General features: G+C 36.7%; 2 long non-coding RNA genes across 3 annotated transcripts; both read right to left on the reverse strand.

The window, feature by feature from the left end:
- Nucleotides 1-35,764: 35,764 nt before the first annotated feature.
- LOC118601669 lies at nt 35,765-40,909 on the reverse strand. Of its 2 annotated transcripts, none has more exons than XR_004950492.1 (3): nt 40,729-40,909; nt 40,349-40,478; nt 35,765-37,115 (listed from the first exon to the last, which is right to left on the reverse strand). It is a non-coding gene; the product is annotated as an uncharacterized LOC118601669 (long non-coding RNA). The 2 variants fall into 2 exon arrangements; XR_004950493.1 differs by having other exon boundaries at nt 35,765-37,173.
- A 344-nt stretch (nt 40,910-41,253) lies between these two features.
- On the reverse strand, nt 41,254-54,526 carry LOC118601755. Its single transcript, XR_004950566.1, has 2 exons — nt 54,467-54,526; nt 41,254-41,958 (listed from the first exon to the last, which is right to left on the reverse strand). It is a non-coding gene; the product is annotated as an uncharacterized LOC118601755 (long non-coding RNA).
- Nucleotides 54,527-72,089: the final 17,563 nt, after the last annotated feature.

Here is a 72,089-nt window from a genome sequence, read left to right on the forward strand (position 1 = left end):
AGAACTAACCTTTAAACTGACCCTATCATATTATCTGTGGGATTATCTACTTATAATTACTTCTGCTGGTAATGAAAAGTTGTTGGATATTAATACAAAAGCTGAGCTGTAGGGCACATAGAATTAGACATAGCTAGAGTCCATATTCTGAATTCAAACCGCAATTCTCTCCTGGGAGAAAGAACTAGAAGAATAGCTTCTTAAGGTTTCTGAATGTTGTTAGGTATTTTTGTAAATGGAGGCTAGAAAATGTAGATTTGAGAATTTTTGCCTCCTGACATGTCTACACTAGCAATTTTCTTGGTAGACTGATGGGAAGGGAGTTGGATTAGTAATTAAAATTAGGCTCAAGTCTCTTACAAAGTCTCCTTAGACTAAGATGGACACATTTAACAAATGAAAATACAGGATGCCCAGTGAAATTTTGATTTTGAACGACAATTTTTTTTAGTATATATATTCCATGCAATGTTATACTTAAAGTTATTCATTGTTTATCTGAAATTAAAATTTAACTGGGTATCCAGTGTTTTATCTGGAACTCTTCCTTAGAGATATCACATGTATAATTTTTCTGAGTCTCCGTAGTCTTAGTTAGATTAGTTTTTATCTAAATACTTTCTGGCTCTAATGGGATTTTTCAAGGCTAACTGCTATAAAAAGTGCCCTTCACTTCTCAGCGGCTTTAACACAACATGTGGTATTTTTCTTGCTCATACATATCTAGTGGGGTTCAATAGGCTGTCTTCCACATGGTGGTTCAGGGACGTATGTTCCTGTGTTTTCTGGCTTTGTCATTTTCAAAATATGATCTCAATAAAATTGAACAGTAAAACACAGCCCTCCCATTGGTGAAAACCAGTCATAGTTACTACCTAGACTGAAGGTGCTGGCGAATATTAAACTAATCATATTCCCAGAAATAAGAAATAAGTTCTATGGGTCTCTAGCCAGTGTCTGCCATATGCCTTTATTTTACTCATTCGTTCACTCACTCATGTGCCTAACACTGCTTTGGGCATTGAAGACAGAGAACTGAACAAATTAGAAAAAGTCTGCCACTAGAAAGTTTGTTCTAGCAGAAAGAGACAGAAAACAAACTAATATAAATGTACATTAGCTAGTATGCAGTGTGCAAAGGTAGAGAGGGGTATGTTAGATAGAATTTGTAGAGCCTCTCTGAGAAGGTGATATGTGAGCAGAAACCTAAAAGAAGTGAAAATGTCTGGAGAAAGAGGATTCCAAACAGAAGAGGCAGCAAGTATAAGCCCTAAGGCAAGAATGCATTTGTGTGAAGAACAGCAAGAAGGCTGGAGTGGCCAGAACAGAGAGAGCAAGCAAGGGTGGCCGGAGAACGGGTCAGAGACGCAGGCCTTTGCAAGGACCGTTGCTTTTTCTCTGAGATGTGAAGCCACTGGAGTGGTTGAGCAAAGCAGTAATATAGTCACACTAATTTTTAAGTCAGATGTTTAAAGAATTTGTTCTGCTTTAATGAGTGTACACTAAAAATGGGCAAGGCTACAGCAAGATATCAATTTCAAGGTTGTTGCAATATTCCAGGTGAGAGATGATGAGCCTGAGTAGACAGAGTAAAACTGGTAGGAACTAGATATGTTTTTAATATATTTTGAAGGTAGAGAAGGGATTTGCCGAAGGTGCCGTGTAATAAAAAGTGAAAAGGCTAAGATCACGCTGAAGTTTCAGGCATGAGCGACTAGTAAAATAGACTGACATTTACTGAGATGAAAAGTCCATGAGAGGAGAAGGTATAGGGCTACTGGAGATTAGAAGGTTTGGATTTTGAATACGTTAAATTTGTAATATCTATTAGTCATTCAGACAGAGAAATATGTCTGCATTTCAGTGGAGAGGTTGAGGCTAGAGGTATAATGGGAGTCATCAAGAAATTATACTGGATGTAACTATCAAGAGAATGAATGTAGGCAGGATAAAGACTGAGCCCTGGAATGGTTCAACATTGAGGGATCAAAGAGATGAGAAAGAATCAGAAAAAAAAAAAATACTAAGAATAAATCACCAGAGAAGAAGCAAGTAATTCAAAAATAGAGTCATTTGGATGCCGATGGAATCAAAGTTTCGAATACTATTGGTTGGTTAAGTTGAGAAATCATTAAGGGCCATTAGATTAAGCAATGTGGACATTACCGATAGCCTTTCGAGAGCTAATTTGTTGGAGAGATGTGGATGAGAGCCTAACGGAAGTCAATTCAACAGAGAACAGGTAGATATTCCTCAGTCATTTAGAGAGGCTGTTTAAGGGGGATCAGGTCTGCACACTCGGAAAATGCCCCAATAAAAGTCAAAGATCATACACTACCAGGCTCATCATGAGTGGGCCTGGGAGGAGTCAACTGTTTTGAAAAGCCTGCCTCCCCTTCGTATTACCCTTTTCGCCACTTCCTATCTCCCCCACTCCCAGAGCATCCCATATATCTCACAAGAATCCAGGGTCCTTAAATGACACTTAAAATTATACTCTGGAAAGTAACTGGTGATAACAATAGCTACTGTTATTGCATCTATTATATTACAAGTGCTGAGTTAAGTTCTTTAGAAATGTTATTTCATTTGCTCTTTGCAACGGTTCATGAGGTAATTATTATTAGACTTATAGAGGCTTAGAGAAATTTTTAAAAAGTTGCTCATGCTGATCCAGATTGCATGTCAAACTCAAAAGCCATAATTTTTTTCATTTCACAAACGCTGCCTCTATGACAGGTCCTTTTGCTGCTTTTTTCAGGAGTTTGTGTTTAACATATCTATGATAACAGAACGTATTTGCACTGCCTTGAAGAGATTCAGGCATTGATGAATAAGTAGAGGTGATCTGAGTGGCATGGGAGACTTCTAAGATTGCACTATGGGTACTCGCCCTGATACATAAAGGTAAAACTAACAGATAAATGTTTGAGGAGGACAGAGATGTCTTCCCCGTCAAAGTGAAGCGTATCTAACAGAGAAATCCATCCTGTTAACAGCAGTATTCACTGGCAACTGAAATGCTCCAGGAAAATCATTTGTGATGTAAACAGGGAAGAAGAGGACAGACAGCTTTTTACAAATCTGTTATTTATCTAAGAGAGGCATCCTATTGTTATCCCATAGGAGTTCACTTTCCCACTTGGTTTGCCAGGAGAGGGAAGAAGGAAGGCCTGACAAACAGAGTGCCTCAGTTTGCTTCACGGTGAGATTTCCATTAACCACACAGAAGTTCGCGTCGGCACACTGTGTGTTTGCACAGCCTGCACTGGCATCTTTTCAAGACCCACCATTGTCTGGAAAGATGTCCAAGGTCCTGAGTCTATAATAAAGTAAATTGTGTGCACAGTCTTAACTGTCAGGCTTTGTTTTTATAGTGCCACCTGTGACTATCACTAGTTGAATTAAATCTCAGCAAAAGCCAACACAATGCATGTGTTAAATGTGTCCTTGCGCTTGTTGGCACATTAGGCACTTTCTACAGGGCACTTTCTCTCCACAAAACTATTGGAAATTTGATGATAAAATGTAGATAGAAACTCATTCTCTGAGTTTTATTGAGAAACTCTTTCTTGACTAGTAACCATAAAGTATTTTCCATTAAGAGTTCGGATTAGGTACGTAGTAGGATGGTATCCATCACTAGCGATTATTTTTATAGCCTGGTTTTTCAAAACCATTTGCCCATGTATTTTTTTTAATAATAATATCATTATTATTATCTCATTTTGTTCATTAGAAAATTACTACTCAAAATGGTCCAAGGATATTCCTAAACTTATTTATCTAGTGAGTAGTAGACACAAGGCGTAAATGTCTGTAGTTCTACCTCTAGGGACTATAATTTTTTCTGCTACTCATCTTCACATACAAACTACTCAAAGTATGGTCCCTGGAGTAGTGGCTTCCCCATCACCTAGGTACCTGTTACAAAAGCAGAATCTCAGGCCCCTTTGAGACCTACTGAGTCTGAACATGCATTTTAACAAGATCTCCTCCAGTTGATGTTAAAGCTTGATCTGTACTCTACTGTGACTCACCTGTATAGTATCTCCTTTTTTCAACTGAGTAATAAATATATCAACACACACGGTATTAAATACCAACAAGGCAGCTGAGATTATACCATTTCTTACGGTAACACATGGGCTTGAAGGTCTATAGTTTATCTTCACGTCTTGAAAATCCCATTTTTGATACAAATACAACTGTATCCACAATTGCACATACACCCACCTTAGCAAGGAAATTAGGCTGTGTCTCTACCTATTTGAGTGGCACTGTCCCTTTTCATTAGCATGGTGGATTGTGAGGGTACAGCATCTGAAGCTTGAGCCAGATATTCCATTAGGAGCTTTCTAGTTGAAGCAAATTTTTAATTAAATGTTCAATGCCAAGTAAATGCTTGTGAAATTGCAGTTCTCCTACCATATGGTGTGCTGCTTAACAATGGATTATATTTGACATTCCTAAAACAAAGTATCCATTGGAAATCAATGCTATGTCCAATAGCTTTGCTGATAACCAGTTAAATGAGCTCAGATAAGTCATTTTGTTCTTATTTTTCTTGTCTGCAATGTTAGATCAGATCGGATCATCTCTATGCATCTCATCCAAGTTTCAGCACAAAATAGGAATTTTAGAAGTTACCAAAGATTTATATACTGGAAGAACATAGTGAATTCACAGCCAAAGAATCACTTTCCCTCTGCATTCTTTTGTGAATGGAATTCTCCGTGCCCTTCCTTAATTGCACTTAAGGTAACTGCTTCATTTCTTATCTCTAGTATGAAAGAGCTTCTAAAATCTCAGCAATGTAGTCCAGCTCAGGCCCAAAATGCAGGCCGCATGACTGAATGCCAAGGAGCTGCTGAAGGACTCCAAGGAATTCACAGTGTAATCACAGGGTCAGATGCTTGTGAGTTAGAGTAGCTGGCCTAGCAGGGGAGCTTGTTGGTGAAAAATTATACAAGAGCAGAAGCCTGGATCTCGAGAAGGAGACAAACATGTCACTAGCCTTTTTTTTTTTTTTTTTTAATTAGGAGTATTCTAAATTCACACACTTGTTACCTAGAATTGCAATAAAAAGTGTGTGTATCTCTGCATGCGTGCGTGCGTGCGTGCGTGTGTGTGTGTGTGTCTGTGTGTTTGTGTATGGTTAATAGGAATAGAGTTTTAGAAAGAGAAAACAAATTCTAAAAGTCCAAAAAACACTGAATTGAGTCAAGTCAGATAAAACTTAACATAGGTCCTAAAACATTTCAGATGACATGTTTCTAAATTGCAAAGCTAGTATAATTTTGCTTCCATTAAGGTGAGAGATTCTGACCTGCATTTCACTATGTCTGAGCACATGGTGGTTCAAACATAGAGCAAGAATGAAAAAGTGAATTCAGCAGCTCCCACGAGGACTAGTATGCAGGGTCCAGGTGGCCAAAGCCTGAACAGGGGACCTCAGGCCTTCCCGGGACCTCCATTTCTCAGGTTTGGGGCTGCCCTGAAAGTTTCTGCTGACAGCCTTCTTCGTGAATGAGGAGTCTTTAAGACTGGATGATTGTATAGCTATTTGCCCAGGTCAATCTTCTTGGAATTAAAAAAAAAAAAAAAAAGCTCAGAAATCTCATGATTTTATATGAGTCCTAAATATCAGCCTCCGTTCTGCTCTTTTATTGAAGACCCACAATAGAAAAGGCATTTTATATTACACACTAGTATGCATGTGCATGGATATATATAGAACTGAACAAAAGTTTCATAAGACACTAATTTTTTCTTATTATATAGGATTCACTCATAGTATTTTCTCTACCTGATTAGGTTCCATTTTGTTGTGAAGAAAATAGAAGCTTACCTATAGTTTCCTGTAGATCTGGGATGGGGGGCTTTTCCCACAGCTGTTCCCAGTCTGTCCACTTGGCAGCTGGTTCATCACATGCTCCTTCTTGCCACTGTCAGCCTCTCTAAAGTCCTTTTCTATGTCTGCTGCTGGTCTTGCTGGAAATACCCTGTATCACCAAACGCCTCGAGGCAGAACTGCTGCCACTATGCTGATCTCATCAGAGAGGTGATGATGATAAACCCGTCTCCTTGTTCCTGTTGAGCAAAACAGTAATTTTAACAAAGAAAATGTAATATTAGGAGTGGTTAAATACATATTAATGGACTAAAAAGCCAAAGGAGAAACTGAGGTAACTCAGATATATAAACTCTATCTAGGATTGTGAGGGGGGATAAAGAGAGGGACTGGGGTTCTTAGAAGCCTGCAGTTGGCAGAACTGGGACTCGGACCTCTGAAAAAGAAGCACTCTTGACCGCCACCAACGCCTTAGGAGCTCAGAAGCAGAATTAAAACGCAGGACTCCGAGGTGGCAGCACTAGCCAACTGATATAAATATCTTTGCTATGAGTTCAATATTTTTCCTATAATGCTGGTTTGGGGAAGAAAGAAAAAAAATTGCAGACTGAAACCGACTGCTGCTACTTAAATCAACCGTTGCTGATGGTGAAGCATTGCCCAGGTAACACAGAAGAAAGTCTGCAGACTGGAAGAACTTGGTCCTTTCTCCCTCCTCCAGCCTTGTAGTCTCCCTCACTCCCTCCAGAAACCCTATTGTCAGAGCCTACCAAGGAACTAGCTGGCAAAGCAGAAATAAGGTAGCCCAGCCCAGTGTCCCCGAGGAAGGGAGGGTAAGAAGCTGAGAGACGATGGCTTTATTAACCAGCACTCCTCTTTCTGCTCCATTTCTTAATTTCCCACAGCATCAGCACATAGGCCTTACAAGGTAATAGAGACTTAAAATATGGAGAACATTTTCTATTTACATTGACTTTAACAGTCCTCATAATTCAAGGAGAAATAATTTAGCAACAAGTAAAATAGAATCCCTCACAAGGTCCGCATTTACTATGCCTGGTTTTGGAATGGAGGCCCAACCTTTGACTTTGTCCTTATAGAATGTTTCCTTTCAAAACTTCAATAACATAAATCTCAGTCCTTTCTTTAGAGAAAACCAGTCCCTGCCAACAGAAAGTCTGGCCTTACAATTTGTCTCCTTCCCTCCCTAACTATAGCCGGTTTAATCTATAGGTCACCAGTACACTGTCTCCCCTCCAACTCCAGATGTGTGGTTCTGAATGAGTTAAGTCTAAAATAACACATGGGGAGGATGCTTGAAGCAGAGTAGGCACCTTTGATCGCAGTAGACAAAGCAAAGTAATCTTTGATACTCCATTCCAACAAGTAGATTTTGAGGTCTCTCAATCATGAGAGGTCAAGATCTGTCTCCTTATTTTTCTGGTGAGTAAGCAAGTGGCTATTGTAACACTCACAGAGCATACATATGCACAATAATTTTCAGAGACAATGGAATCTAAACCAATGGTTCTCAACCAGAGGTAATTTTGTTGATCAGGGTCATTAACAATGTCCAGGGACATTTTTCAGTGTCACAACCAGGGCAAGGTGCTAGTAGCATTTAGTGAGTAGGGACCAGCAATGTTGTGAGACGTCTGACATTGCACACCTGGGCCCCTGCAACAAAGAGTTATCCAGCCCAAAATGTCATTAGTGCTGTGGTTCAGAAACTCTGGTCTAGATATATAATATAATTGATTCCTCGAAGAATCTGTACCTAGAATAGAACTAATATTTTATGTTTTTTTAACAGAAGGTGGTGGGGCTCTTAGCACAGCCACACCAATCTTCTTCAAAGAAATGTTCGCCGTCATTCTAACCTTATTCTTGCCATCTTTAATCCCTTTTATAGAGTGATATGAGTGATCTGCTAAGAGTCTCAGGACTGGTTCTTAGGTGACTCATTTGCATTCCTGCTTTGGTGGTCTAACATCATGCTTAGAATGTGGGAGTATCTGACATTCCCACTGATGCTTTACATTCTTTAAAATAATGTGTGGCCCGTTTCTGGAAGTGTTACGAAATTAGAGGAGCATCCATCAGGGAAGAAAGTGAGGGGAGTTCTTCATGGCCTAGAATTTCCTCCAAACTCCAGAAATTTCTGATGGCATTCAAAAGAAATCTATGAAACCAAGTGTGCATGAGCCAGTGAATTGAGTAACCGGTGGTCAAAAGCACTGTTTTTACTGAGACCATAGTGCTGGTTGATCCTTACTTGGAGAACAGAGGCTCTCTCTTCCTGCCTCCACAGCATAGGATGCTTCCCCAGTATAGGAAGACTTCCGAACTCCTGGATCTAAAACGGCAGCACTGTGCACCAACAAACATGCTTAAGGTTTGGCAGGACTCAAAGAAAGGTTTTCTGCTAATCCTGCCTGCCTGCCAGAGGCCCCGACGTTCCTGAACATACTACCCTTACTCATTGCCAATATCTCATGGGCATTAAATCAAGAATGGTCTGAGAATGTTTCGAGAAAGAGCTTTGAAGCCAGCCCCATAGAAAATCAAAGTAAATTTAATGTCTCAGTGAGACTTGCATGAAGAAACACCATCTAAAGGTATCTGCCTCCAGAGCAGGGACTCATGTAATGAAAGCCTCCTGCTGGTTAGAAATTGGGAGAGTCTGGAGATAGGAGGAGCCTGTGGCTTAGTTTTAGCCCCAAACCACTTACCCTACTTAATGTCTCTGGAAAGTAGTTGAGGTTGGGGGTATGTTTTGCAAAGTTTGTGTGAAATTCAGCAAAGAAGGGGCGGGGTGGGGGTGGGAAGCAGCACTTTAATATGTTCCTTAAACAGGGGAATAAACTCTACTTTCTCTGTTTATAGGGTGGGCAACCTGTTAACACACTGTTGGCTGCATTACCTTTGGCTTAAAACATCTGAAGGCGATAAATTCAAGTTCCATCAAGTGACTCATAGGAAAGGCATGTTCCCCCTCTCTTCATTTTCATTGGTTCTTGAACATAATCACCTGGAGAGTTTCTTATACACAAAGACCGCTGTTTCTCATTTAGTGAGGCTGGGATGTGGCCCAGTAATTTGCATCTCAGACAAGTTCCCAGGTGATGCTGAGGCTGCTGGTCTCAGATCATTCGTTATAAGCTATTATCCTAAATGGTACGATCAGAGTTATTTTAAAACAAAGATTATTCATGTGATTCCCTCCTTAAAAGCCTTCTGTGGACCCTGGTTACTTTTTAAATAAACTTATACTCTTAGCCCAACTTTCAAGACCCTTCAAAACTCAACCCATTTCCTATCACTCCTTTCTAAGCTTTATTTACTCGATAGGCCACCTCCATTCCCCAGATAGTGTGACCTTTTAGTATTGGGACTCTTCTCATGAGGTGTCTTCTTTCACCAACCTCACCAGAGCTGAGTACTATAAATGCTTTAAGGCAGGGGTCTCCAAACCCTGGCTGTGAACTGGTACCAGTCTGAGGCCTGTTAGGAACTGGGCCACACAGCAGGAGGTGAGCGGTAAGCAAGTGAAGCTTCATCTGTATTTGCAGCCACTCCCCAGCTCTACCATCACTGCCTCAGCTCCACCTCATATCATCAGGTATTAGATTCTCATAGGAGCACCGGTCTCTGGTGCCAAAAGGATTGGGGACCACCACTTTAAGAAACAGGCCAAGCATCACCTCTCTTACCCTACCAAGCAGAAACCTTGCTTTTGTCACACCCATCCCTCTATCTTCTTAACAGTTTGCTCCTAACAGTAACAAAGTTCTTCTAATTTTTTTTTTTCAAGAAAGAAACCCACAACCTGCACTGTTACGTACTTTAAATAGTACAACATGTCAGGCAGTGTAGAGGTGACAAAACAATGTGGGAAAAAGAAAAAGGAGCATGCTCAGTGGTTGGCACGATTCTCAGTTAAATAATTCAGGTATGCAAGAAATACCACATTTCTGTCTTTTATAGTTTTTAAATTTAATTGAATTCTATCATGAAGGCTTTACTGAAACGGGCTGGCAGCAAAAGTAAATGCAGTCATTTTAGAGGCTCTTTCTCCTCTCAGGCTCATGCCAGAATCCACGACTGGAAACAAAAGTAGAACTTCTACTAGCCATTTCTCAAATGAGCCAATATTCTCATCATCCAGCCCACAGAGGTGGGTCTCTGCTTTCATGAAAAGCGAAAAATATGGGAACCATCACTGAAACTGAGAACATCAGGCTCGGGGTCCTGCCTCCCTGAAGTCTGCCTTCCTCCTTGTCTAACTAACTGCTACAGTGCAATTCATGAGTCACTGTTGCTCTTGGAGTGCCTAAAGCTCTTTCTGTTGACAAATGTTCAGAAATAAGTACTGATAGAAAGGATCTGAATCTATGGGAAGTACTTTTCTGTGTGTTTACCTTACGATTTACTTTATTCTGCACAGACTCTCCCCAAGTAATGTAATGGCAAAGACAGCCAGTCAGCAACTCCACATTTACTTTCTACCAGATTTGTGACTGGAGTGAAGAGACTTTTTCTCAAGCAGGGTTCTCATTGGCTGACTTGAGTCACATGTCCACCCCTGAACAATCATTGTGATCAAAGGGATTTGTTATTCTGATTGAATGGACCTGGACGGGCCCAGCTCTGGAGCCAGATGTAGGGTAAGCCCCACACACACAAACTACATAGTGGACAATGGGAAAGGTTTGGTTCCCCAAAGAGAAGAGATGAATCATGTTGAAAAAAAGATGAGCAGAAAGAAACCATATGTTCACTACCATGTGTCAGAACTCAAGGACTCTTCGATTTATGAAATATTGGCAAGCAAAAAGAAGACACATCATAAAGAAGACACAGCTTCCTCAAGGTGCAGTGAGTGAAACTAATGAGCTTAGGAAACTTGCCAGGCTTGCACAGTGGGGGGAAAAGCGGTCCCACCTTTGTTTTTATTTCTTGCTCTCTAATGGTTCTAAGCCCTCCACTTCTGGGGACCTGCCTGAGCCTGTTTTGCTGAGACAATCCCCAAAGTTTATAACAAGTTTGTTTTAACTTTGTACAATCCTGCTCTGTTCATCCGAGGAGATGCATTAAAGTCAGATAGACCCTTTTGGACAGTATTTGCATATACTACATCCTTAGATAGTCTTCTTCTCCAATAAAAGTAGCAACTAAATATAATTAATACAATGGTGGACACTTCAAATGCTGTTGGCACAAGATGCTTCTTTGAAGCAAGAAATACTTTCAATCAAGACTACATAGTGATCATCTACTTGACCTCTGCATAGCATCTGCTCTCATCAAGGAAGACATTGGCATTTTGATTAAGAGGCGGTATTGTGGAAAAATATTCATGAAACATTATCGTGTAAATAGTAGTTTGTAAAACAAGATGCATTATGATTTTATTTATGCCCCTATATTGAGAATACAGAGAAAAAGATGCTTGAAAACATATTTTAAGATATTAACAGTATTTGTATTTAAATGTTAAGATTATGGCTGATTTTTTCTTTATATTTTTTGGATTTTTTTTTAGGAAACTTTATAATGAGCACATATTACTGGTATAATGTATGCATGCATTTTTTTTTTCAATTTTAAAACATCATTGATGACAAGAGCACCATAAAATTAACAGCTTCTCAGTTTTAAAAATTCACTATTTATTAGTGTATATTATTTTTTATTTCAACCAAATGCCTGACTTGTTCATGGAAGGGAAATAATAAAAACATAGGTATTTTTTTTTTTTCAATAAAAGGGAGAAGTAATAATATGAGATCATACTGTGGTTACAAGTTAATGATCATATTCTACACAATATGGATATGTCAACATTTTAAAATTTTAACATTAAGATGGACATCTGCCATTAAAAATAAACACAAATCTCTTGCCAGAGTTGTAAATTCATAGACACTGAAATAAATAACCCCAAATGAGTATGTTTTAAACTCAAAGTCTCTCAACATTGTTCACAGACCAACCCAAATGTCAAGTAAAAATAATGAGGCAAAAAAAAAAAAAAAAAAAAAGGAAAAAGACATCATCAGCTAATATCCACTTCATTTCTTCATAACATGGTTGTCTGGTGTTGCACATGGGTATTGCAAGATTAATGCCAAATCACTTTTAGCAGCCAACGACATCAACAAAGAATCTCAATGATGATAATTTTCTTCTTCTTCTTCTTCTTCTTTTTTTTAATGTATTGTTTGTACAGAGATTTAAAATTTTCAAGTCCGATGGTGGGTACCATAGTTTGGTTTCCTAGAAGCAGACCTAAGACAAAGATTCAGTGTGACTAGTTATCTGGGAGTTACAGGGAACAACAGCAGGGGATTGGGATGTGAGAGAGAGAAGAGGTAGCTATGGAGCCACCTATCACGTGGGCAGCTAGAGCTTCATTCCATGCAGGAGACATTGGGGCACGGAGAAGAACACATACCTTGGAATTATCTCATTGGATGGATGAGAGACACTGAGTATTACATACCCACTCTAGAGAATTATTGATTGAGCACTGCTTCCAAGGATTGTTAATTTTCTGAAAATTTCTGGTTTGCTACTCATTGTTCTAGACAGAGCAGTCTTCTGTGGTTTTGAGAAAATATGTCCTCATGTAGAAAGATGCAGGCATTGGCTGATGGACTCAATATGAACAAACGGAAAGGTCCAAAGGCTGGAACACTGAAAGCATTCACCACAATGAGTCCATAAAGTCAACTCTTTCACCTTCAGCTCATAGAACATAGCAGGTTTTCTCCTCATCATTTATAAACTTTCCTTACAACATTCATCTCTTTATTTTTCATCTCCTTATTCCAAATGGTCCTATCATTACCAAATTCCTGTGTTATAGTCAATATTGCCTGGTAGCCACTTTGAGCCATAAAGATTCAAAATCTTTTTTCAGTGGCTCTGGACATGTTTGGATGTGTTGGTTCACAAACTGGCCCATACATGGAGGGCAAAGATAGACTAAAGAAAAAGGCAGGCCACTCTAGATTGGTAGGTGGCAGGTTTAACAAGCAAGGGGATTTACTTCTGAGGATTGTCTTGGGTGCTGCAAAATACATAGAGCTCCTCAGCACTCACCAGAATCTTAAAAGTTTAAATAGAGGCATTAATTGGGTTCGCTCACATCTTCAGTCCAGATGGCCTCGGCAATACCTTACTCTCTCAAGGCTGCATCCCTGAAACCAGCTTCCACTGTGGAAACGGTGGGCAGAACACATATTCGAAGGACAGGATAAGAAGAGAAAGAGAAGAGATGGAGACTAGTTCTGTTTTGATTTTTTAAAATTATTATGGCTTCTTTACTATGAAATAAGTTGATTACTATAAAGAGTGAAGATGTCATGACTTTGTCAACATAAAGAGTGTAGAGAGAAATTGAGATGTCAAATATGATGCTGATGCTGCTGAAGATATTGTATTGCTAATAGGCAATATTTGTTTCATTTTAGCATAAAAATTTAAGTATCGTGATGATACATTTGGTAACTTATATGTGAAATCCAATTACATATGAGTATTAAATATTATTACTTATTGATCTATTAATAATTCACTAAATTTCTGAAATTAAGCAGATTATCTAAAATACTTAGTCTTATGCGTATGGGAACAGGGTGAATTGGTATGCATGTTATTGTATAGTTTATATTAACTAATTGTTTTTTATAAAAGTACACTGTCTATATAGAAGTCTAGACAAATATTTGACATACCACCTTGTTAACAGTAGTTAACTTCAGGTGGTGAAATTATGGACAAGAATTATTTTTGTTGTTAGTTTCCTCATTTTGTTCTAATTTACATTAGGAGATAAGTGACTCTGTGTTTTATCTCTGCTGTGCTTGCTTTATTTAAACATGGTGTATAGGAAAATACTCTGGCATAAGATATCAGAAAGCTGTGATCTAGTCAGGGCTCAGCAACGTAGTAGCAAATCACATAAATTTTCTGCATGGTATTTTAACAATCTTCAAATGACCTTTTTAGCTCCCATGGAAAGGACCATGTCTCTCCATCTTCTTTTTTGCTCATCCCCTTGTAATCCTATTGCCTAGCACAGAGCCAGTCTTGTTTAACAAATGCTTGTTGTTTAATACATAATAAAATGATAATTAATATATCGATATATCATTTATACATAATTAATAATCATAATAAATAAAATGATAAAAATAAAATACATGTTTGGTGTTTAATAAATATTTGCTAGCTGACTCAGGGAATGAGTCATGAATGAGCATTTTGAAGTACTTATCAAGATATCAAGCTAAGGGATAACTATTATTCAACTAGACTGAACAGCTCCAATAACTAGACTGTCGGGAGAATCCCTAAGTTGCCACACCCTATTAGCAAGAAAAGGTGAACTGTCTATTCTCTGTTAGGGATGCAAGTCTTGATTCAGAAAACTCTAAGAGTTTTCCACATAAACACATTTATTTCTACAACATCATTCTTAAGAATCACCGTATACGGATGTCTCTCATTATCACATTGTATTTAACCATTTCTTTTAAACAGGTAGCTTGTCTCCTGCTTCTTGCCATTTTAAGCAATCTGAGTTACAAACCCTTGCATGTCCACCTGAGCTTTTGATTAACTCTCAGATCCCTTCTTTGCACATATTTCCAACCTTAGGCAGAGGCTGTTGCCTGAAACCACTGGCAATTGGGAAATTCAACAGACTCCATGGCAGATGGTCTTCTATGTGACCATACGTGGGGTCAAATTATATTTGACTACACTGAATGGCCAATTACATACAAAATTAGATTGGCTTTTTCCTATCATCTATTTGATTCATCATCAATCACATTGATTAAACAATCAATTCTCATATTTTAAAGCAGAATTTGCTTCCTTCTTTCCTTCCACTACATAAAAATTCTATAAGATAAAATATATAAGTAAAATAAATATGTTGACTATAATATATAACAGATTAAATATATAATATATTCAATATAAATTATAAATAGATTAAATTATAAACATAGTTTTCAATTTTGAAAACTCTTAAAACTTTTCTACCATTTTAGAGACAGTCATTTTGCATACATACTCTCTAGTGACTTTCCCAAGGTCACATGACTAGTAGAGGCAGAGCAGAAAGTAAAACTCGGGTTTCTAGTCTATGTTTGTCATTCTCAAAGGTAACACTTACTTGTACTGCTATAAAGAGAGATGATTATGACAATGTTGTATTTAGCTTCAGAACCAACTTCAGTTTTTATTCTGTTTAACAAAAGTATATATGAAGCCTTTCAACAAAACCTTGCTTAATTGCAAATAGCCTTTGATGTCTGCAGTGTGTGTGTGAATTTCCTTTGTAAAGGAAAAATAATTTAGCCACATGAAAGCCTTAACAGTCTACAACAGTGAGACTTGTCATTTAATGCTGGTCCACATCCATCTTTTCTCTGGGGTGGTTCTGAGGCAACTATTAATGAAGCAGACCTGGAGATAACCTTGCTGCCAGGAGGGATTAAATAATTTATGAGTCACTTCTTGTATTCTAAAACAGGTGCTAAAGAAATAATGTTGTGATTTTTACACTGAAACCAGCGGTTGAATGGAATCCCCTAGTGGGAAGTGGGAGTGATGGTGGCTGATACTCAGACACTCCCCTTCGAGAAAATTGCATAGAGCAGGAATGAGATGACCTATTTAATTTCTTTCTCTCATTAAAAAAAAAAAAAAAAAAGAACCATATGATTTCACTCATATGTGGGATCTAAAACAGAAAACAACAAATGAACAAATAAAACAAACTCATAGACACAGGCAACAGATGGTGGTTACCAGAGAGAAAGGGAGTTGGGGAAGATAAAGAGGGAAAAAGGGGTCAAGTATATGGTGACGGAAGGAAACTAGACTTTGGGTGGTGAGCACACAATGCACCATACAGACGATGTAATATAAAATTTCACATCTGAAAGTTACATGATGATATTAACCAACGGTACTCCTATAAATTTAATTAAAAAAAATAAATATTTAAACACTTTTAGTATTTCAGACAGCAATAAACTGGCTTGCACAGAATAAAATAAAATAAAATAAAATAAAATAAAATAAAATAAAATAAAAATATAGCAGACTACATCTTTTACTTTGGAAGTACCAATTAATAGAATTCAAGTGTCTGAAATATAAATGATGTTTAATAATTATTTTTGTGATTGAAGAATAAATGATAAATAAATGTATTAAGCACCTGTTCCAGAAGTTGTTTCAGGCACTGAGAATATGGCAATGAGCAGAACAAATAAAAATAAGCTTACATTTTGTAAAAAATAAAATTGGCAATAAATAAATAAAAAGTAAAATGTGTAGCAAAATGTATAGTGAATGAAATAGTGATAAGGACTTCAAAAAAAAGTATATCTGGGAAGAGAAAAATGTGTGTATAGAAGGTATGGATGATGCTGAAATTTTAAATAGAGTTGTCCTAAAGGCACTGTCTCTAATATTTGCAGGACTTGGAGTAAGAATACCAGTGGGGTCCACATATCATATATATAAATATTCTAAAATTATAAATCACAATAACAAACTGTTAATTAAAATACACTTCATCCTCTTAATTTGAAATATATCTTCATAATGGCAAACTTGAAAATTATGTATAAAGTTATGGATTTTATATGACAAAAAAATCAAACATTATTGAATTTAATTATTAATGTGTGATTCTAGGTGTTATGTTGATGGATCAGCCACATTTAAGTGAATACTATAATCAAATAGAGAGATATGTCATTCATAATATTTTATATGTTTATTCCATGAAATTTATTATATTTTTCTTTATTTCAGCAAAATCTCTATGCAAATAACCACATTTTAACATAATTTTTAATCTAATCTACAGGATCAAAAATAAAATATATTGCATTCCAAATAAACTGTAGTCCAAATAAGCAAATTTCACCAAAAACTAAGTTAAAATAAATATAAATTTTTTTAAATAAAACGATCATGCATGTGCTTTAAAATGATATTTTATTCTGAAATATTTAAAATTTATACTAATTTAAAAATTAAAACTCATGAGTATCAATTTTACACTGAAACTTAAATCTGAATTTAAAACTTTTATTGAAAATATAAACAAATCTTTTAGCTTTAAAAAAATATCTTTATAATTTTAGCAATAAATGTTAAATTTTCAATGACAATAAGCTTATCATATTTCATATGTTTTGCCTACACCTAAAATCATACAAATTTAAGAATAATGGGAATTCTTTAATATTATGAATTATTTCTCAATCACCAAGGGCAACCATTGTAAATATTATGCTAAGTCATGAGTATTACCAGAACCCTATATTGGAACATAAAGAGGAATAAGGAAATGGATGTTCAACATTATTAGGAAATGATATTTTATTAAGACAATATTCCATTTATGCTCTCTGAAAGGATGTTAACAAGCTGATTAAATTATTATTTTCCCTCAATATACTAATCATCTAGTGGCACACAACAGATTGCTCTAAAACTTAGCTATTCCAATCAACAAATATTCATTATTTCAGTTCCTGTGGGTTAGGAATCTGGGTGTGACTTAGCTGGGTGCCTGTGGCTCAATTTCTTTCACAAGGCTTCCAGGAAAAGATGTTAGTCAGACTGCAGCTCGAGGGGTGGAGGAGAAGGAGTGGGAGGATCGTATTTCATGCTCACTACCCGGGCTGTTGGCAGGCCTCGGGTCCAATCTGCCTGTTGGCCAGAGACATCAGTTCCTGGCTACATGTGCCTCTTCGAAGGGCAGATCACAATATGGCCGCTGCCTCCTTCAGAGTAAGAGAGAAAGAGCCCCAGTAGAGAAGCTAGAGTCTATTTTTCCTTTTTATAAACACATTTCTGAAGTGACATCCCGTCAATATTGGCCTATCTTATTTGATAGAAAGGAGTCGCCAAGTCCAGCCGACACTCAATAGAAAGAAATTGCATAGGTGATGAATACCAGGGGACAGAGACCATTTGGGGCCATTGTGGATGCTGTTAGTCACATACGGCTTCTTTCACTGCTCAAAATCTCCACACATGCTGAGAAGCCAATACAATTTGGGGCTGTTTTAGAGTATGAGATTACAATTATCACAAGCACAAGTTAGGATAAGAGGAAGTACTTATTTAGAATGAGAAAATAAATGATAACAAACTACGAATCTAATAAAATTGGATAACCATAATAACAAAATATAGAAAAATAAATATTTATTAATTAACTGCCTGACACTACTCTGTAATAGTTTTTCCCTATGATTTTGACAGCATAATCTTTGGCTGTTTCTTTTTCCGATAGCAATTTTATAACATTTCTTTTTATAAATAGAATGGAAAAGTAATGTCTTGTCTAGTGCAGTTGACCAAAATTTATTTATTTATTTATTTAATGGATCACAGAAGTTTTTTTCCCTCATCTTTACAACTTCTTATGGGCAATGTCATAAAATATTAGGATGTCAAACTTGAGAGAATATCGTGAAGTTTCCTTTTTGTCTGAGCTGTAGGATTCAGAAGACTTTTCTTTGTATAGACTAGATCCTGGCTCTGGACATTTTAAGCTTTGTTTCTTCTCCACTATGTACTTATATATTTCTTGTGCCTGGTGCTGTGACACTTTCATTTCATTAGACAGCCTCTGGAACCTGTGCACCTGTGTGCCACAGCTCTGCGTAAGTTGGCACAATTAAACTAGGAGTATTTCTAGAAGCTATACCTACAATGGGACAACTATCAATAAATATACAGGTATTTAAGCAAATTATATACACACTAAATTTCCTTTAGCTGGAACACTAAAATATCTGTGGTCACTTGATATGAGACAATATGATGAAAGAGGTGTCAGAGTGGAAAGAGAAAGCAATCTAGTTACAGTGAAAACGGAGTACTTTCAGAGTTACTTTACAAAAACATGACTTTGAAGACATGGCTTTTCCAACACCATGGGAAATTTCAAGTTTAAGTCTTAAAGTTTAAGCTTAATTAGTTTCTTCACAAATCCACCTCTGTTCTTGAAAGAAACAAGCCAAAGGCAGAAATAAAAATCGCACATGAAGTATGATACTACTATATAGAGCAAATCTTTTAATTTTCAGAATCCAGTAGATATTAAAGGTACTCTTGATGAAGTCATTGTGTGACTTCATCTTTTCTGAAAAAACAAGAATGTGGATCAGCCTATCCCTCGAGTCCCCTCCAGTTCCCATGGTTCTGTCATTCTCTTTTTAAAATACCTTTAGTGCACCAATGTCTCAGAAAGGCTGCTGGAGACGCAAAGTTATCCACTTGAACCTGAGCTGGAGAAAGATTCCCACAGTCAAAAGAGCATTGATGGTGAAGGGGAAGCTGGCTACAGAGCTAATATCTAAATAATGCCAGTGTTGGTGGCTCCAGAGTTGGTGCCAGTGATGAGAAAGCTGGGGCACTCACCTAGACTAGGGCCTCTGACACAGGGAAATTTCTGCATTGCAAATTAGATTGGACTTAGTTTTACCTCTGAATCATAGCGAGGTTCAGTTCTTCCTGTTTAATTTTATTTTTATTATTTATCTCTGTTTAACATGGTATTAAATGGATCATTTTCTCTAGATGGTTCCATGCTCTAAAAATGAAGCCTAAACTATGAAGGACAAAGAATTCAGCAACGACATCTGTCATTCCTTAATTAATTAGAGTGCCCCTAATAAGACCCGGAAGAACAAAAATTACATCTGAGCACAATTTTATGTGGCCGATGACCTGTAGTTAACAATTCTGGGCTTCCTGCTTCTCCATATGTTACAGAAATATAGACAACTCAGAGAATGTCACAAGGATAATCCATGTCAGATTATAGAAATCAAACCTAAAGACAGGGCTTGGAATTCAATTATACAAATATTCAGTGGAAGGGTTTTGCTGTTTGTGGATATTAAATATCTTCATGGAAATTGAAATAATTAGGTGTAGGTTAGGGAATTATTTCAGTATTTTGTAATGTGATTTTTTTTGTTTTACTAAATTCCAGATTAGCCTAAAATGTGGTGACTTTACGTCCAGAATTTTTTGGAACAGTCCTGGTTTCAAATTTACTGTCTTATCTGCCCCACTATCATAGAGAGGCTCATGTTCATCACATCACAGTCACCAAATCTTTGGTTTAGTTAGGGGATATGAACATATAAAAATTGGGCAAAAGAGAATGTGTGTTTTACTTCTTGGCATCATTTTCTTAATTGCTAAAACTGCAAAGGTGGCAGATAGAAAAGTTGACATAAATACTGCAAATCAATAATATCTCTCTGTGATATAAGGTGTTCTTGTTAATAGTGAAACTCAGGAAGAATCTTTAAATTGGCTTTTAAAAAATTCACCACTGGTTGAGCCAAATGTGTGAGTTATATTCAGTATAGGTTGATTTCTGCTGCTGCTTTTACTGGCAAACAATGGCCAACTGCCAAAGCATGTTCAATCCACACAGCTGTTTCAATGATTCATTTCCCTTGATTTCCCAGCTGAGCCCTTCAGAGGAAGAACAGCAGGTTTCAAGCCCCAGTTGCTAGCCTCATTGCTACAAGGAGTCCTCCCCGTCAATTGTGGGAGCATTTTAAAGACTAAAGCGAGGGATAGTTGCCCTCATAAACAAAGTTGTTTCCATGGCTAGAATGCAAGCAACCAAGAAAGGTCGAGAAAAAACTGGAATGTCGATGTTATGGTGCTATGCTCACCACGGCTCCAAATCATTGCCCACTTACCTCTCCAGTTTTCTCGCACACCACACACAGACTTTAGCCAAACATTCCAACCACTGCGCAGTTTCCAAAATACAGAAGGTTCTTTCGCCCATTGGTACCACTGCTATTCCTACTGGCTGGAATGTTCTTTCCTCTTCTTTGTCTGAGAACCTCCAGCTACTTCCACAATTAAACCCAAGCATTGTAATCCCCTGAAGCTTCTTGTGAACGTGCCAAGGTAGGTTAGATCCTGCATTCTTAATGGAGGGATATTGCCCACAATGGGGGGAAACTGACTCTTGGAAGGCAGAAGAATTCTAACTCTTTTTGTGTATAAAGCCCAGATATACATATAGTACATAAACATATATATGATCTATCTGTGCTATGAAAATTTTATTTTGTGGGGAGTGATCAGAAGAAAAAGTCTTCATAAGTGAGAGACCATGGGTTACATGTGCCTTTGTTTTCCTTGTGCATGCTATTTAGCTTATTTTAAGTCAGCAATTTAGGATGGTTTGCTGCTCAGTATTATTGCAGCAAACACTGACTAATACTGCTTTTTCAAAAGCCTTCCTTCCTCCCACCCCAGTCACAATTATAAGCTTCTTGAGAGTTGGGACACTATCTTGTGCTATACCACCCTCTTGGGACCTCACACAATGTGGGAACTCAGCAGGTTCTAAGGAGATGTTTGTTCAACAGCTTTGCCAAGATCATGCTTCTCAGTCCTGCTCACAACTTTTACACCCATTGTTCTCTATAAAGGAGGCGTCAATCCTTTTCCGCTCTTACAGCAGCTATGATTTGATGAGATTGTGTTTGATGATTTTTTTGCTCCATCTGCAACAGTGGAAAAAGTGGAATCTCCAAGTTGAATTTGCAGGGCGATATATCCTATTCAAAGCTCCAACAGGTGTTTGGCTCAGTCATTGTGAAGATGTCCGACGTGCTCTATTTCCAAAAGTCATGGCCTCCCCCTGGGTAACCACGGCTGTCAAGAGCAGCATTTTCATCATGACATCAGCTGAAATAGAAGCACTGGCTGCCCATTTGTAGCCATATTTGCAGCTTTTTTTGTAGCGGTACATGTCCCTGTGACTGCTTTAAATTACTTGAAAAGTCAGTATGGGAAGCCTCTCCATAAATTAATTTGTACGTACCATTCTTTTATTTTACACAGCTATTTTATCAATATCCTCCATTATGATGATAATGAAGATAATGATAGAGAATAGCTAATTGAGCATGTACCATATTCTATTCATTTGCTAAGTATTTTCTACTCATGGTCTCTTTTAACTCTCCAATAGTCTTATAAGACCAGTATTACTGGTTTTCCTGATTTACAGATGAAAAAAAATGAAGATTCAGGCAGTTACGCAATTAGATAAGGACTCACAACTAGAAGTGAAAAAGCTAGAATTCAAACCCAGGAAATCTGACTCGAGAGCCTAAGCTTTTAAAGCACTATGCCAATCAAAAAAAGAAAAAAGAAAGAAATAAAGAAAGAAAGAAAGAAAGAATCTGTTTCCAAAAATACATAAATTAAATACTGCATTCTAAAAACATCTAAATGATGATTATGATTGCTGTTAACAAGATTTGAAAAATGAACAGGACATTTCAATTTACAAAGCAAGATGAAATTTTGGCTTGGGATATGTGCTCAGCATTCCAGTTATAGTTCTATATATGGAAAATTGCCCTCAAATAGTAAAAAGTTGAAAAATAGATTCCAAGGAAAATATTGAGATGTGTTAGAAAATTCACAAAATCAAACATTATTAGAAGCTATTTTTGATAGAAAAGCATGGGAGTGTGTGTGCAGAGGAGGAGGGTTGGTGAAAAGAGATAGAAAGAAGAAGACTTAAAAGACTTAAAAGACAAAATTCTACTTATTTCTACTTATTTACTTCTAAGTGTCTCCACTATCCGCCCCCACTCCAATTGCTAGCATGAATGAATTCTTTTCATAGAAGTTGGCATTACAATAGGACAACAGTAACTAAAAAATAGAAAGAAAACACAATAAAAACCTAAATGTGGAAAGTGAGTGCGTGGCTCAGAAAGGGTAACAATAACAGATCTTTCCAAATTTCTGGGAGACATTACATTTTCCATGTGGAACATTTCACTTGGCCTTTTTGAAAAAGTCAGCCGCAGTTTGGAGTCTTTAAAAGCAATATGGAGATAAAACAGAGGGGAAGTGTGATAAGCTAAATAGGATTCAATTCTTTAGCTAAGAAACTTACCTCAAATGAAATTTCAGATTTTATTTGTATCCTAAAGCACCTTATTCCCTAAGAAGCTCTGTTGTGAGCAAAAATTCTTTCCCAAAACTCATCACTAAAGCTGGTTTACTCCTACTAAAAAGCTGTTTTGATATTGGCAAGAAACAAAACAAAACAAAACAAAATGAACATGATCTAGCTAGAGAGTGGGATCTCTGGAGTGAGACACGCTTCCACATGTTATCTGTTTCCATACCTACCAAATCAGGTATAATGTTTACTTTTAAAGGCTGTGATGAGTTGAATGAGGAAGCAGATATAAAGATTCATGTTTAATACGTTTTTTCTCTATCTTCTCGTCCTTCTTTCTTCCACTGTAAAATAATTTGGTTGGCAATATTTTCTCTAAGGTTTCTTTCAACTAGTTCTACAATAGTTAATTCACAGTGTCAGAAATATTTTTTTATACTCAGTTGGCTTCCCTGGTTGAGTTTCCTGTAAAATTTTTTAGGGGTGGTCATTGAATAGAGGCAACAGGAAAGATGGTGTGGCGGAACTATCATGGTGGGGTTTCATGTGCGTAGCTGGCCCCTGCTGCTTGTGGTCTGAATTCAGGAAAGCTGCACAGTCACTACAAAAACAGAAACTTTTAAAGTCATTCTATAAATTCTGGCTGACCAGATGTTTCTCAAGAATGCCAGCTAGAATGGATGATAGAAAGTTGTGAAGGACAAGGAAAAAATATTTACCAGGGGCTCTAAAGGAAAAAAAAAAATTTCTTTAACCATTTTTTTTTATCAATAGGCACTTTATCAAATGTATCGTGTGCATTATATTATGTAATACTTTCAATAACATGGGATAGAAACCCATGTTAACCCCATTTTGCAGATGAGAAAACTGGAATTCTCAAAAGCTAAGTAACTTCTCTAAGTTTAATCAGCTAGTAAGCATCTAGGCCATGATTTTGACCCAGTCTGGGGACTCCAAAGGCTGTTCATTTTCCATGTTGATTCTCAATGATATATATGAGCCAGGATGCATATTTCAAACTAGTTTAAGCAAAAAAGGGAACATATTAATTCTCATAAGCAAGTCATGGAAAGAGGTAGAAAGAACTAGTCCTAGAAACACTAGTTCCAATGCATATATATTCCTCCTTCCCTCATACCTCCATCTCATGACTATTTCTCAGTGAATGTTAGCTCCATTCTCTCCATTATCCTTTCTCATAATCTAAACCCATGGCCACAGACAGCTTTAGCATCATACCTCACGACTATATGACAAGGAAATTTGAAGGCTTCCTGGCCTTCTCCTAAGACAAACTATTTAGGAAAAGGCAATTATTGTTCTGGTTCAGTTGCATATCCATTTCTGAAACACTGAGATAGATACAATGACTGGTTCAGGCTAGGTCATGCGCCTGTGCTTGTGACTAGGGGTCTGTGGCACTGAACTGGACACCCCTTGTAGAATCATAGCATTGGAGGAGAAGCAGCTATTACCCCAAAAAAGGAATGGTTGTTGGTGATCAGATGAAGCAGCAAATGATCATTCTCTAGGTGGGGAAAAAGCAGACTTTGGAGGTGGGTCGAAATGTTTTAACTCCATTCCTCTACTTCCTGGATTCATGACATTGAACTTCAGTCACTAAGGTAAATGAAATACGAAGAAATAAATCCAACAGCAGTCGATGCTAAATAACTAACTGCTAAATGAAAGGATGATAAAGTGCTAAGCAAGGTTCTAATGTTAATATAACTTTGATCCGGAATTTAGAATTTTCCTTATCAGGACTTGTGATTTCAAAACTACCCTACCACCTCACCACACACATGTGGTAGACACTTTTCTCAGACAATGTTTAGATTCTAAGCTCCTGAAAAGGAAGGACAGTATTTTCTATATCTTTTGTGTTCCTTGAATACCTAGCAAACAGCTGGGCAAAACCCTGTGTTAACAGTATGTGTTTAAAAACTACTTGTTAATTTATATCATTGAAAAGATTTACAGACTTGTCACATTGGGGTTCCATATCAAATTTACCACTGCTTGTACTATGGTTCTAGATCCTGAAATAAGTATTTCTGAGACTAGGTGTTCAGTGTGTTAATTGCTTTTATCTAAAATGTGCTAATGAGTGACATTTTTTCAATTTTTTGACCTAAAGTTATAAAGTTATGTTAAATTATTTTTGTATTTCATAATATTGTTGCCTTGAAAATGAGAAATATTACAAATGTTAAGTGCTTGCAACCCACCTTGCATTGAGTTACCATTATTTAATTTTATTCTTCTCGTGACAATTTTTAATACATTTCCATGTATTAATTATGTTTCCACTGATGTTCTGAAATAACCTCAGCCAAGCTCATTAAATATTTTGATGGAAGAGCACTTAAATCTAAATGGCAATTTACATTTGCCTTTTTAAAATAGATTTGTAATGACTATTAAAGACTTTTCTCTAAATAGACCCTGATTTTGAAATTCTTATTAAATTTTATATTTTGTCCCACAAAAATCATCATATCATTATTTTGGCTGGAATTACTGGGTAACTGACCCAATTATTCGTGGCTTTGAAACATGCATTACTGTTTCTTAATGGATTGAAAACTCTCTTCCCTGGGAATTATGGGTAAGTACTAAAGAGACACAGATGATTTAAAGATACTTATCAATACTGTGTGTGTAGGAACTTCAGGTGCTAAAGGTGTTGGAACACTAATTTGGATGTCAGCTTTTTTTTTGTATGATAATGGGAAGCACGAAGTTCCTACTTTACATTGCTGAGTATGCTCCAATTGGCTTGAGTCCCTTTTCTTCACATGACTTTTCAGTAAAGCTATTAAAGAGATTCTCATTACTCTCGAATGTAGTCCAAACTGCTTAAAGTGGACCTCAAGACCTGCGAATTCTAGCCTCTGCCCAACTCCATGGCCTCATCTCGTGTCACTCTTCCCCCATTTCTAACATGTGAGTGTTTTCAAAAGGCCGCGTGTTTTAGATTTAAATTCCTAAAATCCTAATTAAGGTTTGTAATTGTTTCCTTAGTAATGGACAGTGTCGTCCCAAGACTAGTGGGGACAAAGAGTAAGGAGAAGAGCAGGAACACTTGTTTCCTTAAATGCTTCTTGTGTCCTTTTCCCAATTCTAGTTCCCCAGAGAACAAAGTCAAGGAAACAGGTACTGGAAAAGGCAAAGGCTGCCATTCAAAATACATTTCAAATAACACAGTGGCCAGCAGATAGATTCTCGGTGCTTCTTTGAAATGCAGAGTGTAAAATAAATGTTGTCTTTAACTAGAAAAACATCATTTGTAGTGGTAAATGTAACCATGGAGATTTACACATGGGACCACAGACTGCAAGTTTGGGTGAGGATGAAAAATTAAAGCATGAATTGGACAAACAGCAAATTACAGCAGTACTTCTGATTAGCTGAAGACAGAGAATAATGTTATCACTGGGGCTCATTTTTAAGAGTTTCTGACAAGTTAGCCTGAAACTTAGAAAACATAGTTTGTCAGTTTAAAACCTCAAAATGAGTTGCCAAGAGACATTCTAATGGAGGTCTAAAAAATAAGGGCAAGAATTAGATGAATTGTGTAAGTGTTGACATTCATTCTACTGCCTCTTAGTATTAGTAAAAGGCGCCCCTGTGAGTAGACAAGGAAGGATCCAGACAAGATGCTCAGTACAAGATCCAGACAGGGGCATAGCAAGGGCTGGAGGTCAGCTCTCATTCTCCCAGCTGGGCAGGCGCCTTTGTGCAGCACATACAGCTGTAAACTATGGCTCCACTTCCAATTTTAACAAGATATGAAATAAATGGATAAAGTTTAATGAGAAAGATCTCTATTGTACCTTACTTGGTATTTTCTTTACACATTCATTCTCTTTTAATTAGCTTGAGAGGTAATTTAACAATACAAGTAAAGACATAAGCTTTGCTGTGAGTGAACCACATTTAAATCCTGAATTTATCACTCAATGAATTTAATGATCATTCGCTCTTCTCTCTGGGCCTGGATCACTTTAACTACAATATTGAAATGATAGTGTCTTCATTAGTAATTTTCTGTAAGGATTAAATAAAAGGAGATACATATTGTACTTAGCGCACTCTTTGGTACATAATAGGTACTCAATAAATGCCACTTGTTGCTGTATTGTTTAGTTTATTTTGTTAATGGTAGGTTTAATAAGGAGACTTTTTAAAGGAAAGATGCTTATCGTAATATGAGTAAAACCACACACGCAACTCTAATAGCTAGTGGCAATTTATCAATAGATCAAATTAATTAAGTTGAAATATTTTTAATACTTATAAACAAATAATGACAATTCAATGAATGGAAAACTCTTTGGTGATCTTTGATCATATCAAAAGATATAACAAATTGTACCTATTCGTGAAGTGACATGGATATCAAATAGTAATAAAAAATTAAAATATATTCAATCTAAGAAGGGATGTAGGTTATGCATATTGAAATGCTCACCTAACTTTTCACACTTCAACAAATATTATAACGGTTCTTATTTAAAAATAGATTTCATCTTATCCTCATTTTTTTTTACATGAAATGAAGTTCATGTCACACACGGAGAAACACACACATACATACACACCGCTTGTGTAAAGATATCAGAGCACACAAAATACGGAGGTTATGGTAACGTGTGGGGCTGGTGCTTTATATTTCAGCCCTAGCTTCACAGGCAGTTATTCTGCAAATGGATTTCAAAAAATAATTACATTAATCAAAACTCTATTTATTCTCCCACATCAGTATTGATTTCGCCTGCACTTATCAAATTTATATTCTGTCTCTTTAATCGCCTACCTCCTACTGCCTGTCACTCTCTGGGCTAAGACTACGTATCTATCTGCATAGCACAGATATGCTCAGGCTTCTCCTTTGAAATAAGATGTCGATGAAATCCAATACCAGAAAGAAGGAGGAACTAGGTTCATTTTTTTCCTGCCCCCGTTTCTTATTTGACCTGCCCCTAAAATTCTTTGGTCTATCATAGTTTTTTATTTGCGTTTGCCACATGAACAAATGATGATTGCATTACCTTTAGTTCTCTGAAAATTGATAAATTTCTTATTCTCACCCTGACATTTTAGACCATGAAAATTTAAAATAGTAATAAAAAATTTTAGAAGCAGCTTAAAAAGCTGATATTAAAGTGGTATGAGATATCAACATAGAGGGAGAAGAATAATAAACATAAATGTGATAAAGGTTAACATTTGGGGAAATCTGAGTAGAAAACAAATTGCAACTCTTTGTACCGAAATTTTGTTGTCAGTCTGAAATTGTCTTAAAATTAAAAAGTTTACAAAATAATTCCAGATAAGATTTTAAATAATGATCCATGACCATTTAGGGTGGTGATGATGTGGTATGATTTGGAGGAATAAGAGGTGACTAACAAGACTCACAGGTAAAGTACCCAATATGACCCATTAGATAATACCCCCACAGAAAAGCCCAGTCATCATCAAAACACAGTTATCTCAGCTTAGTAAATCTTGCTTAAGATTTAAAGAATTGCAAAATCCAACACCAGTCTTCCAAGTCACCCTTAGCAAAATAAAATAAGGTAAAATATAAAATAAAATAAAATAAAATAAAATAAAATAAAATAAAATAAAATAGATAAAATACAAAATCAAATAAAATATGAAGGCTTATAAATAAATTTTGCTTTGAATACAATTCCAGCCAATATCAAATATCCTTGTTTACCAAAGACTATATCAAAGAAAAGCTACCTAATTCGCAAGTCAAATACTAGCAATCTCATCCATGTCATACTTATGATCACTGTTTTTCTTTGTTCCTAGTTAATGGGAATTTTTATCATCTCCCTTGTCTCTAGAAGACCTACCAGGCAATCATAATCCACTGCCATCTATTTATAACTCTCCCTTGGGAATAGAGGCATTTGTAATTGTAAACATGGCATTGTACAGTTATGTGCAGGGGAAATGAGTGTGCCCTCTGAAAAGTCTTTTAATTCTTTATGCATTTCAACATTGTGGCATTTAATGGTTTCCCTTAAGAAACACCACCAATTATTCTCATAGTTTATCTAGGTTTCTGGAATAATCTGTTTGAAACTTGACTTCCAACCCCATTTCCCCTGGCAGGAGGTCTACTGAGGAATGTATTTTACCTTTACATTTTTATTTCTGAGGAAAACCTTCCCACTAGACATTTGTTTTCCCCGTGGTTCTCCAAGAGGGACATACACAAACAGGAAGATTATAAAATAGAATAGGATAAATTGGGACACCAAGATAACACATCCATGTACTTCAACTCTGATATCCTGACCTATTTTTAAGAGCTAGAGAAAGAACAAGATCTATTTCTTCTCCTAAGTGATTCCATGGGAATTCTCTCAGTGCAGCGGTAATGTAGAGCAGAAAGTAGCTCTATCTATTCCTGGAAGGGAAGCTCAGCTTTTTAAACTTCCAAAAGAAATAACTGTGATTGTTCTTTACCTCTCAAAAAATATTCTCTTTTTGGTAGCTTAGTGATGACAGGTGCTTTAGTACCTTGAACTCAAGGATTATTGGTAAGGTTAATAGATTTCCACGATTTTTCAATTTTCTAAAAGTTTTTAATTCAGAATGTTTCGAACATTTTGAGTATAAAAAGACAGGATATTTGACCTTTCAAACTCCCTCCATTGCCTGATTATATGGGACAGTTTCTTTTCGGGAAGAGAAAGTGGGACTCATTTGGAATATGATTTTAATATCGTGAAAAGAATATAATGTCATTTATTCAAAAGAACATATTCATCAGAAAACCTGTCAATTTCAATCAATTCTAAATTATACATGGACACTGGGGATAAAGAGGACAGAGTCAATGAAATTTCAGGATACCCTGAATCCTTCTTTTACTCTCTACGTTCTTTTCTGCCTCAGGGTCTTTGCATACGCTGTTCTTGGTTGCACACAATAATTCCTCTTTGCGAATTCATCTTTTCCTTATTTCTTTTTGTGTTCCCATATTTGAGCCTTACTGATAATTCAAATGGTTGAATCAACAGATGAGGCATTTATTAATTCAATCATTATTTATGTGGCCAGCAATGAGCCAGCAAATACCTTGTTGATATTTGGAACATAGGAGTGAACAAGATAAAGGCTTTGCAGTCTGTAGCCAGCAAAGCAGATGTCCACAGACCCAGATTTTTTTCTGGCAGGGTCAGCACTCTGGCAAGAGAGGCACGAATGAAATGGGAAGCAGTATAACGTGCCGGTTAAGAACTAGTTCTAGAGCCAAACTGCCTGGGTTCATCTTACCCCGTCACTTACTAGTCGGATGGGCTTGAACAAGTTATTTGTTCTCTCCAGGCCTCAGTTTCCACATCTGTAAAATGAGAAAGATGTTGTAACTAACTCAAAAGGTTGCTTTGATGCTTAAATGAAGTAATATATGTAAGGTGCTTAGAAGTCACCTGCATCTTGCAGGGTTTGTTCTTATTACCAATGCTACAGGAGTCCATAGGGCACACAACTAATTCTACCTGGAGACTTTTCAGGAGGCTAACATTAGAACTGCATTTTTGAGAGCACACCACTGAGGAAAGCACAGACTGCTCTTTTAAACATCTTGACAACACCAGAAAGCATTTCCAGATTTCAAATTGCCAACTCGTGACAACTATGAAGGTTTTAAGTCTCAACTCAATACTCTTTGTTTCAAGTTCTTTGCTTTAATTTTTAAAGAAATCCTTACTTCTTCTTTTAAACAAACACCATGAAATCATCAAAATTTCCCCATGAATGATCCTAGTTTTGGAGAGTGGTCTCAATCAACATGTTAGTCATTCTAGTGTAAAAACATCTGAAACATATGTCCTAATTTCCCCAGACTGCACTAGACTTCAAAATAAAGAAAGGTGGTCATGTAACTCTACTTGGGACATCCTAAAACAAGCCACAGTCTCAAACTAGTTTGAGACACTTGCTGAAAGTGAAATGTGTCTAGCTGAATTTATTCTGCATTAATTATTACTCCCTCTGCATACTCAAAGATTTCAGACCATCAACAAATTACTGCCAGAAATTGCTAGTCACATGTAAACAACAATAAGTTGTCCTTCATGGATTAAAAAGAATTCTCTTTTCTTGGACAGATATGTGCTACATATGATCCCTGAAAGATCAAAATGAGAACATATTAAAAGTTGAAGCTACCTCATATTTCCGTATATTGTAAACATGACAAAATAATCTCAAAATTTCAAATATTTAAAATGTTATGTTTACATTGGAATTGAAAGGACTTAAAACTATCTGCTCTGTTGGGCATAAAAGGCAGCTTTAGTAAGAGAGGGAATGGTATCAAGTGATCAAACCTGAAAAGATGAAATTAATATGAAGGCAATGCGTTTCCTGTAGAAATGCTCAAAATTGAAGCAGTCCCATAAACTTTTTATTTTCCTACAAACAGATAGCCTCTGATATTATTTCCAAACATTTATGAATCTCTCAAACATCTCTTAAAAATGTTTTAAAAGAAAAATTAAAGCATGGCTTTTGGGGAGGGCAACGTAATAGAGAAGGGCATCAATTGTTTTGTGTGAAGAGAAGGAAGTTTGAAGTAGTGTTATGTAAATGAAGACATTTGAGAAAGTAGAAAGTGGTCAAACCTAGAAATCTATTCATTATTTTTCACCATATAAATATACTTATTTAAGGCTCACTATGAGGTAGATTTTATATATAAGGTAGGTTTGTTATAGTTCTCAGGGAGTATCCCAGGAAAAAATGACTAAAGAGATGAATACGATGATTCTTAGGTAATGCCAATATGAAAGTATGTATCTGGGAACCTTAGAGGACCTGACTCAGCTCAGGTGGAGAAGAAAGGTAGTCAGGAAAAGAATCCCACAGAAGACAGTTCTGAGCTTCTACTCGCCTTGCAGGATGAAGTAGCATCAGCAGGGGGAGGTGCTGGGACAGGTATCCAGGTATAAGGAAAAGCAGAAGCAAAATCCTGGAGAAGTGCATCCACAATACCTTCAGGAAAGAAAAAAATATATTCCTTATGGAAGTGCTATATGGTAATGCAGTACGAATATAAGGCATGGCCAGTGAGTGGGACTGGAGATCTAGCTGAGACCGGTGGGTCGGGGAGGGTGGGGGTAGATCTTTAAAAATGTTAAGAAATGTAAACTTCATTCTTCGGGCTATGGGGGACGTGGATGAACCACAGGTGGATGACAGAATGAAGTTAGAAAGATCCACCTGACTACATAAGGGAAAGAGTTGGGGAGTAGAACATGGAGTCAAAAACAGGAAGACTCCCATAGAGGCTGTTGTAATAATCCCAGTTAAATTTTTTTTCTTTAAATCATTACAGATGCACAAGAAGTAGCAAATTGTACACAGGGATATCATGTATCTTAACACATCAAAACCAGGAAACCAACTATAGACCTCATTAAAATTTTATCAGCTATTGAATAGCAACAGTTTTATGAAATTTTACCACATGCATAGATTCATGTAATGGCCACAAAAACCAAGATAAAATCCAAAAAAAAATTTATAAGGACTTAAACAAAGAGAGATGGAGGAAAGAGGAGCGATTCAATAAATACCTAGAACCTAAACTCTAATAGTTAAGAGCATGGATTCTGGAGCCAGATTGCTCAAGGCTGAGTTCCACCTCCACCACTTACCAGCTTTGTGACTTGGGATGTTACATCTCAGTTCACTCCTCTGGAAAATGAAGATTATGATAGTACTTCTTAGAGATGTAATGGGAAATAAATTAATTAATGTTTGTAACAAGCATAGAACCATCATCAGCCTATGGTAGATGCTATAAATATGTTAGCCTTTTAGTCCCGGAAAACTTACTCTTGGTCACTGTTTCCAAAATTATGACACTCGTAACATTGGAGAAATATATAATGACTTTGGATTTTTCACAGATTAACAGGTTTTTTCAATAATGATGCATTTACTTTTACAGTTGTTATATACGAATGGCCCAGAATACTAGCTTTCCACCGATGCTGGTAATATATAGTTTCCTTCTTAAATGGTTTTAAGCAAGAAATTTTTAAAGAAAAAGTAAGCAAAAAAAAATAATAATAATAATATACACTATTCAGATACGAGAACAATCATAATATTGTGATAGTGATACATGAGTGAATGTCATTTGAGACACACTTCATTATGTATGTTTCTTGTTCGCAGAGTTAATTCTTATTCATTGGCATAAAGAGTTTCAAGAATCCAAGTGTTCTGTCTATTATCTCAATTTTGAATTGCTATCATAAGCAATTAAAGATGCAAAACACCTGAAGAGTTAAGAAAAAGGGATGAAACAGCAACTCTCTCCAGCTTTGCTGAGTGGACAGAAGGATCATCTTCACAACAGATTTTATCACATAATTAAAGCGGGATCCTCTGATTAATTAAATGGAGAGGCAAACTCATTTAAACGTGATGCTAATGCGAGATTGCAATATTTTGCATTAGGCAAAATAAACTCAAAGATTACAGCTCTACACCTTGAGTTTTTGCTATCTTTACTATAGTATAGTCCATTTGCTGGTAAATTTTCAGTATTTGCAGATTTATTCAGGCCTCCTAAAAGCCTCAAAGCAACCAGGAATTGTAATAAATATTTGAACAGAGAGCTCAGTGTTTCAAATGCTGAATAAATCATTAGGATCAGAGCTAGTACACTGACTGGGTTAATGCAATGTGGCTGCCCTTTGTCCTGTGCTCACTCTGTTAATGCTTGCCCTTTACTATATGCAGTCATGGTATATTCTTTACTAGCTGAGGGATGCTCTTTCATTTCAAAGGGTTGCTTCTCATCCAGAAAAATGATAGCTAAGAGAAATGTTTATGAGATTAGTAAATCAAGTATTTTCCCAATAATCAAGTTACATCAACCATCTTTACTATTTCTGTGTAATCAGTCAGCCTGGCATTGCAATTGAAATGTTTTGATCAACTGTAGGGATATAAACTCTTAGTTCTAACAGCCCTTCTTCTGTGGGGTGCAAGGTAACAGCACACACATGTAAGTAACTAAATCCTGACCCTTTCTATAGCCAGCTTCCTTGTACATTTCTCACATGCTGAAAGGTTCAGATTCTCTCACTCGGCATGGCCAAGACATAGAGATGTCCCTTTCTCTGGCCATTCACCTCTGTCCAGAATCCAACTCACCCCAGCTTTCTCTTTCTAGATGTTGCTAGCAATTTTTTTAAATTTAACCTCCTGAATTATAAGTGACCTTTGAGATTTATTTGCCATTTGTGTCATCTAAGCTTTAGGTTCCTATTTTCCAACTCTCTGGCCTACCCCTGAAAATGGTGTATTAATTCTCTATAGTTTTATAACAAATGACTACAAACTACATGGCTTAAAACAAAAGGAATTCATTTTTTCACAGTTCTGGAGACTAGAAGATCCAAATCCAGGTGTTGGCAGGGCCATGTTTCCTCTGAAGGCTCTAGAAGAGCATCCTTCCCAGCTTCTGGTGGTTGCCCACAATCCTTAATATTCCTTGGCTTGTAGGTGCATTACTTCAATCTCTACTCCTGTATTACAAGACATTCTTTCCTGTAATGGGAAGAAGGCTGAGAGACAGAAACCAGGTTCAAAGCAACAGAACGTCAGACATCAGAGCAGAGCTGGCAGGTCAGGCAGGACCTGAGGGTAAAAGACAGGTCCCCAAACTGACATTATTCAGCACTATTTACTTTGCATCCATCACTGTGACTCAGTGCTTTATATTCATTCTATCACTTATATTAAACAACCTTGTGAGATAAACATTACAATCTTCATATTCCTGATGATAAAACTCAAGCTAAGAGAGGTAAAGTAAACTTTCCAAAGTCATTTTGGGACAGAGCCTAACCCGTGAGTGAAGACAGAGATAGCGGGGGTGCCAAGTTGGCTCAGATAATTAGAATACTATGAGCTCCTTTCTTTGGGCCTCCCCAACTTGTGTTCAAATGACCCATCATGCAAAATCGTTGATAATTGGTCATCACACGTCTGAGAGAAAAGCAAATAAATGAGAAATCAGCTAATTTTGCATCTGAGAATAGAAACAAACTCTATTTCTTGGCAGTCTGGGTTTGTCCTGGCTCTTTGTCTCAGTAAACACGAACTGTACTTTCCAACTCTGTTTAACATTTTTTCAATTAGAGTTGACATTCAATATTATTTTATATTAGTTTTAGGTATACAGTATAGTGGTTAGACATTTATATAATTTACAAAGTAATTCCTCTGATTAGTCTAGTACCCAGCTGACGCTATACATAGTTATTACAATATTATTTACTGTATTCCCTATACTGTATTTTACATTCCTGTGACTATTTTGTAACTACCAATTTGTACTTCTTAATCCAACTCTTAACCCAAAAAAATCCTATGCACCACTGCCCTGTGCTTCTCCTGCCAATAAAGATGTAGATACTCCTAGGGTGTGTGTCCTCTTGAGTAATTCTGTTTGATCGCCCAGTGGCTCTGCTCTCTTTCATTTCCTCAAATTTCTGACTTGAAATGACTAGCCATGCCGGCACCAAACCCTTCAGATAAGAGTCTACCCCCTTGTCCTGGGCCTTAAAATCCTACCCTCAGTTCTATCCTATTATAATCACCCAAAACCAGTGTATCCAGTCCTTCTTCAGGAAGGGAAGACTATCCAGAACTGTCAAGGTAGAAAATAGATGCCTTATCCCCCCTCCCCCCACCAACTCTTTTCCAAAGCAAGTGGGAATCTGGGTACTTGCTGGGCTGCTTTTCCTCTCAGTATCACCATCTGGCCAAGTGAGCAGAAAGAACCAACTCTCATCTGTAGTATGTATAAAAAGAGAAAACTCATTTCTACAACCCTGCTGATGAACTACAAAAGCAAGGGAGATTCCAAAAGGTCAAGTCTAAACACACAAACCGAGAGCAAGAATTATTCCAAAACCAGGGCCAACAGCACAGGACAGTACAAAATGGCAAGCGGGATCTGGAAACAACATATGTATCACACAGAAAGAAAACTTTTTGTGTAGTGTTTGAGGACAAGCCTGTGGGTAGGTTGGAGGTACTTAAGGCCACCATGCTGATTTAGATAAAGAGAAATCCAAGGCCAAGTCTAATTCAAACTTCTTTAGTGCCTTCATTCTGAGGCCTGTGGTCTGAGTCACCAAGTGTTTTTTCTGCACACCTCCCTAATCTTCATCTCTTCTAGGAGGTGAATGCAATAACATTACAGGAATTCTTTATTCACAAGCAAACTCATTGCTATAGGCACGTGTATGGTGAAGTACTACTTCCAGAATGTGTATATTGCAGGCTTTTTGCCAATCCCTGCAGTATTTTCGCTATAGAATATTCACTGGAACCAAAATAATTTGTATGGCTAAAGCCCATTAAAAAACAAATAGATAACAAGTAGAATACCTGATCCTCTAAAGAACTGACTTAACAGATGGAACAATCTATTGTAAGGAGAGTGGACCCATTCGAAGCCATCTTAGAAAATTGCTTTGCAGTGACCTTCTTTCTAATTCAGCCAATAGATGCCAACACATCTTGTTTTTTATGTCTGTTGGCTTATGAAAAGCACGTCAGCACACTGACTACATGTCTAGTGGGTGTAACTTTGACTAACCTGTCTTTTCCTTTAGTTAACACAAATCTGAAGGTGGGCATTTTGCCTTTTTAAGTCTAGTCATTTTTTTAAAGATGTTGTCATGCCACTAGAGAAAGTCCAGAGGAGATGGTTTCTCGAGGAGATGTGGGTGTCCTGCACTCAAGGAGGCAAAGCTGTCTTCTTGGAGCACTGGTCCACTTTGATCAGCAGAGGACCTCTCTGTGGTCAGGAAAAGGGGACAGATGCCTGAGACCCTGGGGCCATTACTATCTCTGAGTAGGAAAGGAAAATGGATTCCTAACAGGGATGTGGCTGAGAAGTTTCTATCCAAAGTCAGGTCCCTGGCCTCTCTGTCTTTATCTTCTAAATGCCTTCCTTCTTAATTCCATCCCCTTCAAAAAAGACAAAGAATTGTCTTATGTTTCTTCCTGTTGTTTTAAATTTAAAAGGACACTTGGCCCTTCTGCTGAGGTTGATCCAGACATCTGGTACAGCCATTGAGAAGCAGCTCCAGGGAGTCACAGGATTCCAGGTCTTGCTCCCTTCTCAACTGACTCCACATCTTCTTACGGGTTATCAGAGCATCCCTATAAGGGAAGAAGAGCATGCAGTGTCTTCAGCCTTATGAAGTGTTTGCTATTGTTTCTACAAATGGGAAATAAAAGAGTGAGTACTCTAATAAGTATTTAATGTTTATAAGTTGCTTAGGTTAAAATCTCTGATATGGCAATATTGTGATAGATGCATGGATCACTTCTGGCTGACATTGCTTCAATCTCATAGGCACAGTCGTAGTTTCTGATAGATACTTCCATCCCTGGGTTTTGTCACTTAAACATAGCTTTTCAGCATTGAAAGTTATTCTGTTTGGAAATGTTTCTTGATGCCTTTTACTTGCTATCTTTCTAAGATACAAAACAAGAAATTAAAAGAAAAAAAAACTCAGTTTTTGTCTAAGATGGAAATGATGGCTTCCTTGAATCCCTGACAGAGAGAATATGCTTGTGAGATTAGCAGCCTCATGTGTCTCAGTTTTTTTCAGGAGATTATAAGAGTGAAATAAACACTCCAGGACAACAACCATGTTCCTGTGTTTTGAGAAATATTTTATTATAGAGCTTCTCATGCTAAGTTGTATTGCTATCTGTGTTTCCATCTCTATTCTCCCTCTGGACTGAGGGCAGGACTATTGGTTACTTTTCTCATAAGTTCTGAACATTTTACAGAGCCTACAGCAGATAGCCAGTAAAAGTTATTGAATAAACAAAATTGAGGAAAAGTTGAAAAAAACATCTGTATGCATGTCTTAAGGGAACATGTCCTCTGGAAAGATAAAGGCAATTAGAATAACTAAAATCAGGTATCAGAAAACTATAACCTGAGAATCAAATTTAGTAGTTTCCTATATTTTTTAATAAAGTTTTATTGAAATCCAGCCATGTTCATTTGTTCGCATAATGTCTATGGCCACCTTCATACCATGACAGCAGCTGAATGGCTGTGACAGGGACTATATGAGCCACAAAGCCAAAAATATTCTATATATATTTGATACCTGAAATATATTTGATACCTGGCCTTTGATTTTAAAGAAATTGCTGACCTCTGACTTGAATAAAGAATGCAGCTCACAAGTAAGTAAGCAACAAGTAATTACTAAATGCTCATTATGTGCTTAATACTATTGCAGGATTTGAAGTAGACATAGCAAAACGCATCTCACCTCTCTGAGCAATAGGTCTTTTAACTGTTTGAAGGCATCGATTTTAGCAGCTGTACCAGTGAAAGAGAAATGACATTATCCATACAATGGAGTAAAATAGACCTCACTGAGAAAAAACAGCTGGTAAATCAAAGAAGAGGTGAACACAGAGGACCAATTGAAGTGCAAAAGTGGCATTTTGGATGCTGTAATGATAAATCGCAACCAGAATGATGTAATTATTGTCCAATAGCTCTCATTCTTATTTTCCTGTACGAATATCATGGAATGTTTTGCATTCTGTATTCACTGTAGTATAAAGACTAGAACTATTTTACTTGGATATTGAATTCAAACGGCTGAAAAACTTAGTGACAAATAGGCTGGAGATATTTGTTTTTTTTCTGTATGTAATTATTTTTTTAATTTTATTGAAGATGTACTAAGAATCGAAGGATAATATTAAGTGTCTTATATACATTATTTAATTTGATTCAGTTTTATGCAAGAAGCCTCATTATTTTTATAGCATACCATCATTATCTTTATATTAACTTCCTAAGCCACGCAGTGTACAAGTCAGGCAGAGTAGGCTAGGCCGTGCTTCAGTAACAAACAAGCCCACATCTCAATGGCTTAACACAGTGTAAGTTTACATCTTATTCATGTTCCATGGTCATTATGGGTCATCAGGGATCTCTGCCTTCTGTAGTCACTCAAGGAACTAAGCTGGCAGGGAGTCCCCAGACTACTGTTCATTGGGAAAGGAGTACTGCAACATCTCCTACTGTCGATGAGCTGCATCCAGAAGTAACACAAATCATTTTCACTAACATTTCATTACCAGGATTGGAATCCATTTCTATCTGATTCTAATAAGCATTATCTCTCTACTAGCATTCACAGTTCTATAATGCATTCATATTAGTATAATAGTATACTTTAATGTGTTTTTCACTCAAACTCTAAACACCCACAGGGGTGTGCTGACATTTACTAGTTCAAGAAATATTTATTATGTGCCTCTTTTGAGCCATACACTATATTAGCCACTAGGAGAAATACAGTTAAAACCAAAATGGACAAACCAACCCTCATTATACTTACGTTCTAACAAGAAGAGAAAACAAATACGTTAAGCACATCACTTAATAAAAATAACTTAGTAAAATATGTAGGACAGTTAGTGAAAAGTGCTATGAAAAAAATAAGATATGGAAGGTAGTAGAGAATGCTGGGGGCTGGGGGATGAGATACTTCCTAACCCATAGGGTCCCTTTACATTGTAGGCCTGAGCATGACAGATAGCCCAGGGTTCCTGGAAATCTCAAGCTGCTTGAAGAAAACTGGTGTAAAAAGCAGATTTATATTATTTCTAGTGATCTCAAGTCTAACAAACATCCTGAGGCTGTGTGTGGTAAGGAATTGGAAGGGGTAGAGGTCTTGCCAAGATCATATGGTTTCCGGAAGTGCGTTTCAGATAGAGGTACGGAGGGGCAGTTGTATACCACCAACATTCAAAATTTGGACTCTTCTATGCCTCTTTAACTATATTTTAATTGTGAGCAAGAAATAAAGCTCCATAAAATAAGTCGTCAAGAGATGTGTTGATGAGAGGAAGAGGGGGTCTGTTTGACATTAAAAAAATAAATCTAGATATCTACCTTATGTGTGTAAATAGAAATTAGAGATAAGTGTACTGTGGGCTTGGCTGGCAGAGGGATGCAATGTTTCTCTTCATTTATAATGAGTGACATGTTTGTAATGAATTTTCTTAGCCCAAACATTGGTCTTTGTTTCTCTTTTCCTAAAATAACTCTTCCATTTGCTCAACTCCACTCTGATGCCCTCTGACCCTTAAAGTAGCTCCCATTGGTAGCTCAGGAGGTGTTTTAAAACCAAATTATACTCCTTACTTTCAGTAAATCCTTTCTCTTTTCCCCTGCAATTTTTCCAAGTTACTATCAATCTTCATATTAAGGTTTCCAGCAAAATGTGTGGATAAAAAATATCTCTTTTATAAGTGGCTTTTTATATTAACCTGGATCATCCCACCTTGTCAAAACACAGCCGTGATATAGTAATTCCTTCAAAGTCCTGGCTCGGATTTCAATTTACCTGTGACCTTGGGTGGATGAATCACTTTGCCATTGTGACAAAGAAGTCTCCTCAGGGAATACAGGATTATTCATTCTCTGCTCAGCTACAGAGTAAGAATTTGAGGCTTTCTTAATATTTCAAAAGTTCCCTGTAATTGAAAAGAATGATATAAACATCTTATTTGGTAACTTCAATCAGTTAGAGATACATAGGAAGCTGGTGTCCAGCACACACTCAAAGTTCAGGTTTCACCCTAAAAGCCCGAAGCAACACGATGGTTTCTCAGTTGCACTTCGTTCCTCATCCCCCTGCCTCTGCTGACTACCTCCCTCTCCCCGCCTCCTCTCCCACCTACTTCACAATTAAAATATAGGAGTCATCTCTTATTGAATGCTTACCACATGCTGACCATTGTGCTCTACATTGTGGTAGGTTGTATAAACAGTCAAATTGTTTACACCTCCAGGTCTTTGCCATGTGACTTTGCAGTTCTTCTCATGGAGGCAGAATGTACTTCCTGAAGTTGGGTTTGGTCATGTTATTTGTTTTGGCCAATATAATACAGTCTAAGTAATGATGTGCCACTTCCAAGCCTCAGCTTTAAAAAGCCTTGAATATATTTGCTTTAACTCTTGGAATGCTGTCTCTGCTATGAGAACAAGCCTGAGCTAGATACCCAGAAGATGAAAGATATAGAGCCCAGTTAATAACCAACCAACATCTGGTCGGTCTCTTCCTAGGACTTCAAGGAAGACTCTCTTAGACTAGCCAGCCCCCAGCTGACTGTAGATATATGAGTCTGACCCAGGGAGCAGCAATTTCAAACAACCCACAAACTTAGGAGAAATAATAACTGTTTTTTTACTTTAAACCATGAGTATTGGAGTGTTTATCATACAATAACTAGTTGGTAAATATTATATAAAGATTAGTTTATTTAATAATCTTACAGTGTAGATTCTATTAATATGCCTATTTTACAGAAGAGAAAACTGAGATTTAGAAAAATTTAAGGTCACACAGTTACGAAGTACCAAAACCAGGATTCTAAACCCTAATGTCTAACAACTTAAAATCGGACATTGTTTCACCATGTATCACTGTAGATACCCTTCTCCTCGCTTTTCTGTTCTTATTCATTTAGAAAGGGAAGGTTTCAATTATAAGCAATTGAAATTTGCTAAAACTCAGGCTGTTCTTTTTAAGATGACTCAAAATGAGGTAACCAACTTTTCTAGGGATTTCTGCTGTCTTGTGAAGACTCTCTGAAGCAAGCGTGAATGAAAAAATAGACACAGGGCATTTCTGAACCCTTATGGAAACATTTTTTATGGTCATAACTTGTTTATGCAAATAACACTATTGCCCGCTCTAAAATTTTCCAGTGTTCCTTCCTAATGAGTTTAATGTAATTGATGGATCCTGTCATTCAACAAGAAATAAGTTTATTCTTTAGATGAATAACTAATTGGACAGGTCAATATATACATGATCATCAGAGATGGCTTTGTAAGAATGGAGGTCTGAAGCATAGTTGGGAAGCTGTTGCAGTTTCTTAGAGAGAATGGCATAAAGCTTGGCATCTCACTTGTGTTCTCCATGAAGTTGTCCTCAATCATGTACCTTTCCTGGAATAGAAAAATGGAACGATTATTTTTTATTCTTATATGATACAGGTAAGAAATGCTTTCACTCTCAAGAAACATGAATTGGTTTCATTCTTTAGTAGACTCCAATGAATAAACTATGCTCTCTTTAAGTAGCCATCTGTTGTTAACTTGTTTGTTTTTATTTGCAAAGTTCAATACTAAGGCTCTCTTTATTTTAAGCAGCTTTTGTTTTAAACTTGCAATCATTGCTCTTCCATCTTGTTTGAACATTCTGTAAAAGTGAAGACAAGAAGTTTCAATATTTCTAGCATGTCATGGAGCTTTTCTATGGTTAAAGAGGATGATAAAAGCTGCTACTATCATTTTGCTCACAGCCAGTAAATCTGTTACATTACACATTGCTGTAATTACTTTCCAAACACGCAGCTGAAAGTGTGATAAAAATTCAATGCTTGTGATCTTGAATCATTCAGAGACTTTATGTTTGTTCCATTGTCAATGACAATTGCATTTTTTCCCCTAATTTTCCATTCTATAAAAAGTTGGGAAAACTGACATTCTTTTGAGTCATTATCACAAAATGGGAAGAATTTCTCAATAGGACTGAGTTTAACAGATTCGTGGCCTAAGTATAGTTAAATAAGTGAAAATTAAATATGGTTCTTAAAAACAATCTCTTTTAATATTGTGAATATTAGTACATCAAATAATACTATAGAGATTAAAAGCATGATATAATTTAAACTTTATTTTTCTGCCATGTATTATCATTTAACTTTTATAAATATATTTTGATGCAAAAAGAATATAAGATTCTCCCAAAGTTATCTAGCCACCACACTCTCTTGTAGTATTAGTATTTTCTGTCAATTACTACCCCATTTATTTAACTATTTAAAAGTTCTTAACAACTAGACAATATCTGGTATACAACATTAACAATTTCCAAAATCAATGTTAATTATTATAGTATTTTATGCTTGGAACAATAAATATACAGTTATACTAAAATGACTGGTAGTGTTTTATCATATATAAAGCACCTAAGAAGATTTTCCACTTCAGGATACACCTAGGATGTATACTTACATATGAATGTAATCAGATCAGAATGAAATACCTCACTCATTTTATTTACTTGGTTATGCTATTTAGTTATGATGGTAACCTATGTAATCACATGATTCTGACTACCTCATGTTTAAGGATACCAGAAAATGTACGAAATTGCACGTAAATCTTCAGCCTGAATCTTTCAAGGTTAGTGCTGAGGCTGAAGCTACAGAGGACTGTTTGGCCAAATGTCTAGGCTAGAGCTAAACACTGATATAGCCCTAAATAGATTCTGTTGGGAGACAGATAAGTTTTAAGACATGAAAAGATATGTTTTCTCAGAACATTTGGATTTCAATATTGTATTTGTATATAGTTCAAATAGAGAGAGACATCAGAATCACTTCCCACTTGCTCCAACCAATTTAAAAGCAGTAGTTAGCATATAACTATCATGGTTTAACCTAGTAAGTCAAGCACTTTTGCCTCTGGGCAAAATAACTGAGATTCAGAGAAAGAACAAAAACAATAATATAAAAAAGAGCATGAAAAACCACCAGAAATGAGATAATTAAGGACAGGATAAAATAGTTAAACAGAGGCCAAGACAGTTTCTGTCTTTTGGGATCTAGAATCTAGAGGAGCTTAGACAATCAGATATTTACAAACATAGATACTGTCAGGGCCAACACTGGCTCATAAAATGACTTTAACTCCAACTCTGCCTCCTTGGACTTGAGTTCTTATACAGTGGTAGGTCTAGATAAGGGGTACTTTATGGTGCCAAATAGTTTAGAAATACAAAGAAGCAGCATGTAATACTGATGTGAGGGGTTAGAGGGATTCTAAGGAAAATGTCTTTATTGTAATCCAATTTTATTGTCTGTAGTCAAGGCCAATAGTTAAGCTGATGTAGACACAGATAAAAAGAAAAACACCTAGTAGTCAATATTCTCTTTTAAACTATAAAATTAACATCCGTCCATATCTAGGAGTCCCAGAGACAAATTCATACACTGATGCCAATTGAAGTCCATGTTGGTGTTACTGAAATCATCACTGAAATAATATATATCCTATATTATAAAGCTAGAAGACTGGAATACACAGCTTTGGGAAAATTTCAAATAGAATTTCACATGTATGACTTACTAGTTTGGGGATATTGTTTTAGTCTCAGTACTGTTTGCTCTAAAATGAGAATGATAATAGAATTTATGGAATGATTAAATGAGGTAATGCAAAAAGAGTAGGGTCAAATTTAAAGCAGTACAACCTGGATCGTACATGGTTTAGTTTCTCTATTTCTATAGCATATACAAAATTTTTGCCACTTCTATTGCCTCTGATGGCCAAAATAATTTCAAGCTTTCCAAGTACAAGTGAAAAAGTCTCCCCTATTATAAACAGTTTCATTTGGGGTAAAAACGAAGTTTGTATTTCTTTCTGAAAGAACTTTCTCACCTCAACTATCTCCCCAAGGTGGCATTTGGACACAAGGGGGAGGTCATATGACTTCAGGAAGTTCTCTGTCTCCATGCTATCTTTCTTCGTGGTTTCTGTTGACTCACAGGTGAAATGTAGCCCATTTTGCCTGTTCTGCAATCATCAGGCTCTGCCCTCCCTACATTCACTTCTTAAATGTTCACAGATCCCATAACTTACGGGCTGGCTTCTTGGCACAGTAAAGCCTTGGTTTGCCCACATTACTGCTTTGGCACCAGTTCAGTTCTTCCTTATAATATAAACTGTCAGGGACTTAGCAGTCACCTCATTCCTCACCACTGACACTTACAGCCACTGCCCATTTTGTCCGTGGCTGCCCTCTCATTACATCTGCAACCCACCCGAGGGAGTAGTGGGTTACTGAGAGTCTCAGGCTACTTTTTTACTTCAGTATTGATACTTCCAAATCTTTTGTCTCCTCCCGTATGAAAGGTTTCTACTTGCCTTTCCTTTCCAGTGGGAACTCTCCCTACATCACACCTTCCTTGAAGTTCTTTATACTAGGGTTAACCTTCTTTCCTTTCTTAACTTTTTTTTTTTTCCTGCTAGATAAGACTCATGACTTAGGTATAAATTTGGAAAGAGCTGCAGGAAAAAGAAATAAAAGGATTACCAAAAATCCATTAAGAGGCATTGCATAAATATTACCTCATGATATGTAAAAGGTGTTCATCACATTAAAATATAGTAAAAAATAAATAAAAGCAGCTATTGATTCAAGATTAAAATAGCAGAATGAAACCAAACCTCAAAACCCTTCTTTTCTTATAACCTAATAGGGAAAATCAAACAAATGCAGAAAAATCAGCTGAGATAGACTATCAACAAACCTAAGACCATAGAAAAGGTTGATTGCCAGTAAGAAAGATTGAAAATATTAAAAATTAATAAGGCTGAGTGTGGTCGGAAGATTTCTAAAAGACTCCTCTCCCCAAATCTCATTCCCTTGTATACATGCATGCCTTATTTAATCCCCCCGCCCCCCAAACCTGTAAATGTGATGAAATATCATGCTTGTGATTAGATTACTAACTGTTGACTTGGAGTTCATCACAAGAGACATCCTGAATGGGCCTGACTTAATCAAGTGGAGGAAAGCAAAGCTCAGAGAAGATTTTCTGCCACTCTGGAGAAACTCTGGAGAAAGCAAACAGTCATACTGTAAACCACCACGATGGGAGGCTCAGCAGGCAAGGGTTTGCGGGGGGGTCTCTAGTTGCTAAGAATAGCCCTTACCTGGGAGCTGATAATAAATGGGGAGCTCAGTCGTACGACCACAAACAAACTAAATCTGGCAATTATCAATAAAGTGAACAACTTTTTACAAGCTCGCCAGCGGTGAGCAGAGGATCCAGCAAAGCCATGTCCTGACCCATGGCCCCTGTAAGGTAGTAAATGCATGTGTTGTTTGAGGCACTAAATTTGTAGTAATTTGTTACTTGATAATAGAATACTAATATACTGGACTTGGCGAGTATCCAAGCAGTTCCAAACCCTGCCTTCTGCAGAGGCAATGTTAAAGGGCCAGGTGAGAAAAAAGAAAGTAACCCCCACCACCTCCAGCCACACAAACACACACACACATCCATACTCACACAAACACACAGAACTCTTACAACACATGTCTGACTCAGGAAGGGGTAAAGGAAGGGTACTGTGGTCAGTTCCAGAAGGAACAGTAACAGTTTCCACAGCAAACTCCACTCTGACCACCTCTGAGTCCAAACAGAACCAAGGAAAAGCTTTTGAGTTCTTAAATTTAGAGGAAAGGAAGGAAAAGAGAGAAGAAAGGCAAAAGGATTATTAACTTCCCAATCTAATCATCTCTAGCAATAAGTGGGGATTTAGACAAAGAGATGACCAAAAATAAATAAGTAAATAAAATAAGATTTTTAGAAAAGCAGGCAGCAAATAAAGGAAAAGACACTCTGAAAGTGCTTCTCATATCCTGGGGAGAGTGGCCAAAGGGAGAAAGTGGTAATGATTACTGAAAACAAAGGATTGAAAAGGATATAAAAGAATAACCTGGTTAAATGGGAAGCTCCAGTTCCTCAAGGTAAATTGGAAAAGTCACTTCAGTCTTTCACGGGAGCAGAATACATGGCTAATACCCAGCAGTTCTGTTTTGATTAGTGGGTGTGGGCCTTTCAGGTTGTTAAATATTTTGAATAGCAATCTAGGGTATAAAAAAGTGTACATATATATATACATATATACACGCACACACACACATATATATACACATATATATAATGTGTGTATAATATGTAAATTATATATATAATTTGGGGTGTAAATTATAAAATTTGGGGTATAACAAATTATGTATATATAAATTTGGATATATGTAGCATATAACATAAAAATAATAAGTTTATAAATATTATTTAGGGTACTAAACTATGCAATACATTTCATAGAGTTGATTAACTTTCCTAGTATATTGTTGTTGATTTTTGCTGAACTCTTATACTCCTGGCCAAACCACGACTATAATTGATAAACAAGTGTAGTTCCAACATGAATGTTCATGACATTCTTCTTTATTTTATTAATAAGAAGAAAGTGGAACCATGAAGATGTTTGTTATTTGTAAATACATTGAACAATTTCCTTCTGAATTGAGTAGTAGTGTCCAATTACCAAAAATCGATTTTCTCAATTAGCTGCGTTAATCACAATGTAATAGCAAAGGGCACAACATGTTTAAGTTTAATCTGCATTATCTCCATCACTTCACTGAGTGTAGATTATCAAGAAAACAACAAATCAAGGCCGGATTTACAGCACTTGCCAATTTCCATGATGACAAAACTCTTGTCAATTTCAAGCCATAAATGTGATGTCACTAAATGCACAAAAACTGGTCTAAATGACTTCAAGAGCATGGATAATAGCAAAATACAATAAAGTCATCAGGAAAGATGAGTCTTTAATATAATATATTTATTTATAAATTAATATAATTTAATTTTTAATAATGGCTATATATTTTTTAACAATGGACTCACGAAAATACTGAAAATTTAATAACCTGCTATCACGAACTGCTCTGAGCAGGCTCCAGCAGTCTGCTGCTTCTCACACTATTCCATCCCTCAGGCTACATAAACGATACCTTTAAGTTTTAAATTATAAAAGAAGACACAGTTCTCAACTAGATTAAAGAGGGAGTCATGAGAATTCACCCACTCTGCATTAAAGTCAGATACCACTGCCCTGTTAAGTGCACCCAGTATAAAAGAGGGAGCAAAAAAGAGAGGGAGAGGTTTAATTCATCTCTCCAAGCATATGCAGTTAAATAAGGAGGAAAAGTCCTAGAGTATAGCAAAAATAGATGACGAATATTCTAGAAGAAAATGTAAGCCTTCACAAAAAAGAAAAAGTTCCTAGCAGTGTTTCGGGGTATCAATAAACTAAACTTAAATCCATTAATTTAAGAAATAAGGACTCAATGATATAAAAATGTGGAGTAAGAAGAATCAATGAAATGAGATAAAAATGGAGATTTTAGTGTTAAATACATTGAGGACAAATATTTACAATTACAACTAAATTTTAAGAATATTTTTAGACAAACACATGCATAAATAAATAAGCATGAATGACAACTATATTTCTGAGAAGGAGAAAATGCTAAAGATAAAATGTAGGATGTATTTTAGAATACAGAGAGAAAAAAAGAGAAATATATTAACATAATTATAGAAAAGAAAATAGATTTTATGATAGACAAAGGTGTTCGCCAAAAAAATAATGGGTTCCCTTAAAGAAGAAAATCCAACAAATGCAAGGGACAACATTATCAATGTCATAATATAATACATTCCTGAAATGAATTGAAAACTAAATAAGAAATCAAAAGGGAAATTTATATTAATGATTGACATGAAGACATGTTCCAGACATGCACAGACAGCACCAAATCCTGGTGAGTTTGTGGAGCAACTAGAAATCTCATTCATTGCTGGTGGAAATGCAAAATGGCACAGTCACTTTAGAAGACAGTTTGCCAGTCTGTAAAAAAGTTAAAGAAACTCTTATCATATGACAATCCAACAGTTTTGCTTCCTGGTATTTACCCAAATGAACTGAGAATTCGTGTCCACACAAAACCTACACCTGGACACTTATGAAAACTTTATCCATAATTGTCAAAATTTGGAAACAACCAAGATATCGTTTAATAGGTTGGTTAATAAATAAACTGTGACATATACAGACAATAAAATATTAATCAGCACTAAAAAGAAATAAGCTATCAAGCCATGAAAAGACATGGAGAAAACCTAAAGACATATTACTACGTGAAAGGAGCCAATCTAAAAAGGCTCCTTACCATCTGATCCCAACTATATGATGTTCCATAAAAGAAAAACAATGATGATGAAAGATCAGCGGTTGCCAAGGGTTAGGGTGTGGGGAGGGATGAATAGGTAGAGCACAAAGGATTTTTAGAGCAAAGAAATTATTCTGTATGACATCACAATAGTGGATCTATGTCATTATACATCTGTCAAAACCCATGGAATATATAGCACTAAGAGTGAATTCTAATCTAATGTAAACTTTGAGTGATAATGCCATGTAAATGTGGGTTCATAGGTTATAACAAATGTGCCACTGTGGAGCAGGATGTTGATAATGGATGGGGGCTGGGTGTGTGTGTGTGGGGGGGCGGTTAGGGTCATGTGGGAAATCTCCATACTTTAGGCTCAATGTTGCTATGAACCTAAAACTGCTCTAAAAAGTAAAATCTCTTAAAAAAATAAACATTATAAGAGGAGACATTATTGAAATAGTCATTCTCTCAGATTTAGATTTGATTTGTGCCAAAAGGTAAAATAAGATGTTTTTATGAATTGTAAAAAATAATATATTACTTGGTTTGCCAAAAATCCAATTGATTCTAATGAGTAATAATGGATGTAAGACCAATTTTTCCTTTTAACAAAGGCTTTCAAGAGGGCAAAGGTCACAGAGTTGGCCATGTTTTTGGAAATGGATCTTATCGGCATTGTCTTCATTGCTGGACCTTTAATTTCCCTCTATGTTTTATCCATACAAGGGTTTCTTCTCCTAGAGACTTGAATATCTATTACTTAGTCCAGATAATGTTAAGAATTCTATGTCCTTACCTAAATAATAGATTCTTAATAAAACAACCCCCAAATTAAGAAAGAACTTTAAATCCCATGAGTCAGTGGGGAAAACATTGGGCAAGGATTTGAATACTGTGGCTCAGGTTCTAGCACCATCCCTCACAAATTTTTCTTAGATTTAGAGAAATCATGGCATTTCTACATAATTAATGCAACATAAAAATATTAGTGTCACCTCTCCATTTTTGTGAATAATATAGTAGCATTTAAGGTCTAATCTAAATAATAAAACTCCTTTTTTATTGTTCTTTTCTAAGTGTGAGGTATTGTGATAAAAACTTTATAAATATTTATACTATTTAATTATCATGAAAACCTATGCATCAGTAACTAATACCAATCCTACATTTAAAATGAGGATACCATAGATCAGAGATCTTAAGTAACCTGTCTGGGGTTGCACAGCCAATGTGTAAAAGATCCATGATTTGAAACTATTTGTGTCTAATTTCAAAATGTGTGTTCTTAACTTCACCACTCTACTACTCTGCTTAATATACTTTCCTTGGGATATCTTACTAGAGATAGCGAGAGCTGAAATAAACTTTTCTAGATTATTCATTCAACACTTTAGATCATTTTCATGTTTTAAAATTTAACCTCCAAAATAATCTTGTAAGAACATGGTATCATTTCTAACTTATAGGTTAAAAAATGTGATTTATCCAAAAGAATTTTCTGTGTGATTTGAACTGGGTCCTATATGAATCCAAATTTCTTTATTCTCATTATTAAATATTGTTTCACATCATCTTATAGTGGGGCCTGCTAAGTTTGAAGCGAGGATATACAATTTCCAAGGCCAAAGTGCTAACACGAAATTTATGAACTAGTTTACTTTTTTGTTATATTAGAAAAACCACACTTTTCCTCTCCTGCTTCTAAAATTTTGGAACAAAGTTAATGTTAAATGTCTCCACAAATCAGCACAAAACCTGCTATTGAGGAATTATCAGAGACTTCGAAGATGGTGACAGGCAGGAAAATGTAGTTCTTTTTAAATCTTATCTCACAGTCTAAGAAATTCTCCACAATTTTGAAAACTTCAGGAGAAGGTGCTTTGAAGAATAACAATTTATCTTCAATTGTGGCAAGATTGTTACTTCCTTTTCATCAGACTCCCTTCCAAAATGAAGGGTTGGAGAGATGTAATAAAGTTGCTCTCAGTCTTGCTATTTCAGACTCTAGCATAGTCTTGAAAATAATTAGCATTGATACTTTCCTTTCCACCAGCAAAGTTCTTCGAAGGCAATAATTTGCCTCTCCCCAGAAATATCAAACTCTTCAATTGAATAATGATGGCCTTGAAATAGATGGGTCTGAGACAGATCAGAGAGAATCAGATTCTGGAAACCTGTAATCCTATTTTACCACCTAGAAAGCAAAAGGATGATAAAAGCAATGAAACCACAGTCTGCAGCCCTGAGACCCCTCTTCATAATAAAAAGCTCTGGAACTAAAATTCAGGCTTCCACTCAACACAAGGATCCCTCTGTCCACAAACCTCCTTTTGTTCTTTTTACCCTGATGGCAAGTATCTCCTACTGTCCTATGTGCCTCCTGGCTATTGGCCTCTGCTTTAGAATTTCTGAAAATTACTTTCCACATTAATAGGAGATGCCCGGACTGTTGGATAAAGCCACCTTTTTATCTACTTTACTTGACTCTATAATTATAGAAACAATCTCTCTTCATAGCAGAAAATTTAAAAATATGAATATATATATATATATATATATATATATATATATATATATAAAAAATAGTCCCTATGGTAAGAGTTAGGGGAGTAGCTATCTCGGCAGGGGTGTAGAGAGGTGATTTTGGTTGAGAAGAGACACATCAAAGCCTTCTGGGTTGCTCAACATGTTTTATCATGTTCCTTAAGGACCTAAAACTTTCTCTAATGTTCTGTAAATGCAAGTGTTCATCCTCTCCCAGTTCTATCCTTCATCTCAAAATAAACAACTATATGGTATGAATACCTAAATAAACTCTCTGCTTTCTTGTTCTGTGGCCAAAGATCATTTTTAAAAAATAGGTATATTTCCTCCTAAATGACCAGAAGCAATTCAGAGTGGGTGATTCCAAAGTCTTAAGATTTTGTTAAGGTAGAAGACACTACACAAAAACTTTAAAGCAATTCAATAGAGACAGATTTAACTAAGAAGCATCATTGCCACAGGCAATATCTCATTATGATTCAAGGAAGGAGTCTTACCTAGCCTTAAATATATTAAGCATTAGCACACCGTTTTGCTATTATGAATTTAAGTAGGTCAGAAAATATACACATATCTGTATGCCCTAGGCAAGAAATAATTTATAGAATGCCAGGCAAATGTTTATTGTAAATTTTTATTGACTGTATTGTCTACCTTCCATTTTGAGTTCTTGAGGGCTAGTATCATGTCTCTCATATCTATTTTTAAAAAACACAACATTTATTTAGTGTCTACTAAGGCTTTCTCTCTATATATTAACTATTTCACCTGTACAACATAGAAAAGATAGGCAAAAAAGGCAATTAGGCTTATATGGAGGCTCCACTGTAGATAGCTAGGCAGGTGGGAGGATTCTATGTTTCTGTTTTACCACCTTAGTATGTGACTTCCATTCTCAAGATCACCTCATGGTTCAGTATGGCTGCTAGAGTTCCAGATATCATGTTCACATCCCAGGTGGATAGAGAACTGAAGAAGGGAAAGGGGAAAAAACTCTCAACTGCATTAGAAACTTTAGAGAACCCTTCTAGAAATTAAAAAGAAAACTTATACTAACATCTCATTGGCAAGAACTTAGTCATAAGAAGACCAAAAACACATTTATTTCTAGAGACAATGTTCTTACCTGAAGAATGACAGTCTGTCACCAAGGAAGGGGAGAATGATATATCATAGGCAACTGATATCCATGTCATCTCCATGTTACAGATGCAGACAATAAGGCTCATTGTAGTTTAGTAATTGTGCACGATCACGACATATTGTAGCTAGTGATCTATCGCATCCCAAAGCCAATGCACTTTTCCACAATGTAACACTGCCATCCCTGCTACTTCACAGAGAGTTGCCTCATGTTAGACCTTCAATACACGTCTGTGCAATGAGGGAGCAAATGAGCACTCTAGACCAGCTGCAGTAAAATGGTGAAGAGCATGGTCTCTTGAGCCGTGATTCTCCAACTTTACTGTGCATGTGATTCCCCTGCAAATCTAGTTAGAATGAAGATTCTGATTCGATAGAAAAGGGGAGGGTCTGAGAACCTGCCTGAAGGTCCAAAGAGCCTGCAGGTAATAGCTGTGCTGCTGGTCCACGGACCACTCTTTGAGAAGCAAGAGTTTAGACTTGCATTACCCAATAACAGTAACTTACCATATGTGGCTACTGAGCACTTGAAATGTGGTTAGCCTGAATTGAGATATACTATGCAGTAAGTATAAAGTACAGAGTAGATTTCAAAGATTTTGTATGAAAAAGAATAAAAAATAACTCATTATTTTATATAGATTTCATATTGAGATTATAGTGTTCGGGTTACATTAAATTAAATAAGATATGCTATTAAAAGTAAATTAATTTCACTTATTTTTTATTTTTAAATATGACTAATTTTACAAAAATGTAAAATTACATCTGTGGCTCATATTATACATTTATTGGACAGTTCTGGTCTAGATTGAGTGATGGTACTTAGTTCAAGTTCTGAATCCCCACTTATTAGCCAAAAAACTATGAGGAAATCAACTTCGCTAAGTTCAGTTTTCCCTTGTAAATGGGGAGTAATAACAATGTATGCTTTCTAGTGTTGTTCTTACGATTAAATAAGGGAACCAAAAAAAGCATTTAAAACATTACTATAATTCTTTGAAGCTGAACTGTAGCATTGAGGACATCAACAAGGACTACTAAACAAACTAAAACCATTTGATGCTTCATATTTTAAAAATATGCCAAACATAGTAATTAGGTACTTTAATAATTTTGGTGCCAATTACTTTAAAAGTGATTTTGGTCGTACACATTACATAAACTTCGCCAGGCTCATTCTCTTTGTTTTCCAAATTTAGTACAATTGATGAGGTACCCAGTGAACAAAGATACGAAGTCGTGTTCAGTGATCAATTCTGGATATAACAATAATACCTACATTTCCAGGCAAATATCAGCTGACTCAAGTCACTGTTGCTTTCACAGAACTACATTTTACTGTGGGTCCCCATGGCAAATTATGTACAAAATACTAATCTTTTCCGAGCTCCAGGTTTTTACCAGTCTGCCTCTGCCCAGAACACAGAGGGTCTGGGTGAATTCACCAGAAGTCAATTTGCTGAGTGGGCAATTTGCCTAAAGCCAATTAGTGGAAAGGCCAATTTGCCAAATGACTGATTCATCAAATTTACTTATACCTTTCAACCATTTAGCTGTGGTTCATGAGTTTTGATTTTGTCCTCATTAGTGCATTTCAAGGAATGTTTAATGTATTTCTTTTATGGTCCCCACTGTTCCAGATGGAACTAAGGGGCAAAGAGAGAAAGAGGCTGAAGAAAGAGAGACAGCAGAGAAATGAGAATTGAGAAGTGAAATCGTGAGAAAGAGGCGAGAGACTATATTCCCAAATAAGGAACATTCTTATTAATATACTTTTTCAAGAATATATTATTAATCATGCAAGATAATTATAATAATTTCTGATATTCTGGAAAATATTCCAGAATGCATATTGATTGAATATGTGAATCCTTGTCAATGTAATCTTCTCATGCATAACACATATTCATAGACATTTTCATATTTAATAATTACCCATGTGATATATCTTCTTTATGTACCAGTCTCTGCCTCTTGTCCTCTTATTTTCCAGCTAGAAGAATCAGAAAGAGGGGCAGAAATGTGTTAAAGATTCTTTAGCATACTGTTACGAAGGCAAAAATGAAAAGTCCATTAAAAATAATTTTAAAAACAGAAGTTTGGTGACTAGTCATTGAAGACATTTATCTTTGGCAAAATTGGCATTCAGTGAATTGGCTTCTAAGAGTTGGCTTGCTTCTGGATATGCAAAGAAAACTAATAATGGATGAGTTAAGATAAAAGGCCAAAATACTAAAGATGATGTTGCATATTTTGCCTTCTACTTTCAAAAGAAAAATGTTTAGGCAAATAGTTATCATGTATGTACTATTTTTTTAAATGTCCAGGCTACAGTGTAGGATCTAAAGCAGTGTCAACAAATATTTGGTCCTCAGCCACAACCCTGAGTCCTGCCCACCTCATCACCCAGGCATCACTTATCAACCATGAAACAACTTCCTGTTTAAGTGGATGTGATTTGAGAGCCTTCTTACACACATCTCAGTCATTGCATTTTTTGGTATGTGAGTAAGAGGAAATCTAATTTTCATCCTGAGTCTCCCAAATACATTAGGCCATAAGTGTAAACAGAAGTGTTCTTCCCCCCAAAACAGATCAGAAAATAAGTACACTACCACCTTAATGAGAGAGCGTAACTCAGAGACCAGCAAGACATGTCCAGACTGAAGGTCTTAATATACCTAAAAAATGTGTCAGTGAGAGGAGCATTGAGAGGTATGAAAAGAAACACTAGCAACACTGGCGATGTTCATCTCAGATCAAGGATGCCCCTTCTCACTGTCTCTACCTGTGCGGTTCTGGCAGCAGGTATAGTCATCTTGTGAGATGGGAACATTAGGTTATCATAATCTGACATTTAAAATTTACATACTAGATTTGATTGCCTCTGCTCCTCTTCTAGGTTTGCACAACAAAGTTTCTATGTACATTCGACTTATATGCATTACAAGTATTTGAATATCTTAGCAAATATGTCTCTGTCTATAAATTCTGCTCAAGATAATCATAGCTACCATTTTTCCTCCATCTTACCCGCCATACTTGTGAGTGTGTAGACTTTAGACTATTCTGTCTTTACAACTAAGTTATGAAGGAGATATTTGGATTCTCATTTATAAAGGAAATAACCAAATCTTAAATATGCAATAAATATACTGAGGATATTTCAGCTGGATAAAACCTTAGATCAATTTGACCCCAAAGTCTGTGGGACTCAACCCGTGCATGCTGCAGTCTTCTGAATCTAATATTCACTAACTAGGCTCTTTAGAGAGGCGACAAGACCAGGGATGTGAGCCAGGTAGATTCACTTTGTCAGGCAATCTCTCCTGGGCATCGTGGAGCAATGATGTTATAATTGCATCAATTGCTTGTAACTTCCTGGTTTTCTTATCATTTTAAAGGGCAAATTATTGTGTAATAATAAGAACCCTATATATGTGCCTAATGTTTTTCATACATATAATTTTCGTGGTAGAACAAAAGGACATTGTTTTTCGTTCCTAAAATATCTATTAACTTATTACAAAGTAAGAGCGCTCAGCTAAATACAGGAGATATGCTAATAAAGTGACCTAGCCTCTGGAGATAAAAATCTTTCTGTCAGGATCAGCATTTTTTTTTTTAGAAGTAAACTAGTATAGTTTTTATTTTCTTTCTCAAAAGTAGTTTTTATTCCTAACTAAAATAGGAGTGGGGTTTTTTAAATTTAACTTTATTAGTTTCAAATATACAGTACATTGGTTAGACATTTATATAGTTTATAAAATGGTCCCCCTAATTACTCTTTCTCTCCTCTGGCTCTATACCTAGCCATTACATTAATGCTAACTGCATTCTCTATGCCATGCTCCCCATCCCCATGACCATCTATCAAGTACTAATTTGTACTTCTTTAACACTTCACCCTTTTTTCCAAGCTCCCCAACTCTACTCCGCTCTATCCATCACCAAATTGTCCTCTATATTTGTGAGTCTGTTTTTGATTAGTTTGTTCTTTTCGTTCTTTAGATTCCACATATAAGTAAAATCATATGATATTTATCTTTCTCTATCTGACTTACTTTATTCAGCATAAAAGCTTTTAGGTCCATTCATGTCATTGCAAATGGTCAGGATCACCTTTTGGCTGAGTCAAGAAATTATGCCCTGTATCCCAATAAATAATAATAATAATAATAATAATAATAATAATAATAATAAGGCCAACCAAAAACTGACCAGCACGGGAGTTCAGCCAGTGATGAAAACCAGAAATTCTAGAGCTGATAGAGTAAAACTAAGGTCAAAGCAGAAATAGCTCTAGGAATAACACATTGGAACAATATTAAAAATCTTGTCATAAAAGTTTCCATCCTTTCCCTTATAATATAAATCTCCGTTTCTCACAATGTGTGAATCGTTGAGCCAATACTTGGATCCTTTGGGTGGGGATAGTTTTGAAGGCAGTGACGACAAACTAAAGGTTTACCTCTTTCTCAGTGGAGAGAAAGTAGAAGGCTTCCAATGGGAACCTTGATAGGTACGTATGATAATTCTCAGAATATTGAGTTTATCAGAACATCCTGTTCTTTGGTAAAATAAGGCTTTCCTGACACAAATATTCCTGACCTTGGCCAAGTATTTATGATTGCTTTGTACAAAAGGATGTGTTTTTGTATTTGCAACTGTGAAATGAGTGGCGCTAGGAAATTGTGGGAACACAATTCTTTTGTGGGAGTGCTTCCAATACTTTAAAAGGCTCGAGCTGACATTCGAGGAAAACATGAGAATTTACCTTAACACTACTTAAGTCTTAACAAAAGAAGAATGACAATTAATATAGGGAAAAAGAGTTTCTTTGCGAACACAGGAAACTGAGTCAGAGGAAAATCCAGGCTTCTGAGTCCAAGTTCCAATTTTGGTATGAATGAGATCATTGGGAAGTGAGGGTATATGAATAGTAAACTTTCATTTAAAAGAAAGGTAGTGATTAGATGGGTGAATGCAGCCCCATATAATGCAACCAACAACCCCAGTCGTTCAAAAACAAACAAACAAACAAAGTAAAAATAAGCAAGTAAAATATCACAAAATGAAACCATGAAACGGCATAACTGTAACATATATGGCAGATCAAAATAATTCTCAAAATATTATTTGGACTGGAAATAGAAAAATAAGTGCATGGTAACAGGTAAGAAGCATGACACCTACAGGATCAGATCTATAGGAGCATCAGCAAGGCGTGAGCCTCTCTGGGTACATATTGATTGTGACTCAACTGGATTCCTTAGAATTGGAAATGGAAAATTAAGTTTTAATGTGCATTTTGTTAGCATTAACCATAACACTTGCTAAAAAAAACTCTCCCATGGAGACATTGGAAAATGATTAGGTAAATGGGAAAATGGCATTTGCTTTATAATCATTCTGTATTATGATTACAATTCCTGAAATATACTTTTTTTTTATTAAGCTAATTATGTCATTCACCATTATCATACCTTTGTGAGTAAATAAATATCAAGTTACTTCCAGTTGTTGGTGGTATTGGGGGCTGTCGTCTTTTTCCCTATTATCATGACCAGATTGCAATAAAAACAAGACTAACATCAAATCCTTTCACACATACAAACTTTTTTTTTTTTTAACCAAACAGGCATAACAACAGTTTATAACCTGGAGAGTAAACTTAAGTGCCAGCACTCTGCTCTTTCAAGTGCTCTGACAGTACATTGCAGAAAAGGTCTGCCAAGACAGATACACAATGTTTTACTGGTGGGAGTCAGGCAACAAAGAATCCTAGGAATCTGTGATTGCAGACAAGCCGTTTTTTAATCTATCATCTATCTGCCCATCTTTTAGAATATAAAGTTCCATTTGAAAGCAGACAACTAGAGGCATTAGATTCTTGTACCCTATTTATCTAAGACTGAGAATGCCAATAAAGTGCCGCATATGCTAAGGTGTAGAATAAAGACCATTAATGCAAAAGTATATATATAGTACCATCACTATTGAAGGGCTTCAAATTAAAGTCAAACAACACTAGAAATGACCCAAATGTTCATCAATAAGAGAACAGATCAAATGTGGTATATTCATATAGTGGAATATCTTAAGAATGAAAAGAAACAGACAATATTTTCAATAATATGGATGAATCTCAAAAACACTATATAGAACTAAAAAAGTCAGTTTTTTGTTTTTTTTTTTAAAGAGTACTTACTATATGATTTCATTTACATGGAAGTTCAAGACTAGGCAAAATAGTCCCTGGGGATAAAAATCAGAAGAGTCGTCGACTCTGGCGGGGAGAGTCATAGACTAGAAAGAAATACAAGTAACTTTCTAGAGTGATGGCAATGGTCTTTATTTAATTGGTGTGTTGGTTACATAAATATATATGTATGTATGTATGTCCGTATGTATGTCTATACGTACGTATGTATCTACCTATCTATCTACCTACCTTCCTACCTAACCCACCTATATATCTATCTACATACATAGGGATATTCACTCAGGCTGATACAACAAAAATGTCACAGACTTGTTAGCTTATAAACAAAAGAAATGTTTGCCTTACAGTTCTGGAGGCTAGAAGTCTGAGATCAGAGTGAGGTTGGTTAGGTGAGCACCTTCTTCTCAGTTTCAAACTTCTTGCTGTATCCTCAATGGTGGAGGGGCCTATGGAGCTCTGTGAGGTCTCTTTAGTCCTCATCTCATTCATGAGAGCTCTACCTATATGGCCTAATCACCTCCCAAAGGCTTCACCTACTAATAACGTCTCTGTGGGGTAGGATTTCAACACATGAATTTGGGGGGCATATAAATATTCAGACCATAGCAATGTGTATACACACACATATGCATACATATGTATATATACATATACATATAATATACATATAGTACATATAATACACTTATGTTCATACTGTATGAACATAAGTGTATTATACAAAATGTAATTATATCTCAATGAAAACAATTGCAAACTATATAACACATATCTATTCCCTCAAGTAAAGCTTCTTGATAACTAAAAGGTCACATTTTATGACAGAAAAAGGTACTTATTTGGTCTCCTGAAAATAATAACAATAATTCCTGTCTCTTAATAAGCAGTTCCAATGTGTCAGGCACTATGCTACCTAATCACCTCACTGAGTTCTCTCAACAGCTTTATGAAGTTGGATTTATCATTATTCCTATTTTATCAGTGATGAAATTGATGCCAGAAAGGTTTTGTGTTTCTCCCATTGTCACAGTCTAGCAGATGGCAGGGTGGGTCATCAGGCCCAGGTGTCTTTGTTTAACTCCAGAGTTTTCCAACTTAAACTGCAGGCTTCCTGATACCATCATCAGAGCTCTACATGATTCCTATGCTGCCAAAAGCAAGAAGAAGAAACTATCAGATAGTAGAAAGGTTATTAAAAAGTAGACCAAGAGATGAAGTGAAGGGCAAAGGTAGGAAAGAATGATATTGATTTCCTGTGACTGATCCTTATCAAATGCATTCATCTCCATGGGTGCCCAGGATTTAATCACTGTCAAACCCAAAACTAAAATTGAGAAATGGGTTTTCTTTTTTCCTACATTGTAATGAATAACCTCTCCTGCTGATTTGGAATTGCTAGAGAATTTGATGATGATGATGATGATGATGATGATGATGACGACGATAATGATTTAGATGGAATTCACCCCTGATAGGAGACAGGTTTCCATTCTTAGAGTTGTAGATCACATCTAAAGTGTTCAGCTAATTGAGCCACCATTATTTTACCCTGATCCTTTGTAATTCCAGTTTTGTTCTTTCCCAAGATATTTTTCCAAAAAAATACTCTTAAAACTTTCCGTGTGTATTGCAATTCAGTTAATAAAAATAAAATCAAGGGAGACTCAATTTTTTTTTTTTTTAGGTAAGGTAAAATATTTTTAAAAGAAGAAATGATCTCACCATTTTCTTTATCCTCACTTCATATTTACAAAAATATTTTTATTTTGAATGCCTTCCTAAAAAACTAAACAGGCAAGCACACTGCTTAGACCACTCTTGTCATGTTCAGTCCTGTGTGAGCCAATGACAATCTTTCGGTATATAACTTGATTCCAGACTTCTCTAAGGAAGAAATTATAACTCGGACAACTAGGAGATTACAGTGAGAACATACATTTGTCATAGTTTAAAGATACATTTTCAAAGGGTTTATGTTTTATGGCTAGGTTAAAATGAGGGTGGTTGCCTTTCTCTGCCTTCCTTTGTCTTTTCTTACATATTCTCCCTCTTGAACACGCAAATCAAGTGCTCACACCCACCCACACATATTCAAGTTCCGCATCAACCTGTTCATCCATAGGGACGATTAAACAATATTGGAAGTTTTGCTGTCCCCCTCCACGTACAGTGTTGAACTGACAATTTATGGCTGCAGGTGGCTGCTTGTAAATCCAATTAGGCCTTGCTCCCACTGGGAGGGCTCAAGTGCACCTCGTTATCTGGTCCAGGACTATTAATACTGGTAATTTTCCACCTGCAAGAAAAATTGATAGTTTATGCCAGAGGAAGTGAAATATATGGCCAGGTGCCTAGGCTGTGTAGCCAACGCTATTTTGTAAAGAGAAATATTCAAGCCTCGATCCATTATGTTTAGATGGAGTTGAATCATCCTGGGCTTATTAACAAAGATTTTTCTCAACAGAAGGAGAAACCCTATCCTGCTTGGAACTTTTGAAGAATACAGTGAATAGTCTTTCCAAAGTAAGTTTTCTTCAGTTTAGTGAAAGAAGCATAGGCTTTGAAATGAGACTGACCTACATTCTGATGACATGTTGACAATGTTAGCTCACAGATGCATAGCGGAGTCAGGATTTGACATGAATTGTCCAATGCTAGTCTCACGCTTTTTCTCAATATATGCAAGATCCAGGACATGAAATAAAAGAAATGAATGTCATGCCCTAGGAAAGTAATAATTGAGGCTTTGACAAGTTGGTTACAACTTTTAGAAAACAAGTTTATAGAGGCAGTTTATGTTATTTTAAAATAACATCTTAGAAGATCTTTCTGAAAGACATGATTGTCAAGCACAACATAAACCGTGTTTATTATGATTTGTGAATTTTTTAAGGTGTATGTTTCTGTTCGTTGAAAAATAAAACTTGAAATAAAAATCACTGTAATATTAATCTCAGGTGATTCCTCATATAAATCAGAAGAGGAAAAAAGCTGGAAGCTTTGATGGGGAGAGCTGGGTCGTGAATTAAGTTCTTGAGGCATAATAGCAAGAGGGGGTAATGGAGAGGAGGGAGAAGAGGAGAGAGGAAAAAGTGACTCACTCTAGCACGTAGTCACACCTAGGAAATGAGTGTCCTAGATGACAAGTGAGCAGGTACAGGTTGGGCCAGAGCAAATCTCAGATCTACCTACATGAGAATAATTGGCCATCAGGTGCTTTGTTGAGGGAGTATAGTGACATATTTAAGAATTTAGTCTCCAAATTTAGCCTGCCAGGATTTAAATCTTCGTTACATCACCTACTGACCATGTCTTTTTCAAGTTACCTGATTTCCTGAAGCCTTCCGTGGATGAATCCCAGTCTCTCCCTTGAGGTTTGGTTGCAAAGGTTAATTGGGAAAATCCATCCAAAGTGCTTGGCAGAGAGTAAGTTCTCAATATTTTTTTGCTCTAAGTAGTAGATCTTAGACATCACTATTATCCTTGTTCCAGTTTATAGTTTGACTTTCAAAAATACCCTTACACAGTGTTCCAACATGTTCCAAAAGAAGAAAAATATGAAGAAGAAATATCTATGAAATAAGAGCTCTTCGTCCAGCCAATGCTAATGTGTGTTCCTTTCAACCAATGTATTCATCTCTTATCTGCTTATCCTTCAAGGTTCAACTCAACTCAACCTGACCTCGCAATAGCTTCCTCCAATCAGAAAATTAATTTCTCCTTTCCCTAAATTCCCAAAACATGTGTGTTTACCACTATTGCAGCAGACGGTTAGTTCTTTCTGCCTGGTACTTTGGTTGATTGCATGATTCCCTCACCAGCTAATTTAGTAAATTCTTGAGGACTTATCTCTGATTCCACATAGAGCTTAATGCCATCAACATAGCAAAGGATTCTGTAAATTCCTATTTAATTAATACTGAGACATAAGACACTGAACACAGACACACACACACACACACACACACACACACACACACACACACACACACAATCTTATCTCAAAAGTGAAAATGTACACATAGCCTTACTTTACAATTCAATTTTTGGAGGAAAACCATACATGTTTCTAAACAGTGAAAGACCCAGAGCCAGCTTCACCTTCTCAATCTGGTAGCCTTAATTAAACTCACAGAAAAAAAACAAGGAAGGAAAAGAGAGCAATAGTCCTGCACATGTAACTGTATTACTGAGAGGAAATTTCTGTGTTGCCCTCTCTTACGAATGAAAGGGAAAATGGGAATCCACCTGAAAAAGGCAGTTGGAACACAGAATTAATGATAAATTTCCTTGCAATTGCAATTATATATTTTTAAAACCTTTTTTTTTCTCACAAATGTCATTGTCACAAACCAGAGCTAGAGCCTGAGAGCTCTTCATACAAATAATCCCTGTGCAGAGATAATTTTTAATTAAATTGCACTTAAGTGGCCCTTGAAGTTTATCATCAAAAGCCTGAGAACCTTAACCAATACTTACAAATTCCTAGGCCATTTAAAACAAGAAATTTATGTCAAGTGCTTGAAAATATTTCAAATTCTCATTCTCTCTCTCTCTCCTCATCTCTCTCTTACACACACACACACACACACATACACACACACACACACACACGATATTTTGAGTGCACAGAGTGATTCAAAATGTACCACCAATCACCACCAAAATATTCCTTTCTTCTGCTATTGTAAAAGGAATTTAGATTTTTTTTTTTAAAGTCAGTGTTTGGATCCAGAGACATTTTTCTTTTTAGCCTCAAGAAGCACAATAATCAATTCCTTTAAGAGAGAAAAATATGCTTTTCCCAAATACGTTGCACAGAAAAGATAAGGCACCTTTTCCCTAGGGAGATGGGAAGAACAAACCGTGTTGTCAACACAGGAAGACTGCTGCAGAGGTGGACACATCCCCCTGCCACCCTAATAAGAGAAAGCCAGGAAGTAAGGGCTGTTTACTTGGGAACGACCATGAGAACCACACTCTGGCCCCAATCTGAAGTGTTGGGGGGAGGGAGGAAACAGCCAAATCTGGGAAAGGCTGAAGTTCTAACATGACATTCTTGCCCCATCTCCCACAGCTTGATCTGTTTCTGAACCTGAGACAGATATGCCAAGGAATAAAGCATCATGTCCCAGGACAGAACTGGGAAGTGGGCCGGAGGAAACTGACAAGGATTTAAGACAGGAAGAAACAGTAAAAAACTCTTAATCAGATGGTCTCTAGGAAAAAATGAGTTTGAGTAGGTAATCTGTGTGGCAGATTGTTGCTGTGTCAGTTTAGCTAAGTGGAAACTACATTTACCTGCATCTTCTACTGCATAATTCCAGGTTATCATGAGCCACAGAAACATATATGGTGGGATTTGGAAGTTAGGCATAAACCACATTTTTAAAATTATTATTGAAGTAACACTGGTTAATAAGGTTATATAAATTTTAAGTGCACAACATTATAATTCGATATGTCTATACACTATTGTATATTTACCACCAAAAGTCTATTTTCCATCCATCCCCATATATTTGATCCTTCTTTCCCATTTCACCCTCCCCCAACCATGTTCCCCTCTGGCAACCACCTGTCTGCTGTCTGTATCTCTGTTTGTTTTGTTTTGCTTGTTCTTTTGAAGAACACATTGCTTGAAACTCTGAAGAACGGTGTATGCACACATACAGAGCACAAGCATCGCTGCAGTTCACCTTGCAGACGTGGGCAGAAGCCAGACGTGCACCTCCCTCAGCTTTCCTCAGATCGCTTCCTGCCCGTGCCCAGCTCCCAAGCCAGATTCAGGCTTAGCAATGTCATAGGAGACACCAATTCCTGCTGCAGGTCATTCTCATCTGCGAAGTTGGAGGTTAAGACAGAGATGTCCCAGCTTGTCCTTATGGGTTCCAGCCCATCCTCCTGGATTCGGTTCTCTTTTTTAACTCCCAATTCATGTCTGTCTCCTTCTTGACTGCCTGCCCTGCTGACTTCAGACTCCAGAGCTAGAGTTAGAAAAAACATCCATACAATAAACTGCTTAACCAGCCTCCATGAAAAAAAAAAAAAAAATTCTTCTATAAAAAATTTTGTTTTTTAAAAAATAATTTTTTCTATATCACTCTTAATGGTTCTGTTTCCCTGGTCAAATCCTGCCTGATACCATCTAAATTCTAGAAGAGAAACTGCCAATGTTCCTGGTGCTGTTTTTGACCTGGTTATTAACCAGATGCTCTGATATAGGCAAGATGGAGCACTTGAGATTTCTGATAAAATTAAAGCATGAAAATATAACTGCAGACTTGAAGAATGGGACAGGAGCAGATGGCAATAAACATCCATTCTAAAGCAATGAAATGAGAATTGGAAACCTTGAGAATTTTGGATTAGATAATATTTCAAGGAAAGCATGCTCATTATATATATATAAACCTGTATATGTTTATATATACATATATGAGTATATATATATTATATATATATATAGTTCAGCAAACAACATGTCACCTAGCAGACATCTCCGTGGGACTCATTTCTATAAACAAATACAAACTGATAGGATGCCAAAGGAATACCGAAATGTGAATCTTTAACCTATTCTGGTTTGGGGAAAATAACATTGCTCTCTGTAACTTTGAGAAATAAAAACGATTGGTTATAGTGTTTCACATATTACTTCTTTATACCTCATCTCATTTCCAAAAGTATTTGAGGCAGCTTGTAAAATATATATACTAAAATAATATAAAATAAGTAGATGATGTAAGTGGAGTAAAGTAAAAATATGGCTAGAAATAAAAAACAGAGCAGGCATGAAGTGAATTCAGAAAAAAATACAAATTCAAAAGAATGCAGTTTGAAGATAATAGGTATCAGCAGTGTACTTGCAGACCTGAAAAACTAATGGAGTATTATACTAAATTAATCAATGCTTAGTATTCTACATATGGAAATCAATCATTTAATTTTACTCTATACTAATCAGGTCTTTCCTACAATGTTTATTCAATTTATGGTTCCAGGTTTTAAAAGATTCAGACAATTAGAAACATGTTTAGTCAAGATTAACAAAATAGTGGGAAAAAAACATCTTAAAATAATGCCTTAGGAAGAATGGTTGAAGGAGCTGAGGTTTTAACCTAAAAGAAGGAATGTTTTATGAGGGGAAATAACTTTTTAATATTAAGGACTCCTAAGTAGAACAGGGCAAATCTGAAATGTATTACCTGGAGATCAATATAAAGTCAGAGATTTAAAGGCAGAGGAAATAAATGTATGCTGAATGTAATATACATATCCATATAAATAGAAACATGCAATAAAATGCTTTGAGTGGTTTTGAGCAGAAGTCTCAAGGCTCCTCCCTGTTGGGTACGTCACAGGGAAGAGGCAAAGACTGGTTTTGAGACTGGAAAAAGATGATGTCAATGGCATTTCCTGTCTTGATCCATATCATAAACACCATCTAAGGACTGGTGGTACATGCTTTTTCCAAAAATAAAAGAACAAATCTTTGTAGTTTAGGATACAGGACGGAGCCTTGAAATGAGAATAGTTGAGCACTTTGTTCATTTTCCTGAGGAACTGACAAGAGAAAAATAACCATACCTGAGATATACCTATTACTTGGTGACATCCTCCCAAGATCTCCTTGATTTCTTCGATATTTTATAATCTTTCCTATATCTGCCCCTTCCCCTAGATTATGAGCCAGAGGTTATATAAATCAGTTCTAGCTCACAGGTAGAAATGTCTAACCTATATAGAGTTTAAAGTTTTAAAATTAGTTTCTAGCATGTAAAAATAAGAAAACTTCACACAAAATTCCAGATTTACAACTATTCTTGAAAAAATAGAAAGATTAGGGACTATCGAGCCCTCTTTCCTGCATGATATTAACATTGACAAAGCTGACTTTTGTCTCCTCTCTTTATATGAAACCTGGGGTTCCAGTTTGCCATCACTCCTCATGCATTTACATTAGCCATCTGGCCCTGGCTGAATTTGGAATTGCTGCCATGTATTTTGAGTATTCTAACTAGTAGACGTGGTTTTTTTTGGACTTGGAAAATTTTAGTGAATGTCTGTATATGTTCTTAAGACTGTCTTAGCTGGATTCCCTAAAGAATAGAGCCTGAAGCAAGAATTAAATGTCGATGCTTTATTTGGGAGATGCAAACCTAGGGCAAGAAGAATAATAGAGAGGAAAGTAAGACAGAAAACTTGGCAAGCAATTGCCAGCAGATACATTACATTGCTGTGCATAGCACTCTACTTAGTAGGTGCAAATACTCAACTAGGTGGAAAGTCTCAGAAGAGTTTGTACAAGAAACGTTTTTACCATGGACTGGAGAAAGAGAGGGAGATTAGCTCCCTCCCATTTACTATTTCCCACTGGTCCAAGTTTATATCACTGGAGGTTAATCTCTCTGTGCTTCTGGTTGTCTAATTTAGTCCCTTTGATGGTGTCTATGATGTCAGATTCATGCCCTACAATGCAGGGTTTTTTGTTGTTGTGTTTGTTTGTTTGTTTGTTTGTTTGTTTCTGTATTCTAAAAATAGGAGGAGACAAATTCTGAGAGTATGACTGCTGGGGCTACCTGTGAAACCAAGGGCAGTGCAAGTTGTTGCAGGCCTCAGATGATGAAACTTGCCATGGACACTTCTTAATCGACTCAGTCAGCTACCAAGGAAAATCTAGTGGGTGAGAGTCCTCAGTAGTGATGTGGAGGGCATCAAAGGCAGGGGTCAGCCAACTGCTACCTGCAAGCCCAGTCTGGCTTGCCACCTGTTTCTTTATAGCCTGTGAACTAAAAATGGTTTTATACTTTTATATGGTAGAAAAAGGAAAAATAGTATTTCATGACACATACATATTATATGAAATCCTAATATCAATGTCTACAAATAAAGTTTTATTGGAACACAGCCAGGATCATTCATTATGTACTGTTGGTCTCATGCAACAGAGTCGAGTAGTTGTGGCTGAAACTGCATAGACTACAAAGCCTAAAATACTTACCACCAGGCCCTTTACAGAAAAGGTTCTTACTTTTCATAAAGCACATAAGGAAGCGCATTTAGTGTATCTGAATCAAGAAGCAAAATAAAACATTCCCAACAAGATGCAACAGGCTATAACCACTCAAAAATTACATTACAAACTACTACTATTTACACACCTATGTCCTCAAAGTTGTGAATATAATTGCACTCTCACGTACAACATGAAGAGCCTTCCATGGTTAATATCCCGTGATCTATTAATGCAGCCACCTACAGAAAGAGAAAATAACTTTTATGGCTTTAATCTTAATAGTAATATGGTAACTCTATTCCCAGGTGAATAGAATCTCAGACCATTTTCCTTATATACAACAGGGTGTATAAGAGAGCTAACATTATTTGTTTATTAAATTTCTAATTCAACTCACATGTTTTTAATTTACAAATCTTGCTTAGGAAAAAAACTGTGCACATACAGAGAAGCCACAGCCCTGAGCATGTCCTCCATGTGCACTAGCAGGCACACTAGTTTCTGTGGTTATTGTTCCAGATGAGTTCAAGGCCCAGAGTGTGCCAGCTCTGTGCCAGGTGAAACAATACACAGCCACGCTAATAATAGGCCCCATTCTGCTGACAGCTAGAACAGAGAGGCACTCTCAGTGACTGACTATATTAAGAACCGAGTAAAGAAAGATTCTGAGCATTTAAAGGGTATTTTTTATTTGGGGATGAACTAAGTTCTGTTTATTCATTCACTCATAAAGCATCTACTGAGAGCCTATTATGCCCCAGGTGCTGGGTGAGATGCTAAGGAGACTTACATAAGTAGGACACAGTTCCTGCCTTGGCATTTGGGATATTATCAACCAGCACTCCAGCCTCCATTGCCTGGATGCTGTAAACTACGCATTCCCTCCCAGAATAGCCCTCTCTGGGGACCTGAGCTCCCGGCGGAACAGTATCTAACTATTCTTGGCTTTACTTCCCAAGGCAAGCCTGACCTTTCATGGCAGCTGGATAACTTGAGCTGCTGGAGTCATGCAAGCCTCTCCCAGGATGTGTGCCCCCGAGCCAAGCATGTGCAAGGTCTGCTTTTTTCAAGAGAGGGCTCAGCCCTGGCTCCCAGAGCTCTAGGATCCCCTTGCCACACTGCTATGGAGGCGCCGGTCTGCCTCTCAGCAGCTGACCTACTTTGTGAGATCCAAGCCGCCTTCTGATCTGTCCAAAAGTGGATTTTCCTTGGGAGTCTTAAAGGATCTTGGGATAAAAAGCTTAAACTTGATTTATTTATGTGCTTTATGCACAGCATGGTTCTACCTTTCTGATAGGACTGACTAGGCATGTGGAGGGTTCTCTTCGAAACAGCCACTTGATGATACTCAACAGTGTTCACAAGAGTGACTCCTAAGGAACAGTGTTTTTCAAAGTAGTTCTATATGAGGCAGTATGGTGTAGTAGAACACACGTAAGTGCTCCTACCATTTTTGACTATTAAACATGAATCTTTATTTACGTGATTCTCCTCTAAAGGTGCAAGAACATTGCATTTCTGGATGAACTGGAGTAAGAATTCTGTCACTTGAATATGCTTCAAAACACTGAAAGCATTATATCTTAACAAAAAAAGATATACAGCCACCTTGGGCTTTGGTGATACACACACACACACACACACACACATATACATATACACACACACACACATACATATATACATACACACATATGTATATATAATTTTTTTGTACCAATTCACCTAGACAGAGCATAGCAGAGTTTTGCCATCTTCCATTGATTCCAAGATGCACATACATCATGACTTACCTCCCAGTCAATGGCATTATACCATTACTCTCAGTCTGAGGTGAAGACAGGTATTCCAGGAGATGACCATGCTGCCTATGCCGGCCATCAGGGGCCACCAAGCCTCAGATCATTTGACATTAGATTCTCTTCTTGAGGTTCTTTTGGGTCAAGCTGATTGTGCAAATTCAGAAAGCAAACCTGCATTAAGACCAGCTACCTGGGGCCGCTATTCTCAGGGGAGGATTTTTCATCCCTTCACCTAGCATCAAAATTGGAACACACATGTCTCCTTGTTTTCCCTTTCTGCTTATTTCTTATTTACCTTTCCATGAGGGTGTCCCAGCTTTTTGTGTGGGGGATCTCCTATTGGTGTCCATATTTCTAAAATGACAAGATTGGACAAGGCTATTTGTCTATGAATTTCTGAAAGCTAGAAGAGTGCCTGATATACAGCTGACACTCATTATTAAATTCAAATTATTATTATAATTTGAACTTAATCCAGCTCTAATTTTCTGATTGGTCATTTATGTGTGTCCAGAACATTTAATTTAAGCTAGCTTGATGTTTTAGTTGACCACTGTGCATGGCCTACTGGGCTTTATTCTTGTCTGCTTCTCTGACCTTCCTTTCTGTGATTTACTGTAGTCTCAGCTCAACAGGCCTCTGACCCATTCCAGGCATGGAATTTCAGACAAGGCTACAGTCTTGAGCCCAAAGAAAGTATCTTGAAGAAAACATCCCCTTATGTTTTACAGGGAATCTAGACACATTCCACATGCTGCTGAGTGGAGTGTCTATGACATAAACTACTGGCAACAAAGAGGATCCCGAGAGAAGAATAAGGGGCATATGCCATTTCCTTTAAAGGAAACTTTAAGAAGAATAGGTAAGTAAAAACCTAAAAATATTGAAAAATAGATTTATATTTTATACTAAGTGGTAGCCTCTAAATTATAAGACAAAAAAAAAAAATTACATGGAGTCAAAATAACATTAGAAAATACCCCGAACTTCTCATAGGTCTGGTATGGTGTAAGTCCTACAGACGCCCAATTCTTTCTTTCTCAGCACAGGAAAAAAATCATGCCTTCTTTAGCTGAGTGCCAGAGGAGATAATCAGCTTGCACATAAAGGTCATGTTAGATATAAATATGTATATTATTTTTAAAATGAGAATCATAATTGGCACAATAAGATATTCACACTCTAGGAAGCATGTTCACCCTAGGTCTTACACTTAGTCCGTGAAATAGCAAATGAAAAATAAGCTGTTCTCCTCATTTTTTTTCTTTCTTTTTTTTCTTTGCTGACCTCCAATAGTTGGACTTTGTTAAATATTCACACTACGGCACTTCCCTGTACCTATAGGAAATCCAAATGCCAGCTTAACCACGATCAGTACACAGCATCAACTGGAAGGAAATGCATCCAGCAGGACCCTGAGAGTGAGCAGAGACCTCACAGCATGATCAGTTCTAAAAGGAAGAAGGGGGTTCTTCAGGCAAAAGATAATCAGGGATGGGTGCTGGGCTCATACCTCGAGGGAGTACAAATTACTACCCCAGAGGGTCCTGGTGCTGGGTACTAGAAGCTGTGACACTGGGCCTGGGGTAGAGCAGGAGGGACGCTAAACCCAGAAGACATCTGGTATGACAGATGAGCAAGCCCCTATGGGTCCATAGAAGATCTTTAAATGAATTAGTACAAAGCGCTCCTTTGGCAGAAAGCCCTGCGCCAAGGGGCATGGCTCGGCACCAGCCTGCAGACTGGATTCCTGGCTCACTTGCTCTCTCAGCCCAGCACCTCTTCATAGTGTTCAAACTGTGCAGCGCTGCACAGTGGCCCTGATGATGAGATCTGCATAGAACAGGAGTGATGGTCGAGGTCTGTCTTAATCCTCCCACTTTGTGAAGCTGAGCTGTTCTCAGAGTTAGGGCTGTCTCCACAGTGGGGGGCTGCAGAACTCTAAGGCAGGCAGCCAGGTCTCATTATGTGTGCTGGGCTCAAGAACAATCCTTTAATCCCACCAACAATCCCTGCAACAAGAAACACTGATTCTCCTTTTATTTAATTAGAGAGCTGTTTTCTCCTGAGCATTTTGCTTGACTTATGAGTATCTATTGTTCAAAATATAATTGCATAGTCAGCACTGCTCAATGGGAGTGGGACCATTTGGATTTGTACTGCTTGCTTTATATTTTTTAATTTGTTGCTTAAGTATGTATGATTTATTTCATCACGATGCATAAAATCAAGGCATTCCAGGAGGACTCTATGGTTGTATGTTGTTTTAGTTGCCTAGACTCATGGAGAAGACTGTGCCAAACCCGCCAGACTATGGCCAGGCTGACTCAAAAACCTTGAAATTTAGAGTGGTGACCAGGCTGAGTCTCCAAGGTGCCCACAACCTTCAGACATTCACCCAATAAAAAGTAAATCCATTTTGACTTCATGAAAGACTGAGTCATACTTTCAAGCATTGGTTAGCATATAACAGCAATCAGATACTTTTTTATTTTTCAGCTATCTTGATGT

Source organism: Rousettus aegyptiacus, unplaced genomic scaffold, assembly GCF_014176215.1.
Source record: "Rousettus aegyptiacus isolate mRouAeg1 unplaced genomic scaffold, mRouAeg1.p scaffold_m13_p_4, whole genome shotgun sequence".
In the NCBI taxonomy this organism is placed as follows: Eukaryota; Metazoa; Chordata; class Mammalia; order Chiroptera; family Pteropodidae; genus Rousettus; species Rousettus aegyptiacus.